We start from the raw sequence: 68,904 nt of genomic DNA, 5'->3' as shown, positions 1-68,904 counted from the left end.
CTTCTGCCTCCCGAGTGCTGGGATTAAAGGTCTGTAACACTACACCAGCCTAATAATTTTTAAAAGAAACCAGGCAGTGGTGACACATGCCTTTAATCCCAGCACTTGTGAGAAAGAAGCAAGAGGATCTCTGTGAATCAGAGGCCAACCGGTTCTACAAAGAGAATTCACAGACAGACAGGGCTAAGGAGAAACACTGTCTCAAAAAAAATGAACAAAAAATTTAATAATAATAGCAATACATTTTAAAAGATAAAAATTCTGACATCTCTCTAAGCTGTGGTGTCATATGCCTTTAATCCCAGCACTTGGGAGGCCGAGGCAGGAGGATCTCTGTGAGTTTGAAGCCAGCCTGGTCTATAGAGAAAGTTCCAGCACAGCCAGGGTAACACAAAGAAACCCTGTCTCGAAAACCACCCCCCCAAAAAAATCTGACATTTCAACTGTAAAAGCATCTTCAAAAAGATCAGAGAATTCAAATATGAACTTGGTATTAAATCCTGTTATTAAATTATTGAGTGGTTATATGAATAATTTTGTGTGGTTTGATCATGAAGCTTTGTTATGTAAGCTAAGTCCTTGTTGGAAAAGTACAGGAAAATGTTTGTAGATGATGGGAAATGTTTTGCAATCTTTTTTAGATGTTCAGTTTTTTCTTAGTATATAAGAATGGGGAAGAAAACAGCAAAATCTATTGGCAAATGTTTGAAGACAAGTGGTTCAAAATATTTATTTTTGTATAGGTTTAAATTTGTCTACAATAATATTAAATTTTTTCTTTAATCTACAATAATTAAAAAACGTTATGATAGCTTTCATTGCTATGTAAGTTTTAAGCTAACTTGTCTTTGTATATTATGCAATCTCCATTGATACTGACTTTTGAGCCAAAAGGACATTTCACATAAAAGTCACCATATTTGAAATACAAAGTATTTAAGAGGACAAACCAAGCCACATAAGAGATTGGCTCAGCCTACATGTCCTTCTGTTCCAAACCCAGCAGTTAATGCCCCTTGAGTGAAAAAAAATGTCCTTTTTCCTTTTAAAGGGAACCATTAAACCTGTTATTAGCATGAAAGCTGCCAGTTCACTGTAGCTGGGAAGCTGTTAGCTTAAACCTCTGCTAGAAAAATGGAAATACCGACTTAAAACTGAGTCAGTTCCCTGGAGCTTTTGGCTTTTCTGTCAGAGACGCCTGTTCACTCTTTCTGGCCCCCAGCACCAGGGTCTGGTCCCTAACACAGTCTCAGGCAGATCCTGCGCCGTTCCCACCAGAAACTTACCATTGTGACTTTGTTTGGAGGTCCCTTCTAAGCACCTAACATTTTTGAGATGAGTTGTGTCTTTGTTTGTTTTTAATTTTTTTTTTTTTGGTTTTTCGAGACAGGGTTTCTCTGTGGCTTTGGAGGCTGTCCTGGAACTCACTTTGTAGACCAGGCTGGCCTCGAACTCACAGAGATCTGCCTGCCTCTGCCTCCCCAGTGCTGGGATTAAAGGCGTGCGCCACCAACGCCCGGCTTGTTTTTAATTTTTAGACAGCATTTCGTGTATCCCAGGTTGGCTTCAAGTTCCCCCAAGGACAACCTTGAACTTCTGGTCTTCCTGCCTCTTCTCGCCAGCTGGGAGTAGACCAGCATGCCCACCTCACACAGTGCAGGGGGCTAAACTCAGGGCCTTGTCTGTGCTATGAAAGCACTCAACCAACTAAACTACATCTTCAGCCCAAACTCTGAGATTCTTAAAAACTTATTTTTTAACTCAATAAGCTTAAGCAATCACAAGGCTCGTGGCTGGAGTCTATTAGAACAAAAACATAGTAAGAACATAACACTGTAAAACCTATGCTTTATAGGTTTATTGCACAGGGACCTTCAGAAATGAAGATGGAGATACAAGACATGGTGACACATGCCTGTAATCCCGGAGCTCAGGTACAGCAGCTAGAAGCCAGCCTGGGTTACATCTTGAATAAACCAGGCAGGCCTTGAACTTGAAATCCTCTCATCTCTGCTACCTAGTGGGTAACTGGTATGTGCCATCACACAGGCAGATGGGTCTTTTCTCAACAGTCATGTGGAGCATAAGTGGAGGACGAGAGGTGTAGCGTGTAGTTTTTTCCTTGCCAGACGCTTTGGTTCTCCCCCTGCCCCCCAGCCGCCTGGGCTCTGCCACATTTCAGTCCCCAGATAACATACAAGACACTGTATTAATTATGAAGCTGTTGGCCGTTTGCTTGTTTCTTACTGACTTAAGTATTTATCCTATAATTGTTAATCTAGGTATTTCTCTTACCAGAGAAAGGGTCTGGACCTCTTATTCCTCTGGAGGCTGCATTGTCTCTGCCTCTGCCTCTCTTTCCCAGAATCCTCCTTGACTCCTAGTCCCATCTATCTTGCTTCCGTATTGGCCAAGAGTGCTTTATTGACATATACACAAGACTTCCCCATCAGAGAGGTGATATATACTGGTGATTACTGAGGGAGGGGTGTACTATGGCCTATTCAGCGTCTCCCTGGTTTATGAATTTGTGACATTCTTCCCCTCTAATATAGGACAGGGCAGCAGATACATGAGAGTCTTTCAGAGATGAGGGGTACGCTGTGTGGCTACATTTGTTGAGTGACTACCATGTGCAGAGAAGGCTGCCCTGTGTTGCTTCTCATGAGGCTACATTAAAAGGGAGGAGGACAGGAATGCACTCAGTTACAAAGAAAAGAACAAGATTGTTTTGTGGCTGGAGAAATGGCTCAGCATTAAGAGTGTTTGCTGTCCCTGCAGATGACCTGGGTTCGGTTCCTAAAACCCATATGTCTGTTTACAACAGCCTGTAATTCCAGTTCCAGGGAATCTGATTCCTTCTGGCACTGGGAATGCACGTGATTCGTGATGCACACATATATGTACATACAGATGAAACACACACACAAAGTAACAATAATTTTTTTAAAATTTAGATTTAGTTATGTTTGTTTGATTTTTTTTGAGACAAGGTTTCTCTGTGCAGTCCTAGCTATCCTGGTACTCTATCTTTAGACCAGGCTAGTCTCAAACTCAGAGACCTACCTGCCCTCTGCCTCTTAAGAGTTGGGATTGGGAGGCAGAGGCAGGAGAATCTATGTGAGTTCGAGGCCAGCCTGGTCTTCAGAGCGAGTTCCAGGACAGCCTCCAAAACAATACAGAAAAACCCTGTCTCGAAAAACAAAAACAAACAAACAAAAAAAAAAGAGTTGGGATTAAAGGAGTGCTCCACCATTGCTGGCTTATTTATTTATTTTATACATGAGTATTTCATCTGCATGTACGCATGTGCACCACCTGTCTGCTTGCTGTATTCCCAAAGAGGTCAAAAAGAGTCTAGAATTCTGCGGAACTGGAGTTAAAGGCAGTTGTGAGTCACTACGTGGTTGCTGGGAATGGAAGCCAGGTTCTCTGCAAGAACAAGTGCTGGTAGCCGCTGAGCCATCTCTCCAGGCCCAAATCTTTTTAAATGATACTATCAGTGTGTAGTAAGTAACGGCTCCTAGGACCCACTCTTCTGGCTGCGTTGGCTATAGCACCGCGCAACCAGGAAAGATCGTCTGGTTTTGAGCAGAGGGCAGAAGTCTCCTGGATTCTTCCCTCCCAATAAACCTCTTGGATGAGCTTTGGGTGAAGACCTTCTTTTGCAGTGTAGCAGAGATGACACTAGGCAGAGCAAAGTGGGGAAACCTTCCCCTGGCAGAGCGGAGTTGTTACACTGGGCTCTCCACTCTCCAGGGAGCAGAGCTGAACTGTAGCAACTTGGCCCGAGAAACCCTCTCCTGCTGCAGCAAAACTGCTACACCGGGCAAACATCCCCAGCTGGAAGACCTTCTCCTGATGGAGCCAATACACTGGGGAAGCCTTTCCCTGAGGCAGGGCTGTAACTTACTACAACCTGTGGTAGTCCTTGGCTCCCGAGCTCCAGGACACATTTCCATCTGAGCTGTGTAACACTTAGTATTCTGTGACTCCCGAGTGCCAGAATACTTGTGTAAGTGTTTTGGGCAGATCAGGATGGGTCAGGTATTGTCCTGCTCCAGCAGGACAGGGTCTTCCAGCTGGGGACGTTTGCCCAGTGTAGCAGTTTTGTTCTACAGTTGCTACAGTTCAGCTCTGCTCCGGGAGAGCAGAGAGCAGAGAAAGGAGTAATTCCACTCTGCCAAGGGAAGGTTTCCCTGGCAAGAGTGTTACAGCCTTGCTCGCTCTGCTCTGCCCAGGGTCACCTTTGCTCCGTCGCCACAGCAAAAGAAGATCTTTACCCAAAGCTCATCAAAGAGGTTTATTGGAAGGAAGCAGCTGGAACCTGCCAAGCTGAACATACACAGAGTTTATATGGATTCTTGGGGGCGGGGTAGTTTTTCCAGGGTAGGGATTGGTCCGATTTCAGTGCTGTGCTCAGATTGGATAGAGCTCTGCTCCAGGATTGGTTAGTTTTCTGCACAGGATTAGGGTCAAATTTGGCTCTGGTTTTAGGGCCAAAGTGTGTTTCTTTCACTGGTCCTTTTTAGCCTTTTGGCTCCAATTTTAGGGCCAGCGTGCATTTCTTTCACTGACTCTGATTCCAGGGACAAAGCATGTTCTTTTGGCACTGGTTTCAGGGTCAAGGTACATTTCTTTGGTTCTGGTTGCAGGCCCCAAGTGTGTTTCTTTGGCTCTGCTCAGGGTGTGTTTCTTTGACTGGTCCCTTTTCCCTACAACCTGTCCCACCCGAGCCATTGAAATGCCTACACCCACACTGCCAAGTCCGCTGCGCAGCCTGTGTCCGAGAACGTGTGGAGGTTGTCGGGGAGTGACAACACAGACCCAAAGGCTCCTCAAGAAGGCTCTCTTGTTTCCTATTCTGGCTGGTTATTATATACCCTGACACCAGAGGTGGAGGTGGGTGGATCTGAAGAGGCCGTTAGTCTTTGGACAAGGTCGAGTTCAGGGCAGTTCCCATGGGTTAGCCCTTTTCAGGTACTTATTGTCCCGGGCATTGTATTGTTTTTAGTAAACATGTTTTTAGTAAACATTGTCTTGCAGCTGCCTACTCCCAGGCTGATGGGGAAGTGGGTCTCTGCTCAAGGTATGGTGTGCCCACACCACACCGCATTCAATCACCATCATCTATAAAGGCCAATGTCCCCACACCACACCACATTCAATCACCATCATCCCTAAAGGCCAATGTGGCATGTATTTTTCCAATGTGCATGCTCCATAACCTCCCCTCCCCCAATACAGCTGGAACCATCCCACCCTGCTCTCTCTCGTCCTCTCTCCCTAATAAATCTCTTTCATGATGTCTGTTGTGTGGTGTGACATTTTCAGCACTCCTTGGCCCCATCTCCAAGGCACTCTATAGGACTGCTCCTAAGGGAGAAAACAGATGGGGAGGAGTCCAGGCTGAACATGGTGGGCAGACTAAACCGGACCATGAGACAAGAAAGAGGGAGAATAAGAGAGGAACAGATGACCAAAAGAGGCAGCTGGGGCCAAGAGACCAAGAAACCAGAGTAGCTAAAAATGGCTCAGTTACATAAGTGTCAGGCTAGCGGAAGGGCTGCAGAAGCCCAGTCCCTGGGAGGGAAGGGTTTTGGGTAAAGGGGCAGGGTGAGAAGAGCTGGGCGGAGCCACAAGTACTGAGGAGCTAGCCAGTGAGCGGCTTCAGAACCTTAGTAGGTGAAAGGACTCAGGCATTACGCTGGCCTGCCCCTGTTACCTGGCAGAATGCACTCAGGCAGTACTCTGGTCAGCCCAGGGTTCCTCGAGAGCTAGTCTGCAGGCAGGTGCAAAGGACCCTTTGAAAAGACAGACCCTGCCCACTTATGCCCTCTTGCTCTTTGCTCTCTCTTCTCTCTCTCTCCCACTTTCTCTCTCTCTTCTCCCCCTCCTGCACTTTTTTTTTTTTTTTTTTTTTTTGGTTTTTACGAGACAGGGTTTCTCTGTATTGGTCCGGAGGCTATCGGTCCAGCCCGGCCTCGAACTCACAGAGATCCTCCTGCCTCTGCCTCCCGAGTGCTGGAATTAAAGGCGTGCGCCACCACCGCCCGGCTCCTCCCACACTTTAATAAACGCTATGGTTAATGTATCTCTCATTCGTATCTGGACCACAGTAAACTTAAACAAAAGAACAGTAAACACTTCAGTTAGCCATTTTTCCAGTCTTTCAGAGCCCTTATAGATCGGTTATAGTGGTCCTTAATGTTTTTAAATGATAATAATAATATATTAAGTATGAATATAATAAAATGATAAAATAAATTTTATGTTTAAGGGTGTTTTGCCTGCATGTATGTCTGCGCACCATGGAGGCCAGAAGAGGAAGACAGATCCCCTGGCACTGGGATTACAGTCATTTGTGAGAGCCTCCAAGAGGATTCTGGGAAGCGAACCAGGGTCCTCTGGAAGAGCAGCCCGTGCTCTTAACTACTCTAGCCCTAGAGGGTGAGTTTTTGAATATGCCAGCTAAACAGAGTCATGTCTGACAGAGCATCCTGCAGGAGGCAGAGAATTTCAGAACTAGGATGGTGAGCATTAAATAAAAGGCAAGAGAGGCCAGGTGGTGGAGGCTCACACCTTGAATCCCAGCACTTGGGGGGCAGAGGCAGGTGGATCTCTCTGTGAGTTTGAGACCTGCCTGGTCTACAAGAGCTAGTTCGAGGACAGGCTCCAAAGCCACAGAGAAACCTTGACTTGAAAAAAAAAACAAAAACCAACCCAACCTCTCCCACCCCAAAAAAAGGCAAGAAGGGGTCAGGGAGATAAATCATCGAGGCTCATAGGCCCCGTGGAGGCCTTCCATGAAGCTCTGTAAGGATTGAAAATGCTAGGCGTGGCGGCTCGTATTTGTAATCCCAGCACTCCAGAGGTGGAGGCCAAAGAACAGTGAGTTTAGGACCAGCCTGGTCTACTTAGTGAGTACCACGCTGGCCAGGGAAAGCCAAGTCCTGTCTCACAAAACAGGGGTACTAGGTGGGTGGAGTGGGTGAGCCGCCCAGGGTTCAGCAGGAACTGGGGGAGCATGCACAGAACTGTCTGTAGGTGGGGGCAAGCACCTTCTGGGGACAGCCAGCCAGCCCATGTCAGGAAAAAGCATGAGGGGGACCTCGGCGGATTCCATGGCAGGCGGGGGGGGGCAAGGAGGAGGGACAAACATACCAGGCAGAAGAGAAGAGGGAGACAGGAAGGAAAAGTCCTGTCTGCCCCAAGGGGGAAGAGCCAGATAGAAAGTAGGCAAGAGAGGAGGAGCGGGAAAGAGTGTGTAGTACGCGGGCAGAGATTTTTTTCTTTTAAAGGGGTCCTTTGCACCTGGGCTGACCAGGGTACTGCCTGAGTGCATTCTGCTAGGTGGCAGGAGCAGACCCGCACAGCGCCCGGATCCTTACAGCCCAGTCTCATGTTACTGAAGTAGCATTTTGAATGGAAAGAAAAAAAATAAAAATAAAAAGGGAATGACTGCTCGCAGGTATGTTGGAAGGGAAAGTTTACTGTAGATAAAAGGGAAAGCAACAGCCAGAGACAACAGAGACACCCAGAAGAGTCCTGAGTGGACACGACCCTGAGCCATGTGAGGAGAGGGCTAAGGGGAGGGAGAGGGGACAAAGGCAAAGCAAGCTGTAGCAGCCAAGAGGGCAAAGGGTATTTAAAAAGGGGGGGGGCAGGGGCGGTAACCAAAATGGCTGGATTCAATAGAGAAGAGCCTCTGGGAGAAGGACAGCCTAGCCCCTGGGCTGGAGAATTCCTGGTAGCGGGGGAGGGTGTGCCAGCCACACCCTGTAACAGGTAGAAACTGAGGGATGTTGGACCCCAGTCCCACGGGGTCTCTGTGAGTTGCTGGTCAGCCTACAAGTGCAACCTGTTTTCCAGTCCAAGTGCTTCCTGTTTTCTAGTCCTGGCTTACTGCCCGGGCCTTGACCCTCTGGCATCAACATCTAGCAAAACATGCTCTCTTCTACCTGGGGTTTTTCCACTGTGCTGTAAACCTGTATATAAAGCTCCTCCCTCCTACCGAAAAGAGACCTCTTAGCACTTGCATTGAAGACACACACACACACACTCTCTCCTGGCAACAAATGCATTCTCCTAGTACAAACAAGTGGATGTCTGGTCTTTCTTTTCCTGATACCTTGGAGTTGCTTGTGGCGCAGGCACCGCAAGGGATGCTGGGAGAACCTGGCAGCCAGGTCTGCTCTGATATGTTTCAATAAACCTCAGTCATTTGTGCCAGGGGTTGATCTTAACACATTTCAAACATCATTTCTTTAAGTGTTCAGGCGGATCGGATGAGACAGGTATTCTGGCACTCGGGAGTCACAGAATACTGAGTGTGACACAGCTCAGGTGGGAAGGTATCCTGGAGCTCGGGAGCCAAGGAATGGCACAGGTTGCAGTAAGCATAGCAGCTCACAGCCTTGCTTCAGGGAAAGGCTTCTCTAGTGTATCAGCTCTGCTCCGGGAGGAGAGGGTTTCCCAGCTGGGGATATTTTCCCTGTGTAGCAGTTTTGCTCCAGCAGGAGAGGGTTTCTCAGGTGAAGTTGCTACAGTTCAACTCTGCTCCTGGGAGAGTGGAGAGCAGAGTCTTCCAGGAGAAGATTTCCCTGGCAAAAGACCCCTGCTCGCTCTGCTCTGCCCAGGGTTGTCTCTGCTCTGCCACAAAAGAAGGTCTCACCCAAACCTCGTTCATGAGATTTATTGGGAAGGAAGAATCCCGGAGAGTAGCTGCTTCAGCCAGAGAGGCAGAGGACAGAGGGTCAGCACCAACAGACACAAGCTTAACAGACACAGGGTTTATATAGGGCTTCTTAGGGGTGGAGTTTTCCATAATAGGGATTGGTCAGATTTCAATCCGGAGTTTGATGGCTAGAACTCCTGCTCAGAGATTGGTTAGTTTTCTGCACAGGGTTAGGGTCAGGTTTGGCTCTGGTTTCAGGGCCAAAGTGTGTTTCTTTCTCTGGCTCTTTTTAGGCTTTTGACTCTATTTTTAGGGCCAGGGTGCATTTCTTTCACTGACTCTGATTCCAGGGACAAAGCATGTTCTTTTGGCACTGGTTTCAGGGTCAGGGTACATTTCTTTAGTTCTGTTTGCAGGGCCAAAGTGTGTTTCTTTAGCTCTGCTCAGGGTGCGTTTCTTTGACTGATCCCTTTTCACTACACCAGGGGTGCATGCCTTCAATCCCAGAGGCAGGCGGATCTCTAAATTCGAGACCAGCCTGGTCTACAGAACCAGTTGCATGACAAGCCAGAGCTACACAGTAAGACCCTGTCTCAAAAAAACCCCGAACAAACCAAAACCCCACCAACTAAAAGAACAAGTAGCAAGTGATTTTAGGATGTTCAGAGCACAAGCAGCCAGAGCTGCACCCCACCCCCTCCACGGGCTCACAGGAAACCCCGAGCCTTCTTTCCCAATATCCTGCCCACGGGGGGGGGGGAGGGGTGGAGTGATAGGGCTTAGGGCTCGGAGCCCATTTGCTGCTGAGACCCGGTCTTTAGAAGCAGCAAGAACGGGGAACACGAAGAGCCTTAGCCACATCTCGGGGCTGGTCGCCCATTTCCTGCGCAGCGGAAAGCTCTGTGTTGGTTGGGCCTGCAGTCTGGTGGGCGCGGCCGTGGAGCTGCAGGCTCGCCAAGCTCCTGCGGGGGGCCTAAGAACCGGATTTTGCCGGCTCTGTAGTTTTTTTTTTTTTTCCTCTTCTTTAGACAAATTCTCACTCGGTAGCCCAGGCTGGTTTTGAACTCTTCTGCCTCCGTTTCCCCTACTGCTGGGGTTTTTCAATGTTTTGCATTTATTTTAGCGTAGGGGCAGGGTTGCACGTATTACAGTGAACACAAGTTTTAGTCGGAGGACAACTTGAACGAGCTTGGTGTCACGTCCCATCATGCGGGGGTTACGCGATTCGAACTCCAGTCATCTGGCTCGGTGGCAAGCGCCCTTGTGTGTGTGTGTGTGTGTCTAAACATCCTAGCTAGGAGCTTTACAAATGGCAATTTTTGTAAATGGATCCTGGAAATACTAGATAGAGTGATGTCTGGTCTTGTCCTGGGCAGACCAAGAGGAGGAAACCCCATCTAAAACCCAGCCCCTGCAGACACCGCCGACCACCCTTAGGCCGAGGGACTCAGAAACAGGGTTTCGAAATCTGGGGAGCTCCGGCACCCTAATCCACACTAGGCCTTGCGCGACCTAAGCGGCTGGGCGACTACCGTGACGCACCGGCCACTTCCGATTTCACTTTCCTTTTCTCGGGCCCGGCCGCTTCACCTCCGCGGCGGCGGCCTGGGGATTTGCCCGGTGATCAGTGACGTCAGGCAGGCTGAAGTTCCCATTGGAGGGCGGAGTTCGGCGAGGGCCAATCCCAGGGCCGGCCACGGAGAAATCTCGGCGGAGGGCACGGCGCGCCGGGAGACTGCTGGGCGGGGAGGCTGCGCTGCCAGCTGCTCGCTGAGGCGCTACGCCCGGAGCAGCTTGCCGAAGAGGAGTGACCGGGCCCGGAGCGTGGCGCGGGTGAGTACGGCCTGCGCTGGTGGGACACGGCGGCTTCGCCGCGCGGCCCGGGTGGGGACGGCGAAGGCGGCCGCGGGCCCAAGGCGGAGCTGCTGGACAGGCCCCGGCGCGAGGGGTGGCGAGCTCGGGTGCCCGCCGCGTCCCCGGCTCGCTTCTGGGCCTGTCGCCCTGAGCTCGCTGTGCAGCTCGTGGTTCTACTGGTCCAGCCCAGACTTACTTCAGTCTCTTCCAGTCCCCAGATTCAGGAGTGAGCGGGACCCGGATGACGGTCTACCTGGTGGCTTGAAGCCCTGCATGACCAAAGGCAGATCTCCACCTATTTATTTTATTATTTATGTATTTATTTTCAATCTGTCTGTCTATCTATCTATCTCATCTATCATCTATCTATGATTTACTGTGTCAGAGTTAAACTAGCTTAGCCGCTTGTACCTGGAATTGTATATTATCCCTAATGATTTACTAACTAATTAGCTTTAGGAAAAGAAAAAAGTGTGAAAGCAGAATGGTTTAATCCAGCACTGGTGAGGCAGAGGCAGGAGGATCTCAGAGTTCAAGGCCAGCCTGGTCTACTGGTCTACAAAGTGAGTTCCAGGATAGCCAGGGCTACACAGAGAAACCCTGTCTCGAGACCCCCCCCAAAAAAAAGGAAAGGAAAAGAAATAGGATAAAAGTATATGAGTGTAACTTTGTGGAGTGAATGGGAGGAGACACTTAAAAATTTCTAGTACATTCCAGATTTTGATAATGCAACTATTTGTGTGTGCCTCAGAAAAGGGGAGAATAACATGTGTTCATGCATGCCTGAACCTCTTGTTTGTTAGATGAAATCATGATCCCTAGAGTATTCCTCCCAAGTTAAAAAAAAAAAGAAAACCCCTCCTAAAAGCAAAGTTTCATTAATGTTTTTAAAATTGCAACTACTTTATTATTATTATCACTATTGTTATTATTATTTTATTATTATTATTATTATTGAGGCAGGGTGTTGCCATATATCCAAAGATGGTCTGAAAGTGGCCATGGACGCCCATGTTAGCCTTCTTCCTCTTGAGCGTTTGGATTAAAGGTTATAGGCATCCGCTCTGATGCCTGGTTACCATTTTTAATACACTTTAATTTTTAGAACAGTTGTCTATTCACAGAAACTTCGAGGAAACAATTTGTAGAGTTCCTATGTAACCTCAAACTGACTCCTCTTTCATTAACATCTTACGCATGGTTATCCGCCAGAGTCCACATATATTTATTTTCATCTTCTTTTTTCAAAAATACTTATCCTTCCGTGTTCTCCTCCGGGTTACTGCATTGCGTTTGGTTGGCTGTGAGAGTTTTTAGACTTTGTGTGAACTTTCAAAGTGTTGATAGATACCTTGTAATGGATATCTCAGATAATGAACCCACAAAGAGAAGGGGTTTATTTTGGCTGACAGCTTTGGAGGTTCTAATCCACGATCCAGTGGTGCCTATTGGTCTGGGCCTGGTCTTGAATTGAGCTAATATTCATACCCCTGCCTCCTGAGGACTGAGAATACAATCATGGGATACCATGCCTGCTCATCATACATACAGAGAGAGACAGAGACCAGAGCCCCACAGTCCTCTTCTGTGATTCTCTCTCAGTGCCCTAGATTTTCCAGTAATGCCAGTGGTGCAAGAAACAAGCCTTTCTCACAGGAACCTTTGAGGCATACTACGATGTAAACTGTATGTGTGTTTGTGTGGTACTCTCCTATTTTATGTCTTATTCTTAAGATTGGGTTTATGTGTTGAAAGGATGGAATTAGGTTGCCGTATCCACAACACGTTAGCAAGGATTTCATGCTGTCAAGGTTTACGATGACACTGACCTGTTCACCCGACTGAGGGTGTGTTGGCTCCCTGCAATGTTAAATTCTGCGCTATGTTTTCCTTCCTTTGCATGTAGTATCATTTGGCAGGAAGCCACTCTGCTCCTCTGAGGAATTTGAGGGTTATGGGTTTTAAATTATTCAGGATGGGAAATGTGTCCCCTTTGTTAATATAGTCACCCGTTTAATTATATCAATATGGACTTGTAGGTGTTAATTTTAGACATTGGATTATAGTCCAGTAGCAGTTTGTTTTGTGGCTCAAATTGGTGCAGCTTTGACTATTGGAAACTGTGTCCTTCCTATTATGATGGTACTTTTTGGGGCATTCAGACCTTTTTTTTATGTCACCTTTTAAACTTGAAACAAGTTGATAAACTTGACCAAACAATTTCGGTTGCTGTAGTTTTTTTCTTGCCAGGCTCTGCAGCCAGCCACCTCAGCCCCAAATAAGCACACAGATTCTATATTAATGCTAAAACTGTTGGCTGATGGCTAGGGTTTATTGGCTAGCTCTGTCTTAATTTTATTAACCCATTTCTATAAATCTATGTATTTCCACGTGGTCTTGGCTTACCAGGTGTATCCTGTCTTCCTGGTCTCTATGTGTCGCCTCCTTTCAAGCCCTCACTGCCTACCTTTCCAAGAATTCTCCTGGTCTCCTAGTCCCGCCTATCTTCCTGCCTCTGTTGGCCAAACAGTGTTTTATTCATCAACCAATGAGAGAAACATATATACAGAAGGACATCCCCCATCAAATTTCCTCTCATCAAAAGATAAGGAAAGCTGGGGCTGGAGAGTTGGCTCCATGGATAACTGGACTTGTTGCTCTTTCAGAGGACCTAGATTCAGTTTTCAGCATTCACGTGGCTCATGGTCATCTAACACCCTCCTCTGAACCCTGCAGGCACTGCACACACGTGGTGCACGTACACACAGGCAGACAAAACACTTGTACACACAAAACCAGTCTTAAGAACTTAAAAAGAAAGCCAGGTGTTGGTGGCACACGCCTTTAATCCCAGCACTCAGGAGGCAGAGGCAGGTGGATCTCTGTGAGTTAGAGACCACCCTGGACTACCAAGTGAGTTCCAGGACAGCCTTCAAAGCCACAGAGAAACCCTGTCTCGAAAAACCAAAAAAAAAAAAAAGAACTTAAAAAGAAGGGGTAAGGAATGGTGATACCTGTAAGGCAGAGGTAGGCTGATGATCTCCATAGTGAATGGCAGGCCAGCCAAAGGTGCCTGATGAGACCCTGTCTCAGAAAAAGAGTTAAGGAAACTGCAGAGCAAGGGTAGTGGATGACTTGTTACTTTCTACAAGAGAATAGCAAGTGGGACTGAGACTGGGTCTCCTACTGCAGAGCTCTGCAAACCTCAGGTGGAAGGAGCCTTTTGAGTTCAGGCTTCAGGAGGTTGGCATCGGACTTACACTCCCAGGAGCACAAAAGGAAATACATGGGAAGGAGTTGTTCGTAGAAAGCAAAGGATTAGTTTAAGATTAGCATTTAGGGTGAAGTAGACTTTTGGCCTAGATTGATGGAAATGGAATTTCGGAATGCTGACCTTCCCCAAGAGGAGACAGTCTGGGTGACTGTGGCGGAAGATGGCTAATTCTCAAGATTCTGCTGCTGAAGCAGGCTTGTGAAGTGGGAATCTGATAGTTGCGTGGAAATCGGGAGCACAGTAGGGCTCAGAATCTGGGAATGGCATCTTAACAGACGTGACTCCATGATTAGGACCGGCTACTGGAGCTAAAAAAGGTCGTTGAAGTATCGCTCTTATTTTCACATTCTGATTGGATGAGAATACCCACCCCCCGCCCCCACACACAAAAGAAAATCAATCATAAAGCAGTGTGATAGTGTTATCATAGCAGTACAGAATTAACTTGGAAGGAGCAGAGATAGGGACGGTTTTATTCAAGGCTGAGCTGGGCCAGAGAGAACAGAGTGTTCAAAGGCAGGGAAAGAGTATGGGCTGTGAAGGGGCTCTCGCTGTCTTCTTACTATGGAAAGCTAGGCAAGGTGAAAGGATTGGGGGCTGAATGTGTGAATTTGGACCAGATTCCCCCCTCTCCCCAGAGGAGTTTATTTAGTATGTGTATGGGCACATGTACCATCGTGTGTGTGTGTGTGTGTGTGTGGTGTGTGTGTGTGTGTGTGTGTGTGTGTGTGTGTGTGTGTGTGTCAAGGATAGAGAACAACTTGTAAGAGTCAGGTGGTAGGTGCCCTTACCCACTGAGCCATCTCTTGAAGTGGGTTGATCCACTTCTGGTCTGGGCCTTTAAGGTAGGAAGACACGGGCCTTTGATCTGGATCTTGAGGCGGGAAGACACTGGCCTGTAATTTGGATCTTGGGAAAGGAAGACACACTGCTTTAATTCAAATCTTGAATCTGGAAGACCTACCCTTACTATGGGGCGTGCCTTCTGCTGGAAGTCTGTGTAAGGGCATAGAAGAAGGATGCTTTTGCTCTTTGCCTGCTTACCCTTGTCTTGCTGGCACATTCTTTCACTGGCATTGGTGCCTACTTCTCCAGGATTCCACCATATACAGAAGACTAGCTGAGACGCCGGCCTTGTGAGATTTGGCAACTTCTAGGTTCTTGGACTTTACATTCACAGCTAGCCATTGTTGGATTAGCTAGACTGAAGCCTGATTCCAGTAAACCCCCTTTTTATATATGGGAAGGTTCATTCCATAAGTTCTGTGATTCCAGAGAACCCTAATACACCACCCCTCATAAAATGTGTTGCTTCCGTGGCTTTACATATCCTTAGTTTATGTCCCACATGGAAGAATATTTTGCCAGTTAACTGATGTGTGACACTGATCACATACCAGAGATGCTAAGATATAATTTATAGGTGTCTCAACTTCGATGAAAAATAGTAACTCCCTGTTAGCTTGCTTAGATGTTCTGCGCAACCCCGACCCCCATATGAATAGTCTGAACTTCTTAGCCATGGGTGGATTTTGAGTCTACTGGCTCTATGTGTGACTTTATTTTGGGGACAGGGCCTCATTAGATCCCTGGCTGGCCTAGACCAACCTGGCCTGGAATTCAGAGATCCACCTGCCTCTGCCCCCCCCCCCATCCTGGGGTTAAAATTGTGTGCCAGCGTGCCATTCCTTCTGTTTGTGATCCCCTCACCCCAAGGTCCCCCTCCCCATTCACAATACAGACTAGGTACAGTAGCCTGGACTGAAGTGTACATGGGGTCGGTTTACTCTGCCTCTTCTCTCTGTAGAGGCAGACTATGAAAGCAACCTGTCCTTAAGGACGAAGAAGCCACCATTTGTAATTTCAGAAACACTGGTTTAGCTGGGTGTGGTGGCACCCACTTGGAATCCCCCCACTTGAGAGGCAAAGAAAGGAAAATCAGGGGTGTAATATCAGCCTTGATTACATGGCAAGTTTGAGGCTAGAATGGGACAGAATTTATTCTACAACAATAACTACACACACACACACACACACACACACACACACACACACACAACTACATTGATGAACTGGCCCTTTCCTGCCTGATAACCAATTTGTGAAAAATAAGTGCACTCTCCTCCCCAGATTTCAGCTCCAGTGATTTCAGCCATGTTTATTCTGCTCCGGTTGCTGCTAGTAATAGAGCTTTATGCTGCACACTATATATGCTGGTATACCTGCCGAACCTTACTTTCAGTTTGTTTTGGGACTGGCTCTGGAATCCGCACCTTTATTTCTTCACAATGGTGTGGAAGCCCAGGAAAGTCAAGATTGTAGCCTTATACTTCACAAGGCTGGGTGAAACCCCAGGTGGCTAACTAGGACTCTCTGGTACAGGCCTTGAGTGACTGCAGAGGATGGTAGAAAGTGAGGCTGGGTTCCCCTGCTCAGAGTTCTAGGAGCCACAAGGAGGAGCCGTGATGTCCCAGAGCAGGCTGGAGGTCTGCTGTGTTCTAGATGTTGTGTTCACCTGTCTCAGGCAGTTGACTGGTATTCTTTTCATAAATCGTAACTAACTTCCTCTTGGTATCGGTCAGGTTCCCCACCCATTCAAAGCAAAACAAAACAGATGACGGGCAAGTCCAAGCTGGAAGGGCAGAAAGAGGGTCTATTGACTCATGGGACTGAGAGGTTTAAGGGTGGGGCTAGCTTTGGGCACAGGATTTGAAAAAGTGCTGTCAAGCTGTGCTTTTTTCCCCTTCATCTCCCTAGATTGGCTTACTTCTCAAGCAGATTCGCAGTCTGCACAGCAGGGTGGTCGCTTTAGGGGCTGCAAACCAAGTGACTTTACCTCTTGCAAGTTCCTAAGAAACCACAAGAGTTTTTCCCCTTTCCCATCTAAGTCTCCTTGTGATTTGTGTTTTTCCTTGAACCAAAGGATGTGGGTTGTTACTATACCTAAGACTGATGTTTTCTATTCATCCTAGAACTGAGGGGAGCTCCACCCTACGCATGGCTCCCCAGAAATGAACTGGGGAGAAAGTTACCACAGGGGGAAAAAAAGAACGGGAGGTCATGGGCTGCTTCCATCACCAGAGGGTAAACTTTAAACATCGGTTGCTGGTGGACCAAAAAGCACAATATCCCTCCCTTTCCCCCCACCCCACTTTTAAGCTCCTTGCTCTGTAACTGTTTCTGTTTGTTTTCCTCTTTTCATGCTACGCACACATGATGAGATTCTGTTTCCCATCCACCAGCTTAGCTAAGTTTGTAAAGCTGGTGATGCCAGGTGTTGGTGAGTCTGTGGAGCTGGTTGGTGGGAACGTACGTATATCACCACAGTTGCTTTGGAAACAACTTGGACCTTTCTAGTAAAATGTCCCATGTGCCTGTGTGTGTGTGTGTGTGTGTGTGTGTGTCTGTCTGTCTGTCTGTCTGTCTGTGTGTCTGTGTGTGTGTCTGTGTCTGTGTAAGCATGGCAGCACGTGGGGTCGTTTGTGGTGTTTGTAATGGTCCAGACTGTAAATCACCCAGGTGGCCATCAGAAATGTAAAGGACTGTAGTCAAAGAGCAGCAGTGACAATGAGCAGAGTCAGCACAGTCACAGGAGTGAACCAGCCTCACTGCCATGTTAGTATAAGCAGAGTGGACGATCTCGAATTGGGATTCCATTGTCTGAATGGAAAACCAGGGCATTGCAAGGGGGTAGGGGGTAGAGGCTGGAGGGGAGCCACATGTTGTTTACAGATGCATGGCTAGGTCTAAAACTAAAGAAAAGAAAGAGAGCGATTACCACCATTATAGCTAGTTAATTCCTCCACAACCATTTTCTTAGCTAGTTCCTGAACCCTCCGGCTGGAACCTCGTCCACTGCGAGTTGATGATAGAGACATATGACCTGTTATGGTCAGGAGTTGCCAGAGGGGTTGGTGTTCGGCAGAGAACTCCAGCAGGGAAAAGAGTCAAAGTGGAAAAGGATGGGAGTGAGGCAGGGAAGCTTCCTGGACTCAAAGGCACGAAGGGGGTTTGGTTTCACTCTTGATTGAGGTAAAGCGGCTTGGGACACACAAGCAGGCCTGGGTTAACTGGAGGCTCTCGGAGTTTAAAAAAAAAAAAAAAAGGAAGGGAAAGAGTTTTGACTGTCTCCCTGGAGTGCCAGAAAGCCATTTGGGGGGTTTCAACCAGTGAGCACATTGGCACTTTATACTAAGTTGGGTATGTTTGAGGGGCAAAAAGGAAGATGGCCGTGGTGACTGGAGCAGTGCCAGCCTAGGTGAGAGGCTTAAGAGAAGCCCTTCTGGACTTACATTACAGTCCCTGGTGTTGAATCGGATCACTGCGGTCATTAGGGAGGTGTTAGATGGAAAGGAGTGTCTCTTCTGTTCCTCGGTGCCTGATGCAGTGGACACTCAGTAAACCATGCGTAAACCCTCGGTGGTTTCTCGAGAGTGCTAGGATGAAATTGAGAATTCTTTATCTGGTGGAGCTGGCCTGAGAGAACTCTTAGTACAAGGCCAGGGGAGGAGAGTAGGAGTGCAGGGAGTCGTTGTTTTTTGTTACTGTTTTGAGACAGGGTCTTGCTGTGTAAGCCATGTTAGTTAACCTTGAATGTGTGCAGTCCTTAAAGCCTCTCAAGTCTGGGACTTTGACAGGTGTGCGCCACGACACTCAGCCAGTGTGTGCCATCCTAGTCACACTTCTGTTCGTCATGCTCAGCTCACCGTCCCACCACCCCTTTCCCTCTGGGCGACCTGATTCTCCAGTCTTCCAGCCTGTCTCTCCACCTGACTCCCTGGGATGCTCACTCCGCAGGCGCCAAAGGGCAGCTGTGGAAGGTGGAAGGACCTCCACACTGAGAAGTGCCTCTCTCGTCATCTCTGACGTTCGGTAGACCGAGCCAAGGCTCTAAAGTCGCTTTTCCCCATCACTGACAGACATTCGAATTGCCTTGGGAGTTTTTGTGAGCTTTTTAATGTTTTTTTTTTTTTTTAACCAAAACCTGGGCCCATCTCCAGAGATCCTGTTGATGGGGTATATGTTGACACCTCCTCGGTTGACTCTTAGGTGAACTTTTCTGCTAGATGATAAAGGGTTCCTTTTATAATTCCTGGTACAGAGCACAGATGTCTACTGGCAATGTCATAGGCAAGAGACAGGAGACAAATTTCCAGTCACAGACATAGAACACTTGCAGGGCACACAGTTGTAGAACTGGGTATTTTAAAGCCTTTTGTCATTGACCTCTCAGCTTATAATATTGGGGAAACGTCATGCTTGGTAGCCAGCGGGGGAGGAGTGTAGCCATTTCTCTAGTTCACATAGCCAGATCAATTGCTTTTTGCCCTGAAGTCTAACCTCTCCAGGTTCGTTAGAGATAGCTGGCTGAAATTTACTTAATTTAGATTGAGAAATAGGCCTTAACCTGTACCCAGTGGAGCAATTAAGTAGGGGTGTCACAGGACGTGGAGCCTTAAGCTACATATCCTGGGATGACAGATAGAAGGAGCTCCAGTTGGGAGGCCCAGGGACATGTTTGAGGAGATGCTGGGGGTAATTGAAAGAGCCCTAAGGGTCAGACTGCAAACCTAGGCCCCTCTGCTTGCCTCTGTGGGCACTAGAGTCCATACCTGGGGACTTGTTGTCTTTTAGGATCTCTCTCTCTCTCTCTCTCTCTCTCTCTCTCTCCCTCCCTCTCTCTCTCTCTCCCTCCCTCCCTCTCTCTCTCTCTCTCTCTCTCTCTCTCGCTCTCTCTCTCCCTCTCTCTCTCCTCTCTCTCTCTCTCTCTCTCTCTCTCTCTCTCTCTCTCTCTCTCTCTCCCCCTCTCTCTCCTCTCTCTCTCCCTCTCTCGCTCTCTTTCTCTCTCTCTCGCTCTCTTTCTCTCTCTCTCTCTCTCCCTCTCCCTCCCTCCCTTTCCCTCTCCCTCCCTCCCTCCCCCTCTCCCTCCCTCCCTCCCTCTCTCTCTCTCTCTCTCTCTCGCTCTCTCGCTCTCTCTCTCCCTCTCTCTCTCCTCTCTCTCTCTCCTCTCTCTCTCTCTCTCTCTCCTCTCTCTCCTCTCTCTCTCCTCTCTCTCCCCCTCTCTCTCTCTCTCTCTCCCTCTCTCCTCTCTCCTCTCTCCTTTCTCTCTCTCTCTCGCTCTCTTTCTCTTTCTCTCTCTCTCTCTCTCTCTCTCTCTCTCTCTCTCTCTCTCTCTCTCTCTCTCTCTCTCTCTCTCGTGGGAGTTTGAGGAAGCAGGAAGTAAGGTGCTAGATGGGAGGGCAGAAGAAACCGCAGGTGCAGGGGGAGAATGTAGCACCTGGGGCAGAGACCATGGCTATGGGGAAGTGTGGGCCAGTGCTTGGATACATTCCCTTTGGAACTAGGCTAGGGCAGGGGTGGGAGCAATAGCACCCATGTCTGTCTGCCTGGGAGGTGTGGACCTTCACAGTGACACTTCTTCGGGGTGTTCGCAGCTCGTAGTGATTCTCACAGCCAAGAATCGTGCCCAGGATCCACTTCCTTGCCAGAAATCACAGTGTCGTCCACCCCCACCCCACCCCCGCCAGTGTGTCGCAGGTTAGTATTTATGAGAGCCTCAACTTTGTAAGGGACAGAGGGAGACTCAGCAATGGATCGAGAGTGTCCCCAGTCCCCTCCACATGTCAGGATACTGCGGGCCTGTGGAATTGGAATTGTAGCTGGTACTGGCTTCCTGGAGGGGCTAGAGATGTGTTGCTCCAGGAGCAGGGGTGTATGACTTCCTGCACAAGGTAATATGCAGTAGCTTCCCATGGATTCAGAACCAAATAAGAGTGCAGGGAGCAGTTCTAATTTGCTCTTCTGCTGCTGGGATAAAACATCCTAACCACAGCAACTTGAGGAATTACTTACTAGCTCATTCACTTTTGCTCAGCTGCACCGCGCAAGACAGCCTGCCTGGGTCGAGTTTTGCCTGCAGAGGACCTGGGCCCTCCTCTATCAGTAAACAATTGAGACAGTGCCTCACAGACATGCCCACAATTCTCCAATTGAGGTTCCGTCTTCCAGGTGACTCTAGGTTGTGTCAGGTTGCCAATAAAAAAAAAACACGACGTGGATGCCCACTTAAGATTTTCACGCCTCTGCCTTTCTACGGTTTCTGTCTTCCTGGGGCCAGGAATGGAGGGGAGGATGACGTTTGTATTATCTTATTGTAGAAACCTGTGGAGATGATCAGAGAGAACAAGGTCGAGGCATATATGATGAAATGGGGAAATGTGGTACCTGGCAAAGGTATTTTAAGAATCCCAGCAGAGGCACACACCTGTAATCCCAGTAACCAGGAGGCAAAGGCAGGGGGCGATTCTGCCTCTTCAGACAAAGCACAGGTTTTGTGCAGGGCAGTTTGCGTTTGGCTTGACAGAGTAGGTATGGGAGCAGGTGTGGTCTGCTTTGCACCCCCCCCCCACACACACACACATACACACATTTTGCTCTTAATTCTGCAAGCTTGAGCTCCTTCCATCACTGAAAAGCAGAAAGTGCTGTCTGAACAGGAATGCTTGAGTCAGCTTGTAGTGAAGGCTAGGGTACTGCCAGCCAGATCTGAGGAACGCACGCCCCTTTCCTGTTGTCAGCTCTGCTCAGCTTACTAAGCCTTCGCGTAGATGAGCTCAGCTGGGAGTTGGTCAGCTCGCTCTCAGCCGTTTCAGTGTGCTGGGGTAAGGAGGGGGGGGGTGGGTCGGGCTGAAGTTGTGGCCCTGGGACTGCTTCCTAGCCCCTGAGCCCTTTGGCATAGTGGTTAACAGGCCCGAGCCCCAGCTTCCTCAGAAGAGTGTCCTGGGTGTGAAATAGCACATATAAATGGCAGATCCCACTGCCCTGAAATTGTTGGCCACCTGGTTATTGGATTGTAGACCCTGAACTTTGAGCCTGGGTTATTCAAGTTTTTGAGTTTGAACCTCTGGTCTTACATGTAACATGCTGAGCAGTCTTTGTAGCCAGGCTTTGGGACTTGGACTATCAGGTTATGGTACCCAGAAAAAGACTGAGGTTAACATGGGCTTTGGTTGTTCTAACCCTGGCATTAGTTCAGTAGAGCATTAGTTGGGTTTTCTGTACTCTGGTTTCAACAATTCTGGTGGCTACAGACCATTCTGTTGGTATGGTTTCGTGAAACCATTTTTATGTAAATTGTAATTATGAAGCTCTAAATATTATAGCATCTATTGCTGAAAAGCAGAGGTTTTCATATAGTTTCAGTAAGTGCCATCTAGATTATTTCCATTTAAATTTTTCTTGATAGTCCTTGGAATATTGTTATAACTACCTTTTGAAGCCAGTATCCAGGCCAGATTTATCTTTTGTACTTGCTTGTTATTGTGATCTTTTTTAGTTTTATTGTGTGCTCTACCCCCCCCCCCCCCTTCTGTGTGCACAAATTGGTTCTTTCCTTCTGCCGTGTGGATCCTAGGGGTCAAAATCCAGTTGTCAATCTTGGCAGCAGATGCCTTTACCTCCAAACCATCTCACTATTTTTATCCTGGTCTTTTTAAAAGACCAGTTGGCCTGTGGATTCCCCAATTCTGGATTTGTCTGATGGCTTCCCCCACGACGTGGTTTAACTCAGTGCTATTATTAGCACCTTCTCTGTGATAACTTAGTGCAGTGTTTTTAAAAATTGCCTGTTTTCCGTAAACTGAAAGTTAAGTCTAAAGACTTAAGGTCAGTCAAGTCAAACATTTTTGGCAAGAAAATGTCATAAATGATAGTGCTTGTTTTGTTTATTTCTTTGTGTGTGTGTGATATTTTGCCTGTGTTTTGTCGGTGTACCATATGTCTAGAGAGACAGGTTGTCACACTCCCTGGAACTGGAGTTGAAGACAGTTGTGAGCTGCCATATGGGTGCTAGGCATACGTCGAACCTGGGGCCTCTGGAAGAGCAGCAAGTGCTCTTAACCCCTGAGGCATCTCTCTAGCCCCAGGTGATGGTGCTTAACTAATGCAATTCCTCAGCAGGAAACCTGTGCCAGATTGTGCTTGTTTAGTGAGGGCAGGTTTGGTTGCTTGGTTAAGCTGACCACTGGATCTCTCCCAAATCAAGGCAGTAGGAAATAATCCACTGTGGCATTGTAGGGACTGCCCCAAACCTTTCACCTAATGGACTTGACATCTGTGTTGGTACTGTGGCAGTTGCGGAATGCTTATTCTGTTTACCCCCCCCCACTGCCTTGAGCCGCAGGGGGGCCTCACTAAATCTAAACAGAATACTGGTCAGTTGCTGTCTTAGCTATTGTGCCTCGGTATCTAATTCTGTTAACCCTTCTCCAGCGATTACCCAGGGATCTTCTGCACACCCTGCAGTGTTCACTGTAATGTACGTAGTGGTTTTTATTCAGCTTAGAGAGCTCGAAAGACTCACTAGGCCCAGCATGAGCCAGTTTGATGTGGGCTCCTAGTGGTGAAGGCGTGTTATTTTATGGGAAAGGGGACGTGTAGCTGAGCTCTTCCTAGGAAATTGTAAATTCTGTCCTTGGAGCTACCCCCTTCTCTCCAACAAAACAAACAAAAACAATGAAAAGCTGGCCTGGCTTTTAAACTTACAGGCTATTCTACAAGTGGAGCCCAAAGTTTCATTTCCTCTGCAGTGTGTTAAACTGAGAGCAGGGGTCAGCCATTTTTGTCACACAGGACTAGGTCAAACACCCTCAGCATTTCTGCTAACGTTCTGGGGACTCGGTACGTCATCATTTGCCAGTTGAATTTCATTTCAAGTTGGTGTGTACATTTTCTTACTCATTATATACATATTAAAGTTACACAGGTCTAACTAAAGCCCAGGGTGTTTCGGTTCGTGTTCTCAGCACTATAATTCCTCATGTTTGTACAGTGCTGTCACCGGCAGAGCACTTGTATATATTATCACACCAGATCCTTAAGGAGTCAACACTGTGTTTTCTCCTTGGGCCATATGGGCTGCAGTTCTATGTCTGTGTACTTACCGTCTCTGTCAGCGGAGTCTCCTGAGCTCTGTTGATGGACTCCCAGTCGTACCCGTTAGTGACAGTGTTGCGGTCCCGGCATTGCAAAACCTGCATGGTTACCTTCCCTACGCCCGTGGCAGAGCCACCTTCCCTGCCCAGCACGGGCATTGTGTACCAGAAGGTAGGGCAGGGTCCTGCATTCTTGGCGCCATTTCCAGTTTCAGCTCTCAGATTCCATGCAGTGGACGGAGAAGCCAGGAGTCTGGGTTCTCTCCCTGATTACCTTCTATGAACCAGGCTTGTGCTTAGTGTTCCCAACAGAATTCTTTTACATCACCTGCTTAGAATGCCCGGTAGACTCCCCCCTCTCTCTTTCCATTTGCCCCCCCTCCATTTTGTGAATGAATAAACTGAGGTTCAAAATACCCCTGACTTTTCTGTTGTCGCAGGGGTAGGAAGGCTAAGCTTCTGTGTCCCTAGAAGGGTCCTGCCTGCACAGCCCAGAACAGCCACAGACGATTCCTCCCCTCCTGGCTCCCTTGTGATCTCATCTGGAACAATCTTAGGCTGGGGGGGATGCCACTCTTCCCCTTTTGCTGAGCCTGCTCTTGATTTCAGGTCTGGTCTCTGAACAGAGACCCACAAGCTAACTAAGGGCAGGATGGCAGCATCAGCCCCCCTGAGGAGCCTGGAGGAGGAAGTGACCTGCTCCATCTGCCTGGATTACCTGCGGGACCCAGTGACCATCGACTGTGGCCATGTTTTCTGCCGCAGCTGCACAGGTGATATCCGTCCTGTGTCCGGGAACCGCCCCGTCTGCCCGCTCTGCAAGAAGCCCTTTAAGAAGGAGAACATCCGGCCCGTGTGGCAGCTAGCCAGTCTGGTGGAGAACATTGAGCGGCTGAAGGTAGACAATGGCAGGCAGCCAGGAGAGCAGGCCCGGGAGCCACAGGACATGAAGTTGTGTGAGAGGCACCAAGAGAAGCTGCACTACTACTGCGAAGATGATGGCAAGCTGCTGTGCGTGATGTGCCGCGAGTCCCGGGAGCACAGGCCGCACACTGCAGTGCTGGTGGAGAAGGCTGCCCTGCCGCACAGAGTACGTCCTCTGGCACAAGACACCGAGGGTCTCCCCAGGCCTGGGGTGGGGGCGGGCTTCTGTCGGGCATTGCTTCTGCCACAGCTCGGGACACTCAAATTTCTCTCCCCACTGCTTGTCTTTCCCCAGGAAAAAATTCTGAACCACCTGAACACCCTAAGGAGAGACAGAGAAAAAAATTCAGGGCTTCCAGGCCAAGGGAGAAGCTGATATCATGGCTGCACTAGTACGTGGAAGTCATGGCTGGGAGGGAGTGTGTGTTCCGGGCAGGGACCAGGCGGGTGGGATGTGTTTCTAGGAGTCCTTGGGAAGTATGGGTGCTAGGCTGGCTTCAGGCCACCTGGGGCTTACCCAGAGACAGGGAAGGTTGGCCTGCCCTGTCCTTGCAGGAACTGAGGGACCCGACTTTGTGCCCTCTTTCTAAGAGTGAGAGAAGATGTGATTTCCTGAATAGAGGGTGGGGGTGGGGGTTAGGGGGGGGTGCTAGCTTCCCGAGAAGCTCTGACTGAGGCTGTCTAGTGACACTGAGGCCTACTATAGGCAGTACGGAAGACTGTTAGCACACTGCGTGCTCTCAACTAGACAGGTGTGGAGGGACGGCTGTTCAGGCGGGTCCAGTCCTGGGGGAGCATGTGTGTTGGGAAAATGGGCAGTGGAGGGATCCTGGGGTCAGGCCTAGCAGGGTGTAGCCAGGCTGTGAAAGAGCAGTAGAGTGAAGCTAAGGAGAACTCAAGTCCACCTCTAGGTCCTGGTGTGCTTGGACACCCTCACTTACCAAGAGGGATTGAGGACTCAGACGGACTCCAGCCTACAGGACAGGACTTGGTCCCTGAGTACTCACAGCCCAGCCTCACCAAGGAGAGAGGGCACAGTCCTACATGGAAAGAATGGGGTGCACTTAGTATGTCCAGAGTAGTAGGGGTGCTGGAGGAGATGATGGAGCGTGGACTTCATCCTTCAAGCAGAGCTTGAGGCAACACGGGGTTATTATCTAGAAGGGTGAAGTGTCGTTAATGGGACACATTGGCTACCTTCTGCTCCAAGACGTACTCGTCAGCTAGAGCAGATGGTGACAGCAGCCAAGTGTGGGGTTGGCTTCAGGAGCAGTGAAACGGAACAGACTGAATGACAGGTGTCAAGGAGAAGAGGGGGGAGCAGGCGCGCCCTGGTGACTTTCTACCTCAAGAGTTGCCAGAGGATTGAGCGGGCCCTAGTTCCTACAGGTGTCTCTCTCACACACACACACACACACACACACCTACCCCTTTCCTACAGACGAAGCTGCAGGAACAGAGACAGTACATTGTGGCGGAATTTAAGCAGGGCCACCAGTTTCTGAAGAAGCGCGAGCAGCACCTGCTAGACCAGCTCTCCACCCTGGAGCAGCTCCTCACCGAGGGCAGGGAGAAGTTCAAGACCCGGGGCGTCAGTGAGCTTGGCCGGCTGACTCTGGTCATCTCTGAGCTGGAGGGCAAGGCACGGCAGCCCGCTGCAGAGCTGATGCAGGTGAGCAGGGCCCGGTCTGCCACGCTTATCTTTTGAAGGGATTCCTCTTCCTGGGTCCTCAGTTTCACTGTCTAAAATAACTGGGCACGGTGGGCTTATCCTCCTTGTCACTCCACATAAGCTTAAACACTGGCATGGTATCACCTTAGAAAAACATTTCGCCATCTACAAAAAAAGTGTCTAAAAGATTTCAGAGCGCCCGTAGAACTGAAGGTCTTTGTTGCCATCCTCCTTCTACGACGTGAGACCATTCCATCAAGCCCTTCTGGTAACAAGACAGATATTTGTTGTTTTTGAGACAGCCTTAATGTGTCATACTGTCTGTCCTCAAACTCAAGGCAGTCCTCCTAACTCAGCCTTCTGAGTGCCGGGATTATAGATGTGGCTGAGGAAGGTGCTTACTTGGCTGATGCCTTGTGTGGTTTGGAGATGAGGGATGGCTGAGCTGTGGCCGTCAAGATCCCACCGTGCTTGGAAGAGGGAAGGGGGTAAGTGGAGATAAATGGAAGGTTTCTTCTGGACTTTGGAGCATCATCCTAGAGAACAGATTGGCAAGTGTGAGAGGTGCCTCAGGACAGGAAGTGAGAGCGGGCTGTCAGGTTTCACTGATACACTTCCTCCTCCTGGTACTTTCCAGAGGAATCAGGCTTGTGGGAGGGCTGGACCCTCCTCCGTCCTTCCCTTACAAGCCAGGAAAAGGGCTGTCTGCGAGTTTCTGACTCTGGTTTGAGATAATGAACCTTTCTGCCAGCAGAGGACACACAAAGGCCTCTAAGGAATGAGGTTCCAGGCCAGTGGCAGGGCACATCAGTAGCCAGGGGGTGGCCAGAGACGGTGATGCCAGTCCCCAGCACAGGCTACAGTCGAGCCGCGTGACTGGTCCAGGCCCTGGGGTAGATTAGGAATGAGGTCTAACTCAAGCCTGGAGTCCTGCTCTCGGGATTTGCACTCTTCTTTGTCCCAAGTCCTTCGGGATCCTTCCTTTGCTCTGGGCATTGCCTCCTCTCTAGATTTCTTTTACTAGCCTCTAGGTCGGTCACTTGTCTCCTCTCCCTTGTCCCACTTCCTTCTTCCCCCCCAAGGAGCGCATCACACTCCCGGCAGCTCTGCTCCTGAAGCTCCCATGATGGGGTGTGCTGAGGAGAGAAAATAGGGGTCTCCGTTTAAAACCGGGACGCAAAATGCTGGTGTTAGCAGACTTTTGTCTGTATTTGAGTTTCCCTGGAGCAAAGCTGAACCTTCTGGAGTAGTCCTTCACAGCCACAATTTGATGGTTGCATGTGTTTTCCAAATTGTGCCTCCCTGAGAAGCCAACCTGCCCTCTGCCCATCCCCCTTCACCCTCTGACTCCCGTAGCACGTCACTAACACAGTATGATGTTGTATATACGTATATATATATATATATATTATGTTGATTTTTTCCCCCTCTCTTGTCTGCTTCCCTCTGCTAGGATGCCTGCTCTACACAGGTAGGGATTTATCTTTTTTGTTGCTACTTCAAACTTCTAGATCAGTGCTTGCCTGGCACAAGGAATCACTTAGCAAAGGTTTGTGGAATAAGTGAGAGGAAGATGAAAATCAGTCAACACAGAGAACTGTGGAGGCTTCAGGCTTTACCAAAGCGCCGTCTCACCGGATGTTCCTGCCCTCTCTGTTGTCCTTCCATGCATCTTTCCCTCACGCAGACAGCACTGCCATTTTCCTCCTGCACAGGATGCCTCTCCACAGTGACCTTGGCCAGCATATCCACTTGAGTCGCTCTAAAGCAGTCCTGGGATGCTCAGCTCCTCTCTTGTGCCCTCTGCTGCCATCTCCAACTCCCTGTTCTACAACAGCCACCAGGGTACCCCTCCCGTTCCCATTGCCTCCTGCCACTATTTGCCAAGGATCAGCCAAGTGTCCAGTTACCCAGGGTTTCTGCTAGTTGCTGCTCAATAGCTCATATAGAGCAGAAGTTCCTGTCTTTGCAGCAGTTCAAAGGTGTGGGTCTAGAGACATCCATGCAGTCATCCAAGAGCTGGCTTATTTCCAGCTGACTGTCTAGTCTTGGGGATATTGTTCTCAGCCATGCAGTTTGAGTTGGATTCATCACTGTGCAAAATTCGGCCAAGGAGAAGAGAGGAACTAGAAAGCAATTTTATTTTTTAAAGAACAAGAATGAGAAGTCTTTCCCCCAGTGCCTCCCATTGGAACTTAGTCACATGACCAGACTTGATTATAGAGGAATGTGGGAAATGTAGTTTCTTGACTGGTCACCTGTCAGACCAGAACTTATGGAGTTTAGTATTAATAAAGAAGGAGAAAGGCAGGTAACATGGCTTAGCAGGTAAAAGGCACCTACTGCTAAGCCTGGTCACCTGAGTTCAACCCACAAGTTGAGCACAAACTCCCACAAGTTACCCTTTGATCTCCACATACATTGTGGTATAGCATACACTCACACACACACACACACACACACACACACACACACACACACACACACACACACACACACACACATGTTTAAAGGTGGGTAGGGGGGGAAATGGGTGCCAGGGGATAGTTGCGTTTTATCTCATAGAATAAATTAACCGCCATTGCCCCTTCCTGCCTGGTGTGATCTGGCCCTGCCTCCTCTCTAAGCCCCTTCCCATTTCTTAGCAGTCTGCACCCGGGCTAGTACTTTATCATTCTTCAACCCTTAGCTTAAGTGTCTCCTTGGAGAGGCCAGGTCACTTGCCACCTCTAGCTTTTTCTGCCCTTATGTTATTTGTTTGTTTATTTTATATGTATGGGTGTTTTTACACGAATGTATGTCTGTACACCATTTGTATGCTTGATGCCTGTGGAAGCCAGAAGGCGGCATTGGGCTCCCTGGAACTAGAGTTATAGATGGTAGTGAGCTGCCATGTGAGTGCCAGGAATCGAACCTGGATCCTCTGAAAGAGTAGCCGGTGCCCTTAACCACTGAGCCATCCCTCCAGCCTATTGTTTTCTAACCCTACCATGAGACTGCCGTCTCCCTAGGGGAAGGAGCTCCTGTGTGTTCTGTTTGCTGTTGTGTGCCTGTCTTGCCTGTTACGGTGTTGGCTTACGGGTGTGGTTTTACTTAATTCACTTTGGTGCTTTGTGTCTCCTTCCTTTGCAGGACTCCAAGGACTTCGCCAACAGGTAGGAGTTTCATTTGCTCATTGTTACTCTCCCCACTTCTGTGACTGTGGTCCATGTAAATGGTGGGGAGTGATAGGATGCCAAAGGCAGCCCTTGTGTCATCCCTCGGCCTTCAAGGGAGAGTAGTCTTTGAGGGTCAGGGGCTGCTCCTCTCCCGGTGCGATCTCTGGAGTCCAGCTGGGTTCACTGTCTTCCTCTGAAGCACAGTGGGAGAGCCAACGCCTGGCCTGGTAGACAGAGCGCTCACTTGTGGGATCTGCTGGCGGTCTTATGTCCTTGGTCAGTCTTTCTGTCTCTTGATTAGGGGTAATCAGACCTTTCCTGCTTGCTTTGTGATTGTCACAAACACCAGCAGAGCCAAACAACAGGCTCTTGTGTCCGTCACGTTTTCAGGTACCCAAGGAAGAAGTTCTGGATTGGGAAAGCCATCCCTCACATGGTTAAAAGAAAGGCGGGAGAATTCTCAGATAAACTTCTCTCTCTGCAACGAGGCCTGAGGCAGTTCCAGGGTAAGCACTGGGGGACAGCACCAAGCTGGGCCGACTTGGAGGTCTCCTGGCTTCTCACCTCCATAATCTCCCATCATATCCTTCCAAGGAGCTCTAGCTTCTGTATCTTTCCTCCTTGGGATCTCCAGTGGAGCCCCGTACCATCGTTGATACCAAGGCAGAAGTGGGTTCATGAGTTTGCTGGTCTGAAGCTCTTTTTTTTTAAATCCTTAGGCAAGCTGCTCAGAGACCTGGAGTATAAGACAGGTGAGTAAACAAATCGCTCTCCCCGTGGAGTCCTCACTGGTATTGCCCAAAGATGGCCCCAGCCCTTACGTTTTTGACCACTGAGTTGTCTACAATGTTGATGACCCTTTGATGTTACGGGTCACGCTTCTGGTCCTTCTCATCCACATGGTCCTCTCTGAGCAAACAGTAGTGCTAGCCCAAGGCCAGACAGAGATCATCCTGCCCCCAGACCTGGGCTGTGTGTGTGTGTGTGTGTGTGTGTGTGTGTGTGTGTGTGTGTGTGTGTGTGTGTCGAGTGCCCCCAGGGGACGCAGTTCACAGAGACTGTGATATAAATAGCACTCTTTGGAGTGTGCGGTGAGGCAGCACTGACACTGTGGAGACTGGTCTCCCCTTCCCAGCCCACCACCAACACCGTTCCTTCCTCCCTTGTCCCACAGTGAGTGTCACCCTGGACCCGCAGTCGGCCAGCGGGTACCTGCAGCTCTCAGAGGACTGGAAGTGTGTGATCTATACCAGCCAGTACCAGAGTGACTGCCTGCACCCCCAGCAGTTTGACTGTGAGCCAGGGGTGTTGGGCAGCAAGGGCTTCACCTGGGGCAAGGTGTACTGGGAAGTGGAGCTGGAGCGAGAAGGCTGGTCAGAGGATGAGGAGGAGGGGGAGGAGGAGGAGGAAGGGGAAGAGGAGGAAGAAGACGAGGAGGCTGGCTATGGGGATGGATATGAAGACTGGGAAACAGATGAGGATGAGGAATCACTAGGGGAGGAAGAGGAGGAGGAAGAGGAGGAGGAGGAGGAAGTTCTGGAGAGCTGCATGGTGGGAGTGGCCAAAGACTCTATGAAGAGGAAAGGGGACCTCTCCCTGCGGCCGGAGGATGGTGTGTGGGCCCTGCGGCTCTCCTCCTCAGGCATCTGGGCCAACACCAGCCCCGAGGCCCAGCTCTTCCCAGTGCTGCGTCCCCGGAGGGTGGGCATCGCCCTGGATTATGAAGGGGGCACTGTGACATTCACCAATGCAGAGTCACAGGAACTCATCTATACCTTCACGGCCACCTTTACCCGGCGCCTGGTGCCCTTCCTGTGGCTCAAGTGGCCGGGAACACGTCTCCTGCTGAGACCCTGAATTCCAGAACCAGCCTGGGCCGTACTATAGAATCTTCAGCTCTCTGAGAATCCAGGACTCTGAGATGAAGAAGGGTTGCCTAAATCCCACACCCATGGAAACTTCCTTTCTTTGGGATTCCCAAGACTGTGTGAAGGAACGTTCTTGGCCAGAGCACCAGGGGGAGGAAAGAGGAGGGACATCACGTCCAATTGCCACTCATTCCCCACTGCTGTGGCTGTGTCCTCTCTCCACTGTCCCTACGTCTGTATTTCTTGTAGCTTCTCACCCTCCTCCGGCCCATTTCCTCTGGGATCTCCTGCTCTGAAGACCAAATGACTCCCTCCTTCCTGAGCACCCGTTTGTCTTGGTCCCATGTTCTCTGTTGAGTAGGGGCAGCAGCAGCAGCAGCATTTTCTTGTTCAGTTGTTATCCAGGGCTCATGGGTATTGAGGGAGACTTGAAGCAATTTTTGCTGTTCTCAGATGTGAGGTCCCCCTTGCCCGAAACCATTCTGTTGCCTACCTTACCTGGCTTCTTACACTTGCATTTCCTACCCCACCAGAGTTAAATGTCTGAAAGAAGCAGGAATGAACATAGTCAAGATCCACTGAAGTTTCCATGGTTGTGTAAGTTTGTGTTTTAGAGTGCTGGTGGAATCATCTCCTGGTGTGGTTAATAAAGCTCATGGCCTCCAAACCCAGAGCATGTAGGTACTGCGACCCAGGCAGCAGCTTTAGTCAATAAATTACCTCTGCAGAGTAGTCCTTGTGAGGGGAGTTTTTTTTAAAACAATTCCAACATCTTGCTCTTGATCAGTGGTTCTAAAAACACAGAGGCCAATACCCAGGAGGTCAGAACTACCCTTGCCTCAGGGTCTTCAGCTAGCTTTAGGCCTCTGTTGTTGGCACCAAGGAGTGTCCAGAATCACTTTCTTAGATGGATTGGAGAAGGGAAGACAGGATCATGAGGAATCTTGAGAACCCCCATCCCAGGTCTTATGTGAAGACAGGGCCTGCAGTGTCTCCCTGCTGACCCAGCACCAGCCCCTTGGTCCAGTCACCCAGTACCCACAGTTGAACACCAGCTCCTGCGTAGCCAAAATGATGCCCCTCTTTTTATCCTCAGACATTCCACGTTTCCTCTGCCTGTCCAAGTGTTAAGCTCCTCTCTGCTCCTGAGAGGCTGCTCCCAGACGCTGAATCTTGGTGGCCTTGGAGTCACCACCCTGTCTCAAGACTGAACACTTTGTATATATCACATGCTGCCTGAGTCACTAGTACATGCACAGTGGCTTCCTCACCAACCCCTTTGTCTTTCCTGGGTTAGTCATCGCTCTCCTCTTCCTTCTCTTTTAATTCATTTCCTGTGTCTTTATATTACTAAATAAACTACAAGTTCTTTTCGGTGGTCAGAAATCTTAAGACAGTCATCTGGTGCTGTCTCCATATTTATCTTGATGCCTCTGAAGTGACCTTGAACTTTAACTCCCTTTTTAGAACCTCTTTTGTCATCAGACAGGGTTCTGGACATCCCCCACCCCCACCCCAGGCCCTGTAACCCAGGATAGCCTCAGTCTCATTATGTGGCTGAAGATGACCAAAATCTGAGATTTCAGGTAGGTGCCACGATGTCTAGTTCTAGGGTCTCATGCATCCTAGGCAAGCACTCCCCTCAGCTGCATCCCCAACCATGACCCTGTTTCTGGACCCCGTGTTTCCTCTCCCAATTTACTGTGGTTGGGTCACGAATTATCTAATAACTTCCTGAGGTGAATGTGGAAGTTGAATTTTTTTTTAAATCTTCAGTGTCTAGAAGTGTTTATCTTTCACTTATAGACTTCAAATGGTTTTCCTTCAAAATGCCAGAACATTGCTTTCCTGCCTTAAGCTCCTCTTATTCAGAATTCCCATGGGGCACTCTGCCTCAAGATCTTTCTCTGTGACCTGTTTCTGTTTTACAAAGGGGTTTGGAAATCTTATTTATATCCTTACTCCACATACTAGCACATTCCACAATGAATGACACATTTGAACATGTGCATGCATGTGTGCTCCCACACATACACACACATAAATACATACATACATACATACATACATACATACATACATACATACATACAAACAATTAAGGGACTAGACAGGATCTCAATATGTAGCCCTCCCTAGCCTGGAACTCAATTTGTAGACGTGATTGGCCTCAGACTCACTGGGTGAGATTTAAAGGCTTATGCTGCCACACCTAGGAGAAGAAAAAAACCTTTTTTAAACACCTGAGGCAGCCTAGAAAAAGGTTTATTTTGGCTCACAACTCTGAAGGTGCGATCCATGATCGGTTGTATCAATGCTTTTGGCTTTTGTCATGGCAACATTTCCTGGCAGGCACACGTGTCATTTGTTGGGAAACAGAATGAACCAGACTCCTATAGTCCCCTTCCAGAGCACACCCCAGTGAGCTAAAAACATTCCACCCTGGGGACCAGTCATTTAACAGGGGGATCATTCAAAGGCCTTGAACATTAGAACTGTAGAGTCTTGCCCATCCTAGCTCCAAGTTGTCATAATAGACAGATCAGACACAAAACACAAAGGCCTGTAGGTCACATACTTTATTAGGACATTCAAAACCTGGGTAAATGACCTGAGAGGGCTTTGGGGATCCACCCAGAGTTGATGAGGCTCCAAAGCATGTCCTGTTTTGTATCCAAAAGCCACTATAAATTAACACAAGCCAGAGTCCTGGCTTCCTTACCCTGATCACTTTGAGGCTTTTACAGGTTTTTGCTTGTTGGTTTTCCCTTCTAAATCCCATTGGCTCATACCTTAATGGTGTCTAGGTTGTAGCCTTCCTTGCCTGCCTCTGGATCAGAGGGAATATCATGTCCAAGCACAGGACTGCAAGGAGCTGAATTTACTTGACACTTAAATATCTTTTTAAAAAATTGCAAAAGATTCCAAGACACTAAATTCCAATCTGTCTTTTAAATACTAAGGACAGGGCTGGGTTCCAGGGTGCCGGTGTCTCTGCCACACTTCCTTGGCTCCCCCTCAGTCATTCAAAGTCAGGCAAGAACTTGTTTGCAGATGAGGTAGGAGTAGAGAAAGAAATGGCAATCGGTGTCCCGGTATGACACATTTGCAGGGTCTCTTACCCTGCCTGGTAGTCCAGGGCCACGTCTGCATTGAAGAACAGCTGTGTCCCCTGGTTCAAGACGGGTGGGTGCTGTCTAGCTGAAGCATGAACGCTGTCCTTGGTGTCCAGGGCCTGCTCTCTCCTCACCCTGGCCTCCTCGGGGGCCACTCCCATGGTGCAGCTGACACTCAGGTAGACATTAAGTCTTCGGAGTGGACCAGGCTCAGGTTTGTGGTCCGAGGGTCCCGAGTAGCCTCACACACACACTTCCAGGATGGAGCATCGACCATGCTGCCTGCTTCTTAAGCATCTGTTTCTGGAGGACAGATGTGACAGCTCTGCCTGAGAATTTGCTTCTTAAAGTGAGGTGCCCAGGCCACAGAGCAGGGCCTAGGAGCTTGTTAAAAGACAGAATCTTGGGGCCCCACCTAAACAAGAGCCTGCATTTTAATCAGATGTCTGGATGGCATTTCTACAGTAAGTTAAAGAAATAAGGATCAATGTGAGATCAGGCAAGTGTTGGTGGGAACAGGTAAGCTCCAGTTTGAACGTAAATGCTCTTGCCCCTCCTCTCCCAGTCCCTTTTTTTGTAGTACTGGGACTTTATGCATTCTAAGCAAGCATGCTCTAGGAAAAAGCTGTTGATACAGCCCTAGAGCCCAGCCTTATCCATCCCCCTCCCCCAAAGGGTGTCACTAGCTGAGGCTGACCTAGAACTAGCTCACGAGTCCAGGCTGACCTTGAACTTGTGGCAGTCGGTCTGACTGCTTCTAGTTCTGGGATTGTAGCCGTGTGCCGCCACACCCAGAAAAATGCTGAGGGTTTTTTGGTTTTTGATAATATACAATATTTGTTCAAATCTGTGGAGATTCTAGCATAATTCTAGGCCAAGCTTGGGCTGACTACGTATTTTGAATGAATAGACAGTAACTGACAACATTCATCGATCACTGTGTGTCCAGTACTGTGCTGAGCTCTCTGTATACCATTAATTTAATCTTCACATGGACATGTAGCGTAGCTTCTGTTAACTGTTTACACTTTGTGGTGGGGAGAAAGAGCTTAATAGACTCAAGACCCCAAGCAATCAGGGTCAGGTGAGCACAACTCATTGCTGTTTGTGGCCATGGGTGGAATGGATAAATGCTGGGGTGGGGGTGGGGGAAGCCCAGAGCCCTCGATGATTACCTGAATCTGTTTCCAGATGATGTATCAAGTTTTCTGAGGAGAGCAGAAAGAGAAAGATCTGTGAGACTTACAGAAACTCCTGAGGGGGAGGGTGTTCTGGGTACGTTGTGAGGACCTGGACATAAGAGAAATTGCCTCTCTTTACTGAACTCTGACACCAGTGACTCTCTACTTGCTCCCTCAGTAGAGTGAGGTCTTGTGGGAAGTTCTGGGGAGGGAAGATGCTTAACCCAAGCTGTTTGCTTAATTTTACTTGAATTTCACTATGTAGTCCAGGCTGGCCTGAAACATGTGGGATCCTCCTGCCTCAGTCTCCCTGGTGCTAACATTACCGGCATGCTTAGTGGTTTGAACCAGGTTTTGAAGTTAGGGAAAGATGGAAGGTAGAAAAGTCCCTTTACCTGAGAATGTCCTCATCATCTTTGGGAGACCAAGTATTTTCCTGTGGAGGTTTCGAATCTTCCTAGCAAGATCAGAGGAAATGGCCTCCGGACTCACAAAAGTCTTCATCTCATACCTGTGGACAAGTTGGAAATCAAACTCATTCTAAAAATAAAATACTTCATTTTATTTGTGTGTGTGTGTGTGCAAAAGTCCTGGTTCTGGTTCCTTTGCAGCCCTCATTAGTTATGGGCTGTGTGCCTTAGTATAAACCTTTCTCCTTTCAGCTCCCCGTCACATTGTAAGACACGCCACATCCTTCTTGACTGCAGTTCTAACACTCTTTGAGAAGCATGCTTGGAGACACTTTCAATTGGCTTTAGGTACCGGCTAAAATACCAGTAACTTCACGGATTAATGGTAACTTCTGGGAGCTGGACACGCCCAACAACAAGAGTTCAGTACCCAGCATCTACATGGTGGCTCACAACCTCTATAATTCTAGTTCCTGGGGATCTGCCAGCCTCTTCTGGTTTCCCCTGGCACCAGGCATGCATGTGATACATATGACGTACTTGCAGGCAAAATGCCCATACACATTGAAATGTAAACTTAACAATTGTATTTAACTTTGCTCTGAGGGGATAAACTATCAACTTACGTATTTAGTTATTTTGATAGAGGGTCTCTGTAGCCTAGGCGTGCCTCAAACTCATGATCCCTCTGCCTCAACTCCTCAGTGCCCAGTTTTAACCCATCTGTTTACTGAGTTTGAGCTGTTAGTGAGAGAACAACTGGCCTCTTTTTCTGGGTGGCCATCCACAAGATGGCCACTGGATTTCAGTGTCTTCAAGTTGCACATAAAGGAGACAGGATTGATTGGAGAGGGCCTTACCTGCTCTGGTTGAGTCTGGCATCCTACAAAAGAGATGCAAAAGCATGCACTTAGTTTCCACATGGTCTTTCCCATCGGGCACTCTAGATCTTTCTGCCTTAACATCAGCTAAAAGTTCTACCCAGAGTGTTGGAGCCCTTTAGTTACTTACTATGCCTTTTACTGCTCTCCTTGTTTCCTGACTAGGACCCTGCAGCCAGTTCCTTTGCTCTGATTGCTCTGTTTCAACTGTATCTTTAAATGGGTTCTGCTTCCCATGATTAAGAGATAGTGGAGAGCAGAGGCCAGTCTGAGTTCCAAGTTGGAACTGATGTAGGGCAGCATGGTGACCACCACAAAGCCATTGATGGAGCTCTTCCTGTGTTCTGGGGGCTGTGATGAGCACCACACATGGGTAATTTCTTACAACTCCATGAAAGGATGCTATTACCACACCATGCTTAAAGAAGCTAAGAGACTCACCTAAGTGACATAGTTGGAAGAACTGGCACTAAACTCAAGATTGTCTGATCCCAGCCATCTTTGCACGGTCCTCATGTGTGCCTTGGGAAATTCTCTTGGTCTTTTGGGCCATAGAAAGCACACCCTCCCCCCTCCCCTGCCCTTCCCAATGGAGGTAATTCCTATTTCCCTTTCCTGCCTGTCTCCATCACCTCCCAGCTGCAACACAGTACCACCCTTCCTGTTGGATCCTCTGCTGCCCCCCAGGGTGGTAGGATTGTGGAGTGTCTCTCACTTGCAGAAGCTCACTTGCTGGTCGCTGACATTTCTCTTCCAGCTCCTCAACCTGGGCGCCCAGCCGGTGGACCTCCTGAGAGACCTTTGTAATGTACTCCTCCCTCTCCTCCCAGATCTGCTGTTCTAGCCCCTCCAGCCTGGTCATCAGGAGGTGCCTCTGGTCCCCAAGCTCCTGTGTCAGCCTTTCAAATGCAGCTTCTACCTGTTGCTTCTTGCTTTCAACCTGCATCTGTAAGGATATGAGAAGGGACTCAGAACTGACTTCCAGAAAGGTCATCTGTGCACTTAATCGATTAAGAGAAAGAAGGAATAAGCAGTGTCGAGCCACGTTCCTTCAAATAATACAATGGTAGGAAGAGACAGGTCTCAAGATAAACCTGATCATAAGAGCTGTGCTGTTATCTTAGCCAAGTATTGTAATAACGCCAAAATGAACTCTTATAGCCACACTAGACTAAAAAAAAATTCATATCTAGGATTCCCTACTGTTGCCATGGTAAAACATGACAAAAAAAACTAGGTTGAGGAGGAAAGGGTTTATACCTCTGCATCACATTCCATCACTGAGGGAACTTGGTTCAGAACTGAAACAGGAACATAGAAGCAGAGGCTGTGAAGAAACCCTGGTAACTGGCTTGTTCTCCACAGCATGCTTAGCCTTCCTTCTTAACCACCTGTGTAGGCTGGACCCGCCCACATCAGTAATTCATTAAGGAAATGTCCCTCGGGCTCGCCACATACAGCCAGTGTGATGGAAGCATTTTCTCAACTGCTTTCCTTTCTTTCCTCAATTCCACATTTAGAAAGGGTCCCCTCTTCCTGGACGACCCTAGCTTGTGTCCAGTTAACAAAAAAATCAGCACACCTACCAAATCTCCAGACTCATATGGAGTAGCTATAGTAACTTTTTTTTTTTGAGATATATTTCCAAGTCTCATGTATCCTAGGCTGGCCTCAAACTCAATTCACTATGTAGTCAAAAATGAGCTTCTGACCCTCCTACCTCTACCACCCAGGTGCTAGGCTCACAGGTGTACTTCAGAGCTTCCATCCTATTCAATGCTGGGGGGTTGAACCTAGGGCCCCATGGATTCTAGGCAATTAATTACTCTTCATACCCAGCCCAACACGGTAATCCCCTGGAGAAAAGGCAAAGGGGGATTGTGGTCAGAGTCACCACCTATGAAGCATGTTTTGATGGAATTTGAAAGATGCTACAGAGAGCTTTGTATCTCAACACTTTGTCTCTTTGGCCAAAGTGCCAGAAATACCTAGTGTGCATTTTCCCCCTTGATTACTGCATCATGAAGGAAGTCGTGAGAAACAGCAGCCAAATCTAACTGCTTCATTCTTCTGCTGTCCTCAAAAACCTGAACCTAGACACCAATGGACACCCAATATAGGCTTTCCAGCTGAAGGTGATGTTTCCAGTAGGTATGCTGGTCCAGGAGAGCTGTGGACACAGGTCAAAGAGACCTAAGTTCTTGTCATTTCATCATGAGTTTGGGCTTTGCCACTTGGCGTTAGGAGCACCATTTTTATGGGTATGAGTAGAATAAAGTATGTCCTGGATTAGAAGTCATCAGAGCCGCCTCCAGCCTCCATGTCCTGAGACACGAGATGCCTTTGTGAGGCTGCATGAAGATAAGTTAGAAAAGGCTGAAGTTCTCAGACTTCCCTAGCCTTTGAAGGAAACCCCCAAGGGAGCAGCATAGGGCTGAAATTCAGTTGCACAAGCCTCTAGGCTGGATATCTTGTTAGGCTTAAACGGGGCATGGTGACGCATGCCTGTAATCCCAGCACCTGGGAGGTGGAGACAGTAGGATCAGTTAAGCAGTGAATCTGAGGCCAGTTTGAACTACATGAGACCTAGACAAACAAACATCCTGTACCTAGACAAACAAACAACAAAACAAAGGAACAGGAGTGTGGCTTTTACCAGGAGCTCTCGGAGCTTGTGGTCTTCTTGGCATTTCTTGTCTTCCATCTTGTCCCGCTCCATCCTCAGAGCTTCTAACCGACTCTTGAGACGATCCTGTCGGAGACAGGAGAGCAGAGGGAAAGAGGGTCCGTGAAAAATCCAACTGGCAAAGCCATGTGCTGTGTGGTGGACGCCGCACCACTGGGGCCGAGAGATTCAAATCCTCCAACTTCACCGTATCACCATCTAGGGCCGAAATTGGACCCGGTGGTACTATGGAGACGGAAGAGTGTGTAGTGCGTGCGCCAGCAGGGGGATAGCAGCGAAGAGGAGGGCTGAGAGATGTCTTTAGACAGCAAATCTCCATCCCTTATCCTTCACCCACCAACGGCGGCGGCCAGGTCCCCGTCCTGCCCGCCTCAAAGCGGCAGCTCGGCTCCTTACCCTGTAGGGCTGGATGGCTTCATCCAGGAACCCCACGGTGTGCGCCTGGTGGGCGGGGCCCTCCCTGCAGAACACGCAGAGCAGCTCCGCGTCGGTCTCGCAGAAGAAATAGATCTTCTCTCCGTGCTCCTCGCAGCAGGTCTCGCCCAGGGGACCCAGGGGCACCGGGGCCACTGCGGCCTGGGTTTGCTCTTCTTCCTCCTGACAGAGCGGGCACAGCAGCTTGGCCCCCATCGGTGTGCGCGGGAGGCAGGATAGACAGACAGCGTGTCCGCAGGCTATGGTCACCGCATCCTGCAGGGGCCGGGTGCAGGCGGGACAGGCTACGTGATGAAGTCCCCGCAGGGACCGGGTTGAGGGCATCACCGTGCCTTTCCCTGCCGGTCCACACAGTCTTCAGCCTCTGTCCTCTCCAATTTCCTTTCTCTGAAACTGAGTCACTTTTAAGTGCGTCACTGTCTCAGAGGCAAAGGAATCCGGGGCTGAAAGAAAGGCAAGAATGTCAGCTCAGCGAAGTCACCTGGCTCCGCCTCAGGCACGCCCAGAACCCCGCGCCACCACCCAGCAGCTAAACAGGTCCAAACTCCATGGCGTCTTGACTACCCAGCGTTTCCCAGTGGCGGGCAGGTGACCTAGCTCTCTACTCCTGTCGCCTTCTGTCCCCGGGGTGGGGAGCAGTGTATTGCACCATGAGGTCACTTGGAAATGGGGTTTCCTGGAATCGCTTGGCCACATAGGGGTGGAACCGTTGGGGAGGAGCCGCTTCCTGTCACGCTGAGAAGGTGAGGGCCATAAATTTCGGACTAGGAGGCCTGTGGTAGCATCAAAGTCCAGCCTGTGGTGTTGAGACGGATTTCGAACTGCAGGCCTACATGCACGTTCCTCCGCTTGGCCCCTTCCTTTTCTCCTCTGCCTCATAGGCCGGTATAAGGTTTCCTGTACTCCTAAAGCCCACGCGGAGCACCACCTAAAGCCTGGATTTCAATTTTTTTCGTTTGCTTGTTTTTTAATAAAAAAAAGGTGTGTGTGTGTGTGGTGTGTTGGGGTATATATGTGCCACATGTGCAAGTCTTCTCAGATGGGATCCCCTGAAGTTCAAGTTACAGGCAGTTGTGAGTTAGTCCCATCCTGCTTGAAAGTGCAGCAACTATTCTTACAGGCTGAGCCATCTTTCCAGTCCTTCAATTTTAAATTAAAATTTTTTTTTTGTTTTTTTGAGGCAGGGTTTCTCTGTATTGTTTTGGAGGCTGTCCTGGAACTCGCTCTGTACACCAGGCTGGCCTCGAAGTCACAGAGATCCACCTGCCTCTGCCTCCCGAGTGCTGGGATTAAAGGCGTGCACCACCAACGCCCGGCCATTTATTTTTATTTTTAATTCTTATGTGTATGATTTTTTTTGTCTGCCCTCATGTCTATGCACCACTGTGTGCAATGCCTGAAGAGCCAGTAGAAGGTGATGGATCCCCTGGAACGGGAGTTACACATGGTTCTGAGCCTCCTTGTGGATGCTGAGAGCCCAGCCTGAATCCTCCGCAAGAGCAGCAAATTCTTGAGCCGTGAGCTCTGGCAATATGCATTCTGTCCCCCCCCCTCCCCGAGCAATCACTCCAGGGCTATATCTAATTTAATAGCAACCTGCTGGGACAAGTGTGGAGAAGGAGATTCCCGCTGACACGTTAAAAGGGACTTCTAAAGGTCAGAGAGTTGGACAGTCACAACGCTGGGACACTGGAGTGCTTGGATTCCAGCCCTGTGCTCTTCCCAGGGCCGAGACAAAAATCAAACTGCCAGGGTCCCTAGGCGAGGACTCACCTGCCCTGTGGGCAAAGCCAGGCCCTTCCGCTCACCCCCCCCCTTTTACACCCCACCTACTTTGTATGTTCCACGCCCACTTCCTGCCCTACCTACAGCAATGCACACCTAGAACAACTGTCTAATTCTGCTTGAGCAGTGGTGTATGGTCAGCCCTGGCTGAGTGTGCTGTATATAAAACACTTCCCATATATATACTATATATATACTATTAATATTTATTTCATCTTTCTTTCCATTTTTTACACTTACACGTATTTCCTCAGCCTTTATTATGGGAAACATCCAACCTTATTGGTTCTGTGAAGGAAGGAATATTAGCTCGTATACCTTTGTGCTTTCTGGCTGCACCCTCTACTTGTAACTATTAGTCCACCTGCTCCCTTTGCATAAATACAACATATATCTCTTCCCCCATGCAGCCACACTGGCATTAAGAAATCTGACATGGGCCACCATGATGCCTCATCAGGTAATTCACCTGCAGCTAAGCTGAGGGCCTGAGCCCAGGACCCGCATGGCTGGAGAACCGACTCCACGAAACCGCTCTGTAACTTCCACGTCCGTGCCCAGATACCAGCACCGCTGCCCACCCCACCCCCACACACAAATAACAACCAGATAATTTAAAGAAAAAAATTAGCGATCTATTAGTGAGCTCGCCGTCAATATTCAAAACACCCAGTTGTCCCAGTAACGTCCCTTTATAATTCTGTCTTGTGGCTCCAGCTCATAACGGCAACTAGAACATTTTAGGTTGCACATATGCGATATGCGTCTTTCACTAAATTTTGTTTTTCTTTTTCTCATGGCACATTTCATGTAGCTCAGGCTGGCCTCTGAACTCTGAACTCTGTAAGCGGGGCTGGTCTTGAACACTCGATTCTACTATCTGTCTCTATTCCAAGTGCTGAGATCACAGGCATGTACTGCCAAGCCTGGTTATATTTTGTGTTTCTGGTAGACTGCATTGCTTGGACGACTCGTAGCTTTGACTTGCAGATAGACCACAGTTACTTGAGCTCTATTTGCTCGCCTTGGATGAGGTGAGGTAAACCTGGCGGAGCTTGCAAAACAGAGTTACGGGACAGCAGGGTGTGGACAGAGCAGAGGTGAGGTAAATAAACCATTTAGAGTGCTTCTATCACTGGGAGATGTGTAGTCATGGTTTTAAAAAAAAGTGCTGGCTGTGACTCTGTTTTTCCTCGCCCACGCTGTTTTTATTTCCAGCCCCCTTTAAAAGCCTGTCATAGGCCTATGGCGGCTTCGCCACAGTTGCTTGTGCTGTGCACACCCCAACTCAGGAGCCTTATCTGAGTCCCCACACTCCCCTGTCCACCGACTGTCAGGCCTCGAGCTGGCTGATACCGCAATCTCCCTGGAGACAGGTGGTTTTGCGTTGCAGAGCTGTCCTCTGTGAGTCAGCCTCCTCCCTGCCCCCAAAGAAAGATCTCTTTTAACGGTGGACTTCTGAGAGACCAAACACTCTCATCTTTCTGTGAGCAGCTCCAGGCAGGCAGAAAGGAACAGTGAGCCCCGGGGCCATGGGAACTGGTCCAGGGAGTAACTTCAGCGCCTCTGGATGAGGCTGTGAGCTCCTAGGCCTTCCTCTTCTGCTACTTCTTCATCTCTGCTGTTGGCAGGAGTGTGTCTGCTCCTGGGAGAGCGGGCCAAGGGGCCTCTGGTGCCAGAGATGCAATTGGACCTCTCGTTTCAAGAGTGCGTGAACCATGTCTGTGTCCAGGCATGGTGTGCCTATGGAGTGTTTTCTTCCCACCAAGCAGAGATGGTGACTTCCGGAAAGCAGCAGAAGACCCAGCGTGATTGACATGGCCTCTGCTCCTTCTGTGACAAGCCTGGCAGATGAGGTCAACTGCCCCATCTGCCAGGGCACCCTAAGGGAGCCAGTCACCATTGACTGTGGCCACAACTTCTGTCGTGGCTGTCTGACTCGCTACTGTGAGATCCCAGGACCAGAATCGGAGGAGTCCCTCAGCTGCCCGCTCTGCAAAGAGCCGTTCCGCCCAGGGAGCTTCCGGCCCAACTGGCAGCTGGCCAACGTAGTAGAGAACATTGAACGCCTTCAGCTGGCAACCACGCAAGGTCCACAGGTGGAGGATGCCTGTCCCCAACACGGGGAGAAGGTCTACTTCTTCTGCGAGGAGGATGAGGCACAGTTGTGTGTGGTGTGCCGTGAGGCCGGACAGCATAGGACTCACACTGTGCGCTTCCTGGAGGACGCTGCGGGTCCCTACAGGGTAGGAGAAGATCCCTGCAGGGTAGGAAAGGGCACTGGGTGACCCTTGTGGGAGCTGGTTTGGATGGACCAAGGGAAGTAGAAAGGCGTTGGCAGTTCTGGGGTGGAAGGGGTATGCTGACTCCAAATTCTTTCTCCTTGCTTTGATCACCCAGGCAATAGACTCAAGCACAGAAAAGCACAGGTTTATGATTAAAGAGCACATTCTATGTTGTTTCTTTGTGGACCATATATAGTAGACGCTCAGTAAATCCTTTCTGAACGAATGAGCCATCAAATGTGTGTGTGTGTGTGTGTGTGTGTGTGTCTGTCTGTCTGTCTGTCTGTCCTGTATCAGTTTAAGTGTGTTTGAGGTTTGCATTTCAGGGAATAAGCTGTACGTTTACAAGAGTTGATGTCTTCTGTGTGGAGAGGTGGTCTGAGTGTGATGTATTTGAAGCATACTTGTAACTAAATGCTCCTGTTGTGAATAAGTTAGTTGGGTGTACATATGTGGCATATAATTTTAGTTTTCATTAAAGGGTGTATTGCTGGTTTTAGTTGCTTTTATACTGTGTTTTAATACAAGCAGGTGCTTGTATGTATGATGTAGCATTAGTTAATAATCTTTTTTTTTTTTTTGGCTTTTTCGAGACAGGGCTTCTCTGTGGCTTTGGAGGCTGTCCTGGAACTAGCTCTTGTAGACCAGGCTGGCCTTGAACTCACAGAGATCCACCTGCCTCTGCCTGGGATTAAAGGCGTGCACCACCAACACCTGGCCAGTTAATGATCTTTTGAAAGTGAGATTTTTATATGTATTCTGGTTTGTGTATGTTTTTTTTTAAAGACAGATCTTAATGGAGGATTACCTCAGACTAATTATATAGCCTAGGATGACCTTGAATTTCTGATTCTCCTGCCTTTATCACCTTAAATGCTGGGATTGTAGGCATGTGCCACCACACAAGTTTTATGTAGTGTTAGCAATTGAACCCAGGGCTTCTTATATGCTAAGCAAGCACTTTAATAACTGAGATACATCCCCAGCTTTCCTGTCAGTGTTTTTAAATATACATATGGATATTTATGTGTTTGGTTGTTCCTAACTCTATTCTAGAACAATTTATAAAATAGTGCATCAATTATTTTGTATGACATTTCTTCTCATGTCGAATCATTTCTAGATTATTGGTTCTACCAAAAAAGGAAGATGTTATTTGAATGTATTTACTTTGGGTGGCATGATTTCAGTTTCTGCAAAGAACATGCAAAGCTCAGGTCATGGGTAATACTTGTCACATGCAAAAGAAGATAGTTGTTTAACCTGAAGAAGGACTCAAAGGGTAAGCAAAGCCATGACCTTTGACGGTTATGAGAAGGGGATAAACCCTGGACAAAGTCTCTGGAGCATGAAGCAAGAGGAACAAGACACAAGGCCAGGCTTGGTGGTGCTGACCTGTGATCCTAATGTTAGGAAAATTGAGGTAGGAGGAGCCTGAGTTTGAGATAACTCTGGGCTACACGAAATCCTACCTCAAAATCAGAATAAAGAAGAAGACCCTGAGTTTGTCAAGGTGTGGAAGTTCACACTCATCTCCAGGGCATTTCACATCCACAGATTGAAGGGAGTGACGTCCCTTTGTAGTTACTTTCTCCATCTTAGTATTTTATGCTCCTTCTCCCCAGGAACAAATACAGAACTGTCTTATATGTCTAAGGAAAGAGAGAACGGAGATTCAAGAAATCCAGTCAAGGGAAAACAAAAGGATACAGGTGCTCCTGGTAGGTCTCCATCTCCCCGTCCCCAGCCCCAGCCCTTGCTCCAAAGTCTGGGGCCACTGGACAGAGACTTGAAGGTGTTACGAGTTTGATTCCTGACTCTGACATTAACTCCTCTGTCTTGAGCAACTCTCTAGCTTTAGCTTAGTGGCCCGTGAAATGGAGATTAAGATTCATCTCCTTACTGAATCACTTACTGCGGGAATTAGTGTAACCCTGCCTCTGACACCTTAGTGGTGTGCACACAATGTGTGCTTCCTGCCGGGCAAGACACCAGACATCTCTGGTGTCTCTGGGCCCCCTTTAGAAGCTGCAGTAATGACGATGAGGCCATCCTGGGCCTCGTGAGAAACCGGGTGGCAGGCAGAAAGAACACCAGCTGCAACTCCACATCCATATGGGGGGGGGTCAAGGAACAGGTGGGGGGGACAGCTCTGATTTTGTCATCGAACCTTGGGAGGTGTGGGTATGGATCAAGAGGGAAGTGGGAATATGCAAGGGAAAAGGAAAGGAGGAGGAGGAGATTCTGATGTGGGGAGAGGAAAAAGCGTCCTCCTTGGCTCTCACTTCCTTCCCAGACTCAGGTGGCCACCAAGAGGCAACAGGTGACTTCCCAGTTCGCACACCTGAGTCAGTTCCTGGAGGAACAACAAGGTGTCCTTTTAGCACAGCTGGAGAGGTTGGATGGGGACATCCTGAAGCAACAGGAAGAGTTTGATTCCCTGGCCACCGGGGAGATCTGCAGGTTCAGCACCCTGATCGAGGAGCTGGAGGAGAAGAAAAATCGGTCGGCGAGGGGGCTCCTGACGGTGAGACCTGGCCTGCCCTCACCCCTGGGGTCTCTGGAATCATTGCCTGATTGTTGTCTGCTTTACATACATGGCTCTGCATCCACAATGGGATGTGGAGCACAGGACTGGGGGCAGGGGTTAATTTGTTCCTCACCAAGAATTCCCTGGTCATGGTACTCTCTGGCCTTGGTCTTCTCTCCTGCCATCCATAGAATGGGAAGAAATGAGAATGCAACGGTAAAATAAGGTAGAAGTTGCTACTGAAAACTACCAAGCATTGTGCAGACAACTGCCAGGTGCTGTTTCCAGAGCAAACTTTTCATAACTTGAGTGTCCCCTCCACTGGCCAGGAAGTTCTCCCTACGCTGAATTACCTCCTTGAACTGGAGGAGAGTTATTGGGGTTCCATCAGCATGGTTTAGGGGCATGTACTGGGTACTGGGAAATAAGAGACTTCGGTGTAGGACTTGTGTAGTTTTGCCTGTTGGTAGAAGTTGGGCATATCACCAACTCTGTCCATGAAGCAAAGGAGTTGGGTTTTTAGTCGCCATGGATCTATCTGTCCAAGACTAGGAATATGGCTTTTTTTTGTGGATATAACAACAGTAGAAGACAAAACCCAGAAACTGAATCAATCTCTCTCTCTCTCTCTCTCTCTCTCTCTCTCTCTCTCTCTCTCTCTCTCTCTCTCTCTCTCTCTCTCTCTCTCTCTCTCTCCCCTTCTCTCTCTCTCTCCCTCTCAGGATATCAGAAGCACTCTAATAAGGTGAGTGATACAATGCCTATTTCTTCTTTTTGCATAGATAGCCATCCGTGCTCCACCCACCTAGTTATTGCTGTGCAAATAAACCTCATGCACTGCTGTAGCTCTACCCACTTGTGGAGCAGTGGGGTCCATCTGAGAGGATGGGAAGTTGCTGCTCCAGGCCTTGTTAGAAGAAGATGGCAGCCTGGAGACATCATTAAAAAAAATAACTCTAGGGGCCAGAGAGATGGCTCAGTGTAAAGACCCTGGACTCAGTTCCCAGAACCCACACAGCAGTTCTCACCCATCTCTAGTTCCAGTGGATCCTATGCCCTCTGCTGGTATCCACGGGCACTGCATGCATGTGCCGCACATACACACATTCAGGTAAAATGTCCATGCACGTAAAATTAAGTATTTCTTCCAAGAAGAACAATAATTCCCCAGACTGCCGTTTCTGTGCCCCTAGGTGTGAAACTAGAAAGTGCAGGAAACCCGAGGCTATATCTCCAGAGCTGGGTCAGAGGATCCGGGACTTCCCCCAACAGGCCATCCCTCTGCAGCAGGAGATGAAGACATTTCTGGGTAAGGGGCTCCCCCCACCCCGCCCCTGCCCCCGCCCCCCCCAGCAGGCTGCTGTACACACAGCCTGAGCTTGGGAATGACCTCTGCCTCCACTACCAAATGGCTATGTGTTATAGCATGGCTTATCTCCTTTAGTACCTTAACGTTCTTATTTGCCAAGTCCAATAAAAGTCTCTCAGGATGACGTGACGGTGAAGAGAATTAAAAAAGAAGAAGGGAAGATTTTTGGGGCTTGGGGACTAACCCGTTAAATCTGACCAGTTGATGTGAAATAGTAGAAAAGATAATGGTTAACAGCATCCATGACTCTTCGTCGTCAGAAGGTAGCATGTGCATCGATGCACTGTGCTTTGGTGTTTAACTGTGTTAACTGGTGACGGTGTTTTGCCTAACTGCAGAAGCTGACTCTCCCCTCCCCTTTTGCTTTCCTTCCACTGTTTTTTTTTTTTCTCACTACTGACAGTGTGTGTTTGGTAGGCAAGTGCTCTACTACTGACCTACAACTCCAGTCTTCTCCCCCACTGCTTTTTATCAGTCTGACTGACTACACTGAGCCTCCCTTATAGGAACCCAGCCCCAGTCCGTTCCCGGAAGCAGTCGTAACGGCAGCCAGCCAGGAAAGCTAGAGATGTTAAGTTGTGGCTCTTGGCTGTCCATGACGTTATGAACAATGCCACCTCTTTCTAAATGTCACACCCACGAACAAACATGTCCCTGGGAGGACATTCCTGAAAGCCCGCTTCCCGCAAGTACTCCCATGGACTAGACTCTGGTAGAGGAAATTCTACTCTAATCAAAGGCTGGCTTTTGGCTAGCCCAAACATTATTTGCAAGTAGAAGAAAACGAAGTGAGCCCAATGATCTTTTCCTTAAGTAGATGTGTAGGCAAGGCAGACACAGACCCTGTCTGCCCTGGGCTAGAGTAGCAGGCTTCTCCCTGGGACTCCAGGCCCGGGGGTGGGGGGTAGGGGGAGGCATTAGCAACCCTTGAGAGCTTGTGTGAGCATGGGTTATCTGCAGTCCTGTCCCAGGGTGTCCGGATTTGAAATGAGAGTGGGTACAAGCGCGGTTTAGCAGCACTGGTTAAGAGGATTCCAACTTCCATTCTTCTCTCTGTTGCTTCCCTCTTCCCAGCCTCCATTTCCTCGTCACCGTGTACTCTGCAGCTGTGGGATTAATGAAATCTCATCTTGTTGTTATTCCCTCCTTACAGAAAAACTCTGCTTTGAGTTGGACTATGAGCCAGGTGAGCAGCCCACTTTAGAATGGGGAGACTAGGGAAGCTTCTGGATCCTGCACTGCGCACCAAAATACTTATATAGACATTCACACACGACACACTCACTCACACACACACACACATCTCTCTCACACACATCTCTCTCACACACACACAAACACACACACACATGCACCTCCCCTCTCTCACACACACCTCTCTCACATACACAAACCTCTCTCTCACACACACACACACCTCTCTCTCACACACACACCTCTCTCTCACACACACACAAACACACACACGCACCTCCCCTCTCTCACACACACACTTACCCCCCTCTCTCTCTCACACACACACACACACACACACACACGCACACGCACGTGTGTGCGCACGCAAGCATACAAACACACCCATATCCATAGATTCCACCTTCAACCCTCCATAGAAAAACACTGCTTTGTATTGAATGTGGTGAGATTTTCCCCCCTTGTCATTACTCCTTAAATAGTGTAGTATAACAACTATCCCCATAGCATTTACATTGTATTACATAACATGAGCAACCTAAAGATGATATGACGTGCTTGGGAGGGTATGTGTAGTGCATATGCAAATGATACGCCATTCTACGTAAAATACTTGAGCTCTGGTGAAGTTTAGTATGTAAGGGGGTTGTGGAAACGATACCTCACAGATACTGAGGCGTGACTGTATAAGGCCCCTAGGAGAGCCATGAAGGGAGAACAGGCACACACATGTTCCTGATAAATCTGGTCTCCAGATCAGCACATCTACAGTGGGCAGAATGATTAGACCAAAAAAAAAAAAAAAAAAAGATATGACCTATCTAAATGAGGGGAATTTTTATCTGTTTAAAGTCAACATCCTCAGAATTGTCAGAAACCTCTACTCCCTCTGAGATGTTAGTTTTTCAATTATAGAAGCAGAGCCAAGAATGAACAGAAAGAACCCCTTTAACGCTATTAGTTCCCATCGGCCAGCCAAAGACCCAGGAGAGTTGTGGGACTGTTAGGAGGCGCTCCCTCACCTGTGGATAAGTCTGCATATATAGGTTTTCTCTGTCTAGATTTTTTGTTTGTTTGTTTGTTTTTAGGCAGGGTCTCACTATGTAGCGTTGACTGTCCTGGCATTCACTATGTAGACCAGGCTGACCCCAGACTCACAGAGATCCGTCTGTCTCTGCTGCCCAACTTCCTTCAGTTCAGAAATGTTACACATAGCAATATCCAGGGAGAATTGGGGGCTCTAAAACGTGATGGCCAGAGTCCAACAGTTTAGAACGATTGGAGGAGAGAGAGAGTACATAACCCCAGGGTGACGAGGAGGGGAAAGTTGTACGGATGAGTCATGGTAGCCTCAGCCAAAGCAGGGAAGAAACTCTAGGTTGGGATCCAAGGGAGGAAAATGTCTGAAAATGTCTGCCTCTGAGAAAAAGAGACTGAAGGAGAGACTGTGGATGGAGACTGTGTGAGGAAGGCTGTGTGGGAGGGGAGGCTGAGTGTGAGAGGAGACGGCTGTGTGGGGGACATACTATGCTTGGGGAAGACTCGTGTGAAGATGGTATGTATGGGAAGAGGCAGGGTATGTGTAAAGGGGTTGTATACGAGCAAGGCTGTGTGTGAAGAAATGTTGTGTGTGAGGGAGGCTGTGTGTGAAGAAATGTTGTGTGTGAGGGAGGCTGTGTGTGAAGAAAATGTGTGGGGGAGACTGTGTGTGAAGAAATGTTGTGTGTGAGGGAGACTGTGTGTGAAGAAATGTTGTGTGTGAGGGAGGCTGTGTGTGAAGAAATGTTGTGTGTGAGCGAGGCTGTGTGTGAAGAAATGTTGTGTGTGAGCGAGGCTGTGTGTGAAGAAATGTTGTGTGTGAGCGAGGCTGTGTGTGAAGAAATGTTGTGTGTGAGGGAGGCTGTGTGTGAAGAAATGTTGTGTGTGAGTGAGGCTGTGTGTGAAGAAATGTGTGAGGGAGACTGTGTGTGAAGAAATGTTGTGTGTGAGGGAGGCTGTGTGTGAAGAAATGTTGTGTGTGAGGGAGGCTGTGTGTGAAGAAATGTGTGTGAGCGAGGCTGTGTGTGAAGAAATGTGTGAGGGAGACTGTGTGTGAAGAAATGTTGTGTGTGAGGGAGGCTGTGTGTGAAGAAATGTTGTGTGTGAGGGAGGCTGTGTGTGAAGAAATGTGTGTGAGCGAGGCTGTGTGTGAAGAAATGTGTGAGGGAGACTGTGTGTGAAGAAATGTGTGTGAGGGAGGCTGTGTGTGAAGAAATGTGTGAGGGAGACTGTGTGTGAAGAAATGTGTGTGAGCGAGGCTGTGTGTGAAGAAATGTGTGAGGGAGACTGTGTGTGAAGAAATGTGTGTGAGGGAGGCTGTGTGTGAAGAAATGTGTGAGGGAGGCTGTGTGTGAAGAAATGTGTGAGGGAGACTGTGTGTGAAGAAATGTGTGTGAGGGAGGCTGTGTGTGAAGAAATGTGTGTGAGCGAGGCTGTGTGTGAAGAAATGTGTGAGGGAGACTGTGTGTGAAGAAATGTGTGTGAGGGAGGCTGTGTGTGAAGAAATGTGTGAGGGAGACTGTGTGTGAAGAAATGTGTGTGAGGGAGGCTGTGTGTGAAGAAATGTTGTGTGTGAGGGAGGCTGTGTGTGAAGAAATGTTGTGTGTGAGGGAGGCTGTGTGTGAAGAAATGTTGTGTGTGAGCGAGGCTGTGTGTGAAGAAATGTTGTGTGTGAGCGAGGCTGTGTGTGAAGAAATGTTGTGTGTGAGGGAGGCTGTGTGTGAAGAAATGTGTGTGAGTGAGGCTGTGTGTGAAGAAATGTGTGTGAGGGAGGCTGTGTGTGAAGAAATGTTGTGTGTGAGGGAGGCTGTGTGTGAAGAAATGTGTGAGGGAGACTGTGTGTGAAGAAATGTTGTGTGTGAGGGAGGCTGTGTGTGAAGAAATGTTGTGTGTGAGGGAGGCTGCGTGTGAAGGGTACTTATATGAGGGAATACTGTGTGTGAGGGAGACTGGTTGTTTATGGGAGCTGTGCGTGAATGCCAGCGTGTAACGAAGCTGTCAAATGGCCATGTACAACAAGGTACCTGTGTGTGAGCGTGCCTTGCGTGAGGAGGCCGTGTGTGGAGGGAACGGGGTGCAAAGGTAGTTGTGTGAGCAGGGCTGTGCACAGGAGAGGCTGTGACTGAGTGGGAGGAGGCTGTCATCAGGAGGGTCGTATGAGGGAGAAGCTGTCGGTGAGGGCATCCGTGATGCGTGAGGAAGGGTGTGAAGAGAAGCTTGTGTGTGAGGTGTGTTGATGTGTGAAGTAACACTGAGGGGAGAAGCTGCTTGAGGCCGGCCTTGGGTGAGGGACGGAGTGTGCGAGGGGCTTCGGGAAGGTGTCTGTATGCGGGGCTGCCTGTGTGTGAGAAGACCATATGGGAGGGGAGGCTGTGACAGTGGCTGTGAGAGCGGCGACGGCTCTGTGTGAGGGAGGTCGCACCTAAAGGAGTCTGGGTGTGAGAGGAGACTCTGTGAAGGGGAGGGGGACGCGCCTGCAGCTGTACGGTTGGCTGTGTGAGTGAGGCCGGTATGAGGCTGGCTGTGTATACGCGGGAAGGTGTGTGTGTGTGTGTGTGTGTGTGTGTGTGTGTGTGTGTGTGTGTGTGTGGCGTTGGCTGGGAGTTGGGAGAGGAAGTGTGAGAGAGGATTTGTGAGGAGGACATACGTGAAAGTGTCTGTGTGCCCCTATACAAAGAAGTTGTACCTGGGGGGAAGTTATGGATCTAGGGGGACAGGTGTAAGGTGGGGTCGTGTATGAGGAGGCAGTTTGTGAGGGTGCCCACGCGTGGGAGGCAGGTCCTGTGTCAGGGAACCCCTTTTTTCTCCACCCACAGGAGACTCGCCATGACCTGTATATATAGCTTTCTAGAGGGCGTGGGCAGGCAAGCGAGGGCAGCGTGCTCTTTGTGACTGGCTTTTCTCGCTCTAATGTTTACATGCATCCCCTGGGCATACTTTTAGGATGTGGACCTTTAGCCTGTGGGTCTAACCGGTTCCTCGGTGATGCCCGTGCTCTGGTTTAAACACACGGATGGTTCAACACCAGCGGGCAGGCATGGAAGCCGGCGTTTAGGCCGTCCCAGTAAGACGTAAAAGCGCATCTGCTGACATAACCCGTTCCTTGTTCCACCCCACAGCCCACGTTGCTCTAGACCCCCAGACTTCCCACCCCAAGCTCCTCCTGTCTGAGGATCACCAGAGGGCTCGGTTCTCCTACAAGTGGCAGAATTCACCGGACACCCCGCAGCGTTTCGATCGAGCCACCTGTGTCCTGGCTCGGCGCGGCTTTACAGGAGGGAGGCACACGTGGGCGGTGAATGTGGACTTGGCCCACGGGGGCAGCTGCACCGTGGGTGTGGTGAGGGGGGACGTACGACGGAAAGGAGAGCTGCGGCTGAGGCCAGAGGAAGGCGTCTGGGCCGTGAGACTGGCCTGGGGCTTCGTCTCAGCTCTGGGTCCCTTCCCCACGAGGCTGGCCCTAGAGCAGCAACCCCGGAAGGTGCAGGTGTCTCTTGACTATGAGGTGGGCTGGGTGACCTTTGTCAATGCCGTCACCCAGGAGCATATCTATACCTTCACGGCCTCCTTCACTCGGGAGGTCTTCCCCTTGTTTGGACTCTGGGGCAGGGGGTCTAGCTTTTCCCTCAACTGTCAAGGAGGGGAAGTTCCCCTCCTCTGAGTGTTAGGCTAGAATCAAGCACCCTGGGGGGCTGACCCTTGGCTGGGTCAACAGGCACACACACACACACACACACACACACACACACACACAATTACTTTTTAGACAATTGGGATAGCATGTGTCAATAAGAGACAAGGCCGTAGGCCTTTCTCCAGTGCTCATCCGATGGTCAGGGTATCCGGGACCTTGGCTGCAGCTGGCTGTTCCCGCCATTATCGCCAATGGGCACAGACATATGTATACAAACAGTGCTGGATTGTAAGCCTTAAGACCTGAGTTCCTGCCGGGCGTTGGTGGCGCACGCCTTTAATCCCAGCTCTCGGGAGGCAGAGGCAGGCGGATCTCTGTGAGTTCGAGAACAGCCTGGACTACCAAGCGAGTTCCAGGACAGCCTCCAAAGCCAAAGCCACAGAGAAACCCTGTCTCGAAAAACCAAAAGAAAAAAAAAAAAAAAAAAAAAAGACCTGGGTTCCTGGAGAAGTCCTGCAATCAACCAGCTGCATGATTTCAAGCAAAACCCTTCATTTTGTTTTCTTGTACATTTTGGTTGTAAGCCTAGCCTTTGATGGCTGAGCTATCCCTCCAGCCCCCTTCAGTTTGTTTTCCTCCAAAAAAAAAAAAAAACCAACTAGTTAATTTATTCACATCTTCAAGAAACATTTTGGCGGAGTGGACGTGAGCAAAAAGCACTGCACACATACACGAGCGAACTTCTGAAAGCGCAAATGGAGATGTTATTTGATAAAGGGGCATCCTCTTTCTTCGACCGTCATGTGCCACACGCCTGACTGACGCGGCTTCTCACCGCGTCTTCCCACACAGCTCTCAGGACCAGTGTCTGCCTCCGTTTCCGCCACCTCCAAGCCAACCGACACCGGGCAGTGGGCTGAGCTGCTGAGCCTGCAGGAGGTAGATGAGTGTCCCTAGGATCATGTGGAGGTTGATGAGCTGGGCAGAGTGTTGATACCCACCCACCTAGGCCCAGTGCATTTCATGGGATGGCCTTGACCCGGGGAAATTCTACACCTTGGTCCTCACAGACCCAGATGGCCCCGTCACAGGGAGTGGCACCGTCTTCTACTGGCACTGGCCAAGGCTGCTACATCTGGCTGGTGTTACCAAGCAGGACAAGCCACCAAAGAGTGACAAACCCATCTTCAGCAACAGGCCTGAAGATGACAGTGGTGAGTCCAAGGTGGCAGTCTTCCACAAGAAGGATCCCCTGGGATCCCCTATGGCTGGCATATCTTACCAACCAGAAGGGGATGGCTAGGTGTGCAAGCTGTAGTAGCAGCTGTCTGGGAAGTAGGGGTGCTACGGAGGCCAGTGGTCCTGGAGGCCCCTCACAGTATTGTCACGTTGTGCACAGCACGCTGTTTCTCCTCCTCCTTTCCTACCTCGTCACGGGGAGAGCAAAGGGCTAGTGCCATCTATAACTGGTTTAACAAGGAGAGATTCTGAGTTCAGAGCCAGCATAGTCAATCTTTGGAGATGTGTTTTTCTTGTCCTCAGTGAGACCTGTGTGAGCAAAGCTCTTTGGGGCTGCTGGATGTGTTGCCCGATTGTTCAACATCAAATTAAAAATAAAAACCATTGGGTTTAATTTTTTTTTAAAGGACTTTCGGGATGGAGTGATTTCTGGCAAGAAACAAAAGCAAAATTGCCTGTCTTAGTAGTTACTTTTCTATTGCAATGATAAGACACTATGACCAAGGTAGCTTATGGAGAAAGAGTTTATTTGTGGCTTACACTTTCAGAGACTGAGACCATCATGGTAGAGAGCCTGGAGCAGTAGGTGAGAGATTGTATTTTGATCCACAAGCATGAGATGGAGGGAGCTAACCGGGAATGATGTGGACTTTTTAAAACCCACGCACCTCCTCCAGCAAAGTCGCACCTCCTAATCCTTCCCAAACAGTTCCACTAGCTGGCAGAAAGTTTTTATTTTAACCTTTGGAGTTTTGGTCATGTTTACTTGGGGATCCTTGCTTGCTTTTATCTGTTCCAAAATGGCTAGCTCGTTGGTTCTGTAATAAAATATGTGGAACATTCCTAAAGGAGAAGAAAAAGAAACATTTTTTTCCTGTGCTAGCAATGAAAAATCATGCTAGCCCTGGCACTTTGAGAATAACATGAAGGAGCGCTGGGAAGACAGTGAAGAAAAGACAAAACCTCCACACCATGTGGTGGTGGTTGTGATCCGGATCTGCCTAGGCATTGTGGGTACTTAGAGGAGGGGACGCTGCCTTGTCTTCAGGGAGGATACGATACCAGGATGGTCTTTTAAAAGATGTGCATGGTGAGAGAGGAAAGGAGGGAGAAAGGGGAAGAGGGAAAGCTGTCTCACCAAGTGTTTGACCTTCCTCGGACGCTGGGTCATCTCCCCGTCCTTGTGGACAGACATGTACCATCTCCATCCGGTTCCACTCACTGCCTTCTCCTGGTGGCATCGGTTTTAGGTGAGGTGAAGGTCAGTCTGGGAGGAGATACTGTTTTGTTGGAAGACATTGCCGGCTGGTCGGAGGTCGTGGCCTCCCCAAGGCCTGCCTGGTGGCTTATCTCAATAAGCTCGGCAACAAGGAGCTCCCTTCCTTCAGCAGAACTTCCTGCCTCTACCTGCCCTTGTCTGGAGGATGTTCCTGGGCCTGGAGGACTGACCTTATCTAAAAGCTGTCTCTAAAACCGGATACCCAATTCATCTTTAGTCTGACCCCTGGCATAGATCCCTGCTCTAGGGGCTCTGCTATAGGACCCTACTGCCACACACTAAGCCTTGTGATAGGAACTTGCCACTCAATGCAAATTAGGGTTTGTCTCCAGACTCCTCAATCCTATATATTCCTAATACTCTGGAAAAACGAGCTGATTCACCAAAATCTGTCTCCTGGAGGGCTATCTCCGTTGGTGCTCGTGGGCCAAGCACAACGCTTTCTGTCACCCCTTCTGTCTCTTTCCCAACAGGCCAAGAGGGAAGAGGACCCCTAGGGTGGTTAGGCCATAAACCATAATCCAAGGACTACACTCACCCCCTGGGGAAGCCGTCTCCCTGATCAGCTGGCTACCAGCTGAAATTAAAAAGGAGATGATGGAAGAGAATTACTCACAAATAGCTCAGTTGGCGGAACAGGAATAGCATCATCCGCACTCTTGCGATGGGGTAAGAGGATCCCAGGAGGATGCTAAGGGATATTTGGATGGCCTGTCACCTTTAGACTAACAAGTTGAGATATACTAGGACTGGACAAAAGGTGACCTCTGTGGGATGAGGGAGGACAGGGGAAGAGTGGGGACTAAAGATAAAAACTGATCTGAAGTGGAGAATTCTGTGGGCTACAGGAAGCTGGGTAGAGGTGGAATCCTGTGGTCATGTAGGGTCTGGATAACTCCAGAAACGTCCCTGCTTGGAAATTATTTGGGAGGCAGGCTGGCAACTAATGGTGGGTGCCTACAACTTGGAAAATATATCCGTCATCTCAAAATGATATTTTAAGTTTTATGCATTATAAAAACATTTTTCCTTAACTTTACAGAGTGGCTATGATGAATTTTCTAGACTTTATTGGGTCTGCACTTCATCTATCTATCTAAACCTGCCCTTTGGTGACAATTTATTTAACATTCTTGCTGTATATTCTACTCAGTCATAAACTGCATCTGTGAGGAGACAAATCAGCCATGGCGCAATTCTACTGGAGAGACCATCAGGAGCCTTGGGCCCATGCTTGGAATTGTCTTCAAAGGCTGGTGTCTCTCTTCCACACAGCAGAGAGAAAAGACCTTGCAGTTAGGGGCAAGAGATCAGAAGGTATTGAGTGAATTTCTCTAGAATGTTCAATATTCCTTATAAAATATATGTTTGAAAAATAAGGGTATGAACAAGTGTCTATGTAATGATAAAACGTACATACAGGCCCTAAGCCTCGTATTCCACTAGAAAATGGACTATATTTTTCTGTTTCTTTGTACTGGTTTTACTTGAGTTTAAAACAACCACGAACCTCTCCAGGTAGTGGTGGCACATAACTTTAATCCCAGCACTCAAGAGGCAGAGGCAGGCAGATATCTGTGAGATCGAGACCAGCCTGGTCTACAGAGTGAATTCCAGGACAGGCTCCAAAGCTATACAGAGAAACCCTGTCTTGAAAAACAAAACAAAATTAAAAAAGAAGAGGAAAGAAAAAAGAAACCAACCAACCAAAAACCAAACATGAACCTCTAAGGTATATGTATATGATATGAAGTTCCCTTCCTGCTATAAGGCATCATGTCCCTTATGGTATTTATTTTGGTAACTCTATGAAATATATTTTATTATCATCCTCTTTTTTCTGTTTTTATGCATACTTTGTATACGTGTGGGTACAGATGTGTATGGTTTCACATATGTACACATATGGGTGCATGCATGTGGGGCCTGGGGTTGACGTCAGATGTCTTTTTCAATCATTCTCCACTTTATTTGGTAGGGTCTCTTGCTGAACTCAGAGCTCGCCAGTTCTTGTTAGACCAGCTATCTAGTTGGTTTGGGGGTTCTGACTTTTCCCTGAAAAGTGTTGAGATTATAGGTGGCTACTCAGTTTTTACATGTGTTGTGGGGATCCAAACTCCAGTCTTCATGCTCACACAGCAAGCATTTGATGTGCCATCTCCCTGGCTCACACAGCAGCAAGATGAACCATCTCCCTGGTTTTTGTTATACCCTGCTCAGCATGAAGGAGACAGCTGTGTGTGGCAGTGCAATCATGTCTCAGTAGGTAGAAGCAGGAAGATCAGGAATTCAAGGTCAGCCTCTGCTACACAGTGAGACAGAAAATTTGATGCCAGCCTGAGCTGCATTAATCTCTGTTGAAAGGGAGAGAGGACAAAAGGTGTGGGGGTAAGGGGGTAGCCAATGAGAAAGAGGAGAAGGGCAGACTTGAGACCTGGTGAAATTTGGTTTTTGTTTTTGTTTTTTTTTCTGCTCATTTAAGATCAAACAGCCAGGGCTTTACAATCCCTGTCTGACTTCCGAGCTCTTGCACTCCATTCCAAACTGTTTTGTTTGGAAACTGGTGGTTGTGTGGCCCAGGCGAGTGTTTTGATGCCAACTCTACACACTACAAGTGACTGCCATTCTGATAGATAATCTGTATCTCTTAAACCGAGAAGTAAAACTGCAAGTGAGTGAAGGTACTCCTTTTTAACCCATCAGTGTATGCCCCTCCCTAGGGCACTGTACAACTTACTGCCTTTTAAAGGGGGTAGATTTGATGACCTACCAGTGGGGTGACCAGTGAACCTCCAGGCTGTTCTTGCTGGAGTCAGACTCCATTTGCTTTCCCCCCTGAAGAGCCATATCTGCATAAAAGCTCCAGGCTCCCAATTCCTCTTTACCAGACCCCAGAGAAGAGTCACACACACACACACACACACACACACACACACACACACACACACACACACACACACACACTTTACCTGACACCCACAGGTTTAGCCCCTGACCTTGTAAAACCTTTGCCTTGCAAAGAAGAGAGACTCATCTTGGTTAGTTTAAATAGGAAAGTTTATTATAAGAACGCATGTAGAAATAAGAAAAAAAAAGAATTCTCCTACCATTTCTCAGGCATTTTGGAAACTATGGAAGAGGGAGGGTTAAGAAGTTAAGACATTACCAGTTCCCAGAAGGAGGATTTACATCCAGTTTTGCTCACTGTGTTGGCAGAATTCTTTCTCTTACAACCATAAGACCCCCTGATTCCTGTCAGCTGGAAGGTGTAGGCTGCTCTAAGAAATTAGGAGCTGCCCACGTATCTTTCCCCCTCAGCACCACTAACTTTATCAAGAGGAGTCTCTAGAATGCATCTATTAGTAAGAGACCAGTGGAAGGAGACATGGCCACTTCAGTGACCTTAATCGCCTCTGCTAAATTCCTTTGATGAGAAGCGTGTCACAGGCACCACTAATTTGTCACACTCGGGCGACCAAGTTACAGGAGTACATGACCATGAGGACTGTGGTAATCACCCTTGAGTCTGTCTGCAACAGTCACAATGAATGGACTACGTGGGCAGTGCAGACAGGAGGTTCTATCAGAGTCGGAAGACATTTTCACTCCAATAAACCTGCCCGGCTCCATGCGCTAAGGTGGCCAGATGCTTTGATGCTCACATGAGACCACGGACAGTAGGTGCTATCACCAGCTCACAGGTGATATGGAGATTGCACAGATGGCCCTGGAAGCAATGGAGATCTGAAATGCCCAGCCACAAGGAGCCACACGCTCAAGTATAGCTTAAGAAGGAGACTGTGTCCACGTGTCAGGGGCTAGGGCATCAGATGAGAGCTGTGGGGATGAGAACGCAACCGGGAGAACTAGCTGGGGCTTGGATTGGCTGCAGGAAGATGAGAGAGGGGTCCTTCTAATTTCTGTGGCGCAGTCCTAAAAAACAAAGAAATCATTTGTAAATTCACACATACGCTACTGAATCTTCCACTGCCCATGTAGTATGCAAGTACCAAGTATGTCGCCTTGACTTTAATTTAGCCCATATACACGTCTATGTCATGTGGGTCTGCACGTGTCTTCCGGTGTGGGGCAGAGGGTGAGGGAGTCATACCTGTCCAGTAAGTCACTGGCATCCTGGGAGAGAAAGGGTGACAAATCACAGTCAGTTACTATGTTCTTGACGTTGAATGCCCTTCCTGGCTCCTGCTTGAAGGCCACTCCGGCTGCCACCATGAGAGCTGTTGTATCATGGTGTGGCCCTGTAGAAGGCACACTACACACACACACACACACACACACACACACACACACACACACACTGAAATCCTCACATATCCCAGGAGTGCCCTTCCTAACACCTCCCATGAGGGACCTGCAGGCAGGAAAGAATCTCTCCCTGAAGCACCTTCAGAGTGCTGGCATCCAGTTCCCTGGCCATCCTTTCCAGGTCAGAAGCCAGGATGCTGAGCCGTGTTACCGCCTCAGAGATGCTGAAGATCTTAGCCACCTCTGCTTGTAGGTCCTCTTGTTGGTCCAGCCAACTCTGAGGCAGGGCCTTCAGCTGTTCCTCAGCTTGGTCTTGATTCCGCAGCCCAGCTCTTAGCCCGTGGCTCCCCCAATCCACTTGATTTGGCAGCCCGCGGCTCCCCCAATCCACCTGAAACCACAGAAGATTTGATGATAGAGCCCCTGTCTCTCTATGCACTTAGCAGCCACGTGGGAATACTCACCTCCACTCCTCTTCCTTCACGTCTTACCTCACCAGCCACTGGACTCTACACGAAGCTCCTCCCTCCCCGCCTCATAATTCCAAGCACATCTACAGATACTGTGTCCTGCCATAGTAGAACACACACACACACACACCTGTGCATGCATGCCCACCACTCAGCTGCGTTCTTTTGATGTCAGCTTTTAACTTTGTGAGGAGAAAGCTTGCCCAGGTGAGTGGGAGGGATAGAAAACTGATTGTCAAGGACAAGATGTGTAGTCATTTTTCAGCTATCTATTTTGTTTATTCTCACTATGTACTCAGGAGAATACGGGTTTTTCCTTAAGAAAAAAGATGTATGGAGGTCAGAAGGTTCAAGTGCCCCCAAGCTGTTCTGTTCGGAGCCAAGCCCAAAACCCAGGTTTTCAGCCCACAGGACCATAATCCCACAACAGGCTGCTCCAAGGACAAGAAGTTGTCCGCAACAAAAAGGAGAGGTGCTTCAGGACTCTAGACATCCCTGGGACTCACACTCACCTGCAGAGCCTGCAACTTCTCTTCTTTCTGAGCCTTAAGCCGTTGAAGGTCCCCCAGGTCCTTTCTGAGCTTCCTGCTTCTGCGGATGAGTCTTTCCTAGGCACAGACACAGCTTTTGTCAGACTGGAGGGTGAGGCAGTATTCCAGGGAATCCACAGCTGGTCCTTGAGTAAGAATACAAAAACAAACAAACAAAAAGCCACCAAGACCAGGCATGACCCTGTTCACCTTTAACCTTAGCAGTCAGGAGGCAGAGGCAACTGGACCTCTGGGTTTGAGGCCAGCCTGGTCTATACAGTGAGTTCGTGGTCAGCCAGGACTATGTATTGAGACCCTGTTTCAAAAACCAAAACAAAGGAAATTGGGGGGGGGGGAAGAGCGGTTGCTGGCCTTCAGGAGACCTGAGCTCTGTTCTCAGCACCCATGCTGGGAGCTCACAACTGATGTACCTCCAGTTTCAGGGAACCCAGCACCCTCCTCTTTTCTGACTTTCAAGGATACACACACACACACACACACACACACACACACACACCTTTTCAAAAGAAAACAAACATAATCAATGTCAGTAACTCTAAATGCACAAGATAAGATTGAGACAACGCAGGTGTTTCATTTACCATGTTTAAAATGAGTAAGACACACTCCTTTGTTTTTATAAACATATTTAAAGATTCATATTTATTTTAAATTATATATATGAGTGTGTGTTTATGTGTGAATATGTACACACGTGTGGGTACCCAAGGAGCCCAGAAGAGGCACCAGATCCTATGGAGACAGAATTACAGGTAGTTTTGAGCTGCCTGGTATGGGTACTGAGAGTCAAACTTAAGTCTTCTGATGGAGCAATATTCCTTTTAACCACTAAATCGCCAAGCCCTTTGTGATTGTGTGTGTGTGTGTCTGTGTGTGTGTCTGTGTGTGTGTGTGTGTGTCCTTGTTGTTGCTGCTGCTGTTGTTTTGTTTCAGGATTTCACTACACAGCCCAAACTGGTCTAGGATTCAGAGATCAGCCTGCCTCTGCCTCCAAGTGCTGGGGCCAAAGGTGTGTGCCAGCACACCCGGCCCTAAACCATTACGTCGTATGCTAACATGAAAAGGTAATTAGAGCCATTTAAAACAAGCCCTGATTATAAATTCTCCGAATGCAACAGGACTTCTCTGGACTTGGACACTCCGTCTACTCCCCACACCCAGTCTTTGTCCTGGTGCAACTTCGATGTCATTTCCCATTAGGCCTTGGCTGATCGCATTAAGAAGAGTCACCCTGCTGGCATAGTTTGTCATCAATTCCTTTGTGTACCAGACACTAACTGTCTTCCTTGTAATGAACAAAGATATTCTTATTTATTTTTCTACACTTCCTCTTATTACTTAAATATGGACTTGAAGTCAGTAGTCATGAATCACCTTTGTACTTCCTCCCGATGCCTGGTGTGACACCTTACAGAAGGTACAGACCTGAGTCAGTCACTCAAGGACGGACGAGACCTGTCTCCTCACACCTGACTCATGGCAGCGGGAAGCCCCATCCCCGCTACTGTAGACTCTGCACTTAGTAGGTACAGAACTCGGTAGAACATTGCCCTTTAAGCTCTCTGAATCATTCTCTACATTCAGCTCCAATTTAGGCTTCCTCGTTTTGTCACTGCAGATTGTGACAGTGTTCTTGGAAGGCCAACTGTCTGAAAGACGTTGGGAATTTACCCTTCAGGGCTGAGGAAGTAGTAGTTCAGCGATAGAATGTTTGTCTGGCATTTATGAGGTCCTGGGTTTAAACCCTGACACAACAAAAGAAAAAAATAGAGAAAGGAAATTCCGGCTTCATTATTGATAAGAAGATCTGACAGGGAAGCAGGTACAGGGCAGTCAGGCAAGGGGGATCGTGTTTGGCTTCCTCCATGGCATCCCTGAAGCTACGGGTGCTTAAACTTTGTACCTGCCCAGCAACAGTAATTCTCACTCATGGACATTAATACACAGATCTGGCTAAGAGCAGAGATAGATGGAGGCCAAATGACTGCCAACTCACTCATTGATTTCAAAGCGGAGGGGTGTTACAGAGTGGGATCCTGGGGATGAGGGTGTAACCACAGTGTGAAGCTATCAGGATAGGATGAGAGAGGCCCCTCCACAGGAGACTTTGAAATGGCTAGAACTCATTTCAAGGGCATGACATCATGAGGAAACCTCAGAATTGTTCCGTTTTAACACCCCCAGATGACACGAGTTTCTCTAGCAGATTAACTGGTGTACAAGCTGTGCCTTTGACTCATTAATCTTTGGGACAACTGGCAAGAAGTTTTGGGCAAGGGGAAAACAGAAAAGTAAGAAAGGCTAAATGTGGTACCATATATCTGTAATTCCAGCACTTAGCAGGCTAAGGCAGGAGGATTGCCATCAGTTACAGACTAACCAGGACAATCCTGTCTCAAGAAACACAAACAATGGGGCTGAAGAGATGACTCCGTGTTTAAGAGCACCGGCGGGTCCTGCAGAGGACCTGAAACCCACAGGGCAGCTCACAACTGTCTGTAACTCCAGTTCCAGGGATTCTGGTGACCTCTTCAGGCCTCCTCTGGTACCGTGCATGTGGTGCGCATTTATACACGCAGGCAAAATGCACATATAACAGAATTAAGTTAAACTTTAAGAGAAAAAAGCAACACCTGTCCAAAAGAGGAAAAAAACAACAAGGCCTGCCCATATTGCAAATGTACAGTTCTTAAAATGGTTTAACACGGTGAGTCTGGTGGTGTATGCCTAAGATCTTAGTTACTCTGGGGGGCTTGCAGCATGGGAGTCAAAAGTAAGATTAGGTCTCAAAATAAGAAGTAAAAAGAAGACTGTATATTTAGCATAGCACGATTGCCTTGCATGTGCAAGACCCTAGGTTCAGTCTTTATCCTTAGTACTATGGGAGGTGGAAGGGGGAGGGGAAGGGGGAGTGGGGAAGGAAAAGGGAGGGGGGAGGAAGAAGCGGGAAGGGGGAAGAAAGGAAGGAGGAAGATGAGAAGGAAGAGGAGGAGGTTTGGCACATAGGCAGGAGCATTCAGACTGGTAGAACAGAGCAGGATCTACATGGAACATTCAATGATAGTGGGGACAATTTGCTATAATTTGGAAAAGTTAAAGTTAGTTTTCTATCTTATATTTTTCACCAAAATATCTTGGCTTTTGTTTGTTTGTTTGTTTGGTCTTTTGTTTTTCGAGACAGGGTTTCTCTGTATTGTTTTTTGGAGGCTGTCCTGGAACTCGCTCTGTAGACCTCGAACTCACAGAGATCTGCCTGCCTCTGCCTCCCGAGTGCTGGGATTAAAGGCGTACGCCACCAACGCCCGGCCAATATCTTGGATGTTTTAACTTCTCCAAAACACGTGCTGAAAGTTCTTCATCATAACATCCTGTGTAACCTAAAATCAGTCACCCGTGAAAAACTTTTTCCTAACTTTGATTTATTCACAGAACTGGACAGGATGCAGTTGTTGGGAGATGTACAAGAGATCTTGATGCATCGATGGGGAAAACGTCCAGAACATATTTTAGAGGATTAAAAACAGGATATATAGTAAAAACAGCTCAGCTCAGTGGGTAAAGGCATTTGCCACCAACATTGGCGGCCCACTTGGTAAAGGGAGAGAGCTGACTCTGCAAAGTCATCCTCTGACCTCCATACACACGCCGTGGCACACCGGTCACCACCTCATGTGTACACACAATGGTAGATAAGTGAACAGAGTCCCCTAAGCATTCACTGTCATTTTATTTTTTGAAGTACTGGGGATTGGATTCTTGGCTTCATTTATGCCACGTTACAACTCTAGTGTCTGTCTCTGATTCTGTGTCTGTCTGTCTCTGTGTGTGTGTGTCTGTCTGTCTCTCTGTGTGTGTCTGTCTGTCTTGCACGCGCACACGCTCGCGCGCGGACAAATGTGTGTGTGTATTTTAAAGAGAACATTCAAACACACAGTTTTTCTGGAAGGACAGATTAATAGAAATGTAATTCTGGTTATCCCTGAAGACTAAGAATGAGGAAGGACAGGAAAAAAGGGTCATTATTGTTTATTTGAGAGGGGGCACACACCATGGAGTTTGTGTGGAGGTAAGTGGACACTTGGTGGAAGTCATTTCCATCCTTCCATCACGTGGGTTCCAGAGACTGAACTCAGAATAAAGCTTTTTGACAAGCTCCTTTACCCTCAACTGTCTCATGTCCCAGAGGCAATATTTTTAATTTTGCTACTTAATCTTCAGGTGTTGCCTAAATTTGTTACCCAAAGTGTGAAGCATTTTTAGAAATAAATCAAGAAGCAATAACGATAATCAATAAAGGAAGGAAAGGGGGAAACAGGACATCATGTACAAGTTCTCAGATTTAAAATCTTTGAAAGGTAACTGTTACCACAGATGAATCCTGATCGCATGTCTAGACTAGGTTTTAGAACTATCCACCAGGGAACTATATAATCTTAGTTCAGAAGTGGTTCTCATTGTCTACTGAAGAATCTGGGACTTTGCCATCATAATGGCAGAATCACCTAGATAGACACACAGCAACTTGGAAATCCTGATATTAGCCATGAGGCATACAGAAAGCAAAGACCAGGGCTCCAAGTTGGAGGGTGTCAGTCACTAAGCCTCTGTGAGGAGCCAAGCTTAAAAGCAGTGACTCGTGGAGCCGGTGGCAGGGGCTAGTGGGGGTGACACAGCCTTACCTTGTAGTGGCTGATGGCACTTTCAATGGAGAGCTCAGTATGAGACTGGTGTTCAGGGCACTGGAGGCATTCCACACACAGGAGATGTCTGCTTGCCTCACAGAACCTGCACACCCTCTTCTGGTGGCTGAAGCAGATGTAACCGTCTCCAAGGACTCCCTCGGAGCAGGGCTTCCTGCAGACTGGGCAGCTGAGGACCCCAGAGACGGAGGCCTTATCCACGTGCTGGGTCAGACACATCCGGCAGAAGAGGTGTCTGCAGTCCGTGCTCACAGCCTCCTTCAGGGGATCCAGGCAGATGGGACAAATGTCCTCCTGGTTGTCCTTGTACAGAGGAACCATGGCCCCCACCTCACCGGCCTCCACACTGGGTCATTTGAAGGCCAGCAGTCCCAGGTGAGAGGGCTCAGTGGAGTGGATCTGGAGTGGAATAGAGTGGGCTCAGGGCCGGGCTTCAGGTCCACCCTGGATCAGAGAGGCCAGAGCCTGGGCGGCTGCAAGAAACACAACCTGGCGGGAATTTCAGAAACAGGTCAGTGTTTTCTAAACGTAAGATTATTCTTTGCTTTTTCATGCATCTGGAGGACGCGGGTGAGCCAAACCCCAATTCTGTTTTGCGAGTTTTCTGTGGAGTCTTTTCACAGTTCAGAGCTAAACTTTGGGCCATGGTGTCATGGACAGAAGCAAGCTGTCAAGGACAGGCTGAGTCATCTGTGCTGTGTGTGGCTGCTGGGAAGAACTCAGCCAGAGTTTTATGTATCTCTCCTGAGCTGCCACCCTACAAGTGCCACTGTTATCATTTGATACCACCAGCCACCTTGTCAGCAAGTCTTCATTAGCCACCAAGTTTTCCAAGACTGCAGTAATGTCATGGTGAAAGAGAAAGAGAATGGAAGGGAGGGAGGGAGGGAGAGAGGGAGGGAGGGAGAGAGAAAGACACACACACACACACACACACAGAGAGAGAGAGACAGACAGACAGACAGAAGCAGACACAGACAGGGAGAGCATATAATATTTCAAACAACTTCCAAGAATGGCCCAAAGAAAGAAGTACCTCCTCCTCCTCCTCCTCTTCATCCCCAAAATAGCTCTATCCTACCTCAAATTTCTCCTTTTCAACTTCAGGTCATTTTCTTGGTCTCTAGACCTAGGGAGAAGGCCAGCAGATGAGCGGTTCTTCTTAAATTATGCCAGCTATATATACTCTCTTGTGTCAGTAAAGCTAGGAGGAAGGTGAGGAGAGCCGTCGCCTAATTTTAGCACTGAATTATCAGGAAAATGAAATATGCCCATGAGCTAGGCTCACTGGATAGTGACCTGGACTTTGCTGCAGGGCGTGGCATATTTGCTTACCGGGAAGAGGAAAGTCTTGGTGCCTTTAATGCAAATCTCACAGGACTTGAGACATGCCTCATAGGATGAGCCTCCCAAGAACCCCACACATGTGGGACCAGAAGTTCTGGGTGTTGTCACGGGACCACCACACCTGGGTGATGCTGGGGGCAGCCCACACCATTGTCCTTTACAGTCTTAGCTTCAACAGTGGAGAGGTACCTGGAGGATACCCACTAGGCATTTGTTTCTCTTCTCATTGTTGTGACCAAATACCTGACAAGTGATCTGAGGGAGGAAGGGGTTTATTCGGGCTCGCAGTTTGAGGTTACTGTCCATGGTGGTGAAGGCGTGGAGGCAGGAGTGGCTGGAAGCTATGGCAGCAGGAGCGTTAAGGCTGCTTGCTCACACCTGGGTGGATCATGAAGCTGAAAGAGACACCCGGTGGTGTCCAGCTGTCTTTCTCCACTTCTCCTTTTCAAGTCTGGGATCCCAGCTCATGGAACAAAGTTACCCACTTGAGGTAACGTTAGATCTTCTCTCCTCACTAAAGCCTCTCTGGGGACATCTTTATCGACACACCCAAAGGTAGTCCTATCCCCGCCTCCTTCTGATGGCTGCTGCCTACTCTGCATCAGGGAGGCAGGGCTGCATCTTTCCATCGTATAAGCCTAGCCTAGTGTTGAGTACCTTAAGCCCTCCTTCGATAATCTGCCGTCCTGTGAGGGAAATGTGAAAGGTATCAGAATACAGATGGAATGGATTTATGTCGCCCTAACAACGGTCACAGCAAGTGGCATTTCGGCTTTTGACTTCTGATCTTGCTGCCTCCACCTCCCAAGTTTAGATTACAGGCAAGACCCCCACCATGCCCGGGATGGAGTCCAGGGCTTCAAGTATTCCAGACAAGTACTCCACTACATTCCCAGCACCATTACTCAGATTTTTAAAAATTTTGCACTGACAATTATAAACAAATCCCCGTGCTATTTTATCAGTTTGCACGGACAGTGATGACTGACGCCTTGGATCGTTTAGTGGTTCCCCCCTTGGTTCTCTATGTTAGCTGATGGTTCTTTCTCACTTCCAACCATCCTGGGACTTTGACCCTGATGGGAGACAAGATGCTTCAAAGAGAGTCAGGGTATCCCTCCCATTGGCTACCAGACTAACAGACCCCAA

At 48.6% G+C, this 68,904-nt stretch overlaps 4 protein-coding genes and 1 non-coding gene across 8 annotated transcripts; 2 read left to right on the top strand and 3 right to left on the bottom strand.

Moving 5' to 3' along the window:
• Positions 1-10,258: 10,258 nt before the first annotated feature.
• Trim26 (tripartite motif containing 26) lies at positions 10,259-32,751 on the top strand. Its single transcript, XM_005087187.4, is given in 10 exon segments — positions 10,259-10,510; positions 24,347-24,827; positions 24,957-25,001; positions 25,003-25,053; positions 26,103-26,333; positions 27,787-27,804; positions 29,466-29,488; positions 29,882-29,997; positions 30,211-30,243; positions 30,666-32,751. Coding segments are annotated over 9 exon segments (1,638 nt in total). The 5' UTR covers positions 10,259-10,510; positions 24,347-24,389; the 3' UTR covers positions 31,349-32,751.
• On the bottom strand, positions 15,526-15,655 carry LOC121134418. The gene has a single exon (XR_005871491.1). It is a non-coding gene; the product is annotated as a small nucleolar RNA SNORA51 (small nucleolar RNA).
• A 1,172-nt stretch (positions 32,752-33,923) lies between the features above and the next one.
• LOC106022647 (tripartite motif-containing protein 15) lies at positions 33,924-40,685 on the bottom strand. 2 transcript variants are annotated; one of them, XM_013126091.3, is made up of 7 exons: positions 40,030-40,677; positions 39,604-39,699; positions 37,663-37,893; positions 36,927-36,949; positions 36,052-36,167; positions 35,651-35,683; positions 33,924-34,778 (listed from the first exon to the last, which is right to left on the bottom strand). In XM_013126091.3, the coding sequence occupies exons 1-7, from the start codon at positions 40,390-40,392 to the stop codon at positions 34,765-34,767; spliced, it is 876 nt and encodes a 291-aa protein (XP_012981545.1). In that variant the 5' UTR covers positions 40,393-40,677; the 3' UTR covers positions 33,924-34,764. The 2 variants fall into 2 exon arrangements, with proteins under 2 accessions (XP_012981545.1, XP_012981544.1); XM_013126090.3 differs by having other exon boundaries at positions 33,924-35,683; positions 40,030-40,685.
• Positions 40,686-41,402: 717 nt separating this feature from the next.
• Positions 41,403-54,333, top strand: Trim10 (tripartite motif containing 10). 2 transcript variants are annotated; one of them, XM_005087191.3, is made up of 7 exons: positions 41,403-44,099; positions 45,764-45,859; positions 46,435-46,665; positions 47,391-47,413; positions 47,862-47,977; positions 49,191-49,223; positions 53,389-54,333. In XM_005087191.3, the coding sequence occupies exons 1-7, from the start codon at positions 43,671-43,673 to the stop codon at positions 53,928-53,930; spliced, it is 1,470 nt and encodes a 489-aa protein (XP_005087248.1). In that variant the 5' UTR covers positions 41,403-43,670; the 3' UTR covers positions 53,931-54,333. The 2 variants fall into 2 exon arrangements, with proteins under 2 accessions (XP_005087248.1, XP_021079342.1); XM_021223683.2 differs by having other exon boundaries at positions 41,403-44,120.
• Positions 54,334-59,460: 5,127 nt separating this feature from the next.
• Trim40 (tripartite motif containing 40) lies at positions 59,461-67,685 on the bottom strand. Of its 2 annotated transcripts, none has more exons than XM_040732430.1 (6): positions 67,490-67,685; positions 66,388-66,897; positions 61,670-61,765; positions 60,827-61,078; positions 60,533-60,555; positions 59,461-60,354 (listed from the first exon to the last, which is right to left on the bottom strand). In XM_040732430.1, exons 2-6 carry the CDS (start codon positions 66,727-66,729, stop codon positions 60,288-60,290), a joined length of 780 nt encoding a protein of 259 aa, XP_040588364.1. In that variant the 5' UTR covers positions 66,730-66,897; positions 67,490-67,685; the 3' UTR covers positions 59,461-60,287. The 2 variants fall into 2 exon arrangements, with proteins under 2 accessions (XP_040588364.1, XP_040588365.1); XM_040732431.1 differs by having other exon boundaries at positions 66,388-66,807.
• Between the last annotated feature and the right edge of the window lie 1,219 nt (positions 67,686-68,904).

The sequence above is a fragment of the Mesocricetus auratus genome, unplaced genomic scaffold (assembly GCF_017639785.1).
Source record: "Mesocricetus auratus isolate SY011 unplaced genomic scaffold, BCM_Maur_2.0 Super-Scaffold_100027, whole genome shotgun sequence".
Lineage (NCBI taxonomy): Eukaryota > Metazoa > Chordata > Mammalia > Rodentia > Cricetidae > Mesocricetus > Mesocricetus auratus.
This window is presented reverse-complemented; position numbering and strand designations above follow the sequence as displayed.

Coding starts and splice junctions, on each gene's coding strand:
- LOC106022647 (XM_013126090.3), bottom strand. CDS start 40,392: ATGCCCTCAACCCGGTCCCTGCGGGGACTTCATCACGTAGCCTGTCCC. Junction 37,894..39,603: donor ACAAGCTCCGAGAGCTCCTG/GTAAAAGCCACA, acceptor ATATCCTTACAG/ATGCAGGTTGAAAGCAAGAA. Junction 35,684..36,051: donor GATGATGAGGACATTCTCAG/GTAAAGGGACTT, acceptor TGCTCTCCTCAG/AAAACTTGATACATCATCTG.
- Trim10 (XM_021223683.2), top strand. CDS start 43,671: ATGGCCTCTGCTCCTTCTGTGACAAGCCTGGCAGATGAGGTCAACTGC. Junction 44,121..45,763: donor TAGGAGAAGATCCCTGCAGG/GTAGGAAAGGGC, acceptor CCTTCTCCCCAG/GAACAAATACAGAACTGTCT. Junction 46,666..47,390: donor CGGCGAGGGGGCTCCTGACG/GTGAGACCTGGC, acceptor TCTCCCTCTCAG/GATATCAGAAGCACTCTAAT.
- Trim40 (XM_040732430.1), bottom strand. CDS start 66,729: ATGGTTCCTCTGTACAAGGACAACCAGGAGGACATTTGTCCCATCTGC. Junction 61,079..61,669: donor AGAAGTTGCAGGCTCTGCAG/GTGAGTGTGAGT, acceptor CTGTGGTTTCAG/GTGGATTGGGGGAGCCGCGG. Junction 60,556..60,826: donor TGGATGCCAGCACTCTGAAG/GTGCTTCAGGGA, acceptor TTTCTCTCCCAG/GATGCCAGTGACTTACTGGA.